General features: G+C 43.2%; 8 protein-coding genes across 8 annotated transcripts in view; 3 read left to right on the top strand and 5 right to left on the bottom strand.

The window, feature by feature from the left end:
• Positions 1-13,216: 13,216 nt before the first annotated feature.
• LOC119733088 lies at positions 13,217-15,520 on the top strand. Its single transcript, XM_038206668.1, has one exon. It carries the CDS (start codon positions 13,217-13,219, stop codon positions 15,518-15,520), a length of 2,304 nt encoding a protein of 767 aa, XP_038062596.1.
• A 5,681-nt stretch (positions 15,521-21,201) lies between these two features.
• LOC119733087 lies at positions 21,202-22,154 on the bottom strand. Its single transcript, XM_038206666.1, has 4 exons — positions 22,069-22,154; positions 21,810-21,956; positions 21,513-21,723; positions 21,202-21,413 (listed from the first exon to the last, which is right to left on the bottom strand). Exons 1-4 carry the CDS (start codon positions 22,132-22,134, stop codon positions 21,202-21,204), a joined length of 636 nt encoding a protein of 211 aa, XP_038062594.1. The 5' UTR covers positions 22,135-22,154.
• Positions 22,155-23,076: 922 nt separating this feature from the next.
• On the bottom strand, positions 23,077-24,037 carry LOC119733086. Its single transcript, XM_038206665.1, has 4 exons — positions 23,762-24,037; positions 23,391-23,636; positions 23,148-23,224; positions 23,077-23,099 (listed from the first exon to the last, which is right to left on the bottom strand). The coding sequence occupies exons 1-4, from the start codon at positions 23,968-23,970 to the stop codon at positions 23,077-23,079; spliced, it is 555 nt and encodes a 184-aa protein (XP_038062593.1). The 5' UTR covers positions 23,971-24,037.
• Positions 24,038-31,347: 7,310 nt separating this feature from the next.
• On the top strand, positions 31,348-32,772 carry LOC119733085 (salivary glue protein Sgs-3-like). The gene is made up of 3 exons (XM_038206664.1): positions 31,348-31,560; positions 31,882-32,006; positions 32,562-32,772. The coding sequence occupies exons 1-3, from the start codon at positions 31,348-31,350 to the stop codon at positions 32,770-32,772; spliced, it is 549 nt and encodes a 182-aa protein (XP_038062592.1).
• A 2,220-nt stretch (positions 32,773-34,992) lies between these two features.
• LOC119733083 lies at positions 34,993-44,651 on the bottom strand. The gene is made up of 8 exons (XM_038206663.1): positions 44,382-44,651; positions 41,901-42,115; positions 40,962-41,124; positions 37,848-38,042; positions 36,684-36,777; positions 35,941-36,082; positions 35,542-35,637; positions 34,993-35,425 (listed from the first exon to the last, which is right to left on the bottom strand). Exons 1-8 carry the CDS (start codon positions 44,649-44,651, stop codon positions 35,170-35,172), a joined length of 1,431 nt encoding a protein of 476 aa, XP_038062591.1. The 3' UTR covers positions 34,993-35,169.
• Positions 44,652-51,789: 7,138 nt separating this feature from the next.
• Positions 51,790-52,233, bottom strand: LOC119733082. Its single transcript, XM_038206662.1, has one exon. It carries the CDS (start codon positions 52,231-52,233, stop codon positions 51,790-51,792), a length of 444 nt encoding a protein of 147 aa, XP_038062590.1.
• An 11,984-nt stretch (positions 52,234-64,217) lies between these two features.
• LOC119732905 lies at positions 64,218-68,289 on the top strand. The gene is made up of 3 exons (XM_038206491.1): positions 64,218-64,722; positions 65,243-65,497; positions 66,657-68,289. The coding sequence occupies exons 1-3, from the start codon at positions 64,323-64,325 to the stop codon at positions 67,121-67,123; spliced, it is 1,122 nt and encodes a 373-aa protein (XP_038062419.1). The 5' UTR covers positions 64,218-64,322; the 3' UTR covers positions 67,124-68,289.
• A 2,338-nt stretch (positions 68,290-70,627) lies between these two features.
• The window catches only part of LOC119732922, a 2,773-nt gene continuing 2,430 nt past the window's right edge, over positions 70,628-70,970 (bottom strand). Inside the window, exon 3 of the mRNA XM_038206500.1 lies at positions 70,628-70,970. This exon is cut by the window's right edge and continues 811 nt beyond it. The gene's annotated coding sequence lies outside the window, so the exon portion shown is untranslated.

Below are 70,970 nucleotides of genomic sequence, written 5' to 3'. Positions count from 1 at the left end.
CGTCAATAAATTTTGGTTAAGTTCTGCAACACAACACAATTGTACATTATGTCCCATTTAACATTACTTGAATATTAATTAACATAATTATGTACATAGAGATTACTGTACAATTTTAATTGGCCTTTTTTTTTAAATTTATTTCAGATTCATCCAACACTGAAATGGCTGATCAATGTACATATATCACCAATGGCGACATTTATTCCATCACTGTCGAGTTGAAACAAAGAAACCAGTGGACAGTAAAATGTATCGCAGAGACTCTACGAGAACAATACCCTGAAATCCGAGATGGAGGCGCTGATGAAAGAACAATATATAATAAATGTACTTCTGTGTACAATAAGATTAGGGACCTAAATAGCAACAGGAAAAGGGATGCAAAAGAGATCTTCATGCATAACAAATTTGCAATTCCAAAAAAATCCTCAAACCACGAGAGACTGCTAGAGAGCGCAACAACTGTGAAAGAAAAGACATACGCTCAAAAACTTGTTGCAGCCAAAGCAGAAAATCGATGCATGAAGCGTAAACTTCAGGATGTGGTTCAAGACAACAGCATCTTGTCAAATGATCTGCGATGCCTGGAAGCTGAAAATGAAAAGTTGTTGGATGATATGGACAAAATAAACATTCAAATTGAATCGCTTAATGAAGAAGGATTAAAGAAAAAGTTGTCAAGTCTTCAAAAACAGTATAATGAAAAATCCCAGTTGCTCACTGAAACTCAAACAAGACTGATCAACTTGAAATCTAAACAAAGCGTAATGAACTCAAAGAATGTGAATAAACGTCTAAAGCGAAGAAGTGCCTGTATTTCAAAACTGCAAAAACAAAATGACACCTGCAGACAAGATGCTGAGCATTTGAAAATGGGAGTAGAAGCAGCACAAAGAAATTTGGAGGCAAAAATGAATGAGTTGACAAATGCAGAAGCCATAATTGAACAATTGAAACATGATAAAGTGCGGCTGCAGCACAAGCTCAGTTATTACAAGACAAGCACGTGCCGTGATAATACTCCAGTTGTAACTTCAGCTTCGGATCAAAGAATTAGAAAAAGAAAATGCAGAGCTTCAACAGCTGTCAGACATTTTTGAAAACGAAAACATTGAAACATTTTATGATGGGAAGTATAGTAATGAAGTTTGCGAGGTAATTATGGATTTGCTTTCTCTCAATGTGAGCATGAATGCCATCAACCCTGTAATTTCTACAGTTTTGAAGAAACTTGCCAATAGAGATGTTGAAAGACTACCAAGCAATGCCTTGAAAAGTACGATGCTGGTGGAAGCCAAACACCTTGCAGCAGTACAAGTTGCAGAAGCAATGCTAAGTAGTCCCAGAACTTGTCTTCACCAAGATGGAACAAGTAAGTTCCACAAACATTACCAGGGCTTTCAGGTAACGCTCTCTAGTGGTAGGACATTGACGCTCGGCATGCAAGAACTTTCAGGAGGCACAACCAGTGATGTCTTAGGTTCTTTTGAATCCGTCATAGATGATATTGCTGACGTCGTTTCCAGTGATGATACTGAAAAAATATCTGAAAGTGGCGGAGCTGATCACCTCTCTAAACAGCACGATGTCAGACCAAGGACCTACATCAGCAACCTTCAATGAAAAAGTTGAAATCCTACGTGAAAAGTTGCTCCCCAAAGTAAATGAAAACTGGGATATTCTTTCAGAAACAAACAAGACCAGTCTTGTGGAGATGTTTAACTTCTACTGTAAAGCACACGTCCTTCCCAACTTTGCTTTGGAATGTGACAAAGTTCTGAAGATCTTTGAAGACGTCTCATTGGACAATTATAAGCCAAAATATGCTTTTGAAACGAGCGAGTCAGGAGCAGCTCGGCTTGTACGCACTGCAGTTAAGGCATTTCATCCCAGAGGATGTGAAGAATCAGGTGTAGCATCTCACTTCCAAGCCTTTTTGAGTGCCAAAAATGAGAAAATAAAACTTCAGTCGTATAAAGGGAACAGATTCAACATTCTGTACTATGATGCTGCTGCTGTGTACTACCATGCAGACGACATTCTGCAATTTCTGTCCAAATGGCCAAATCCAAACAGGTTGCTCTCTGCTGTTGCTGAAGACTTGCAAGTCAAAGTCTATACAGCTGAGCTGCGGGCTCTCGGTATAATTGACAAGGTTGTCACTGGTCCCTACTGGAGAACTGTAGAAAAGGTTGACAGTATTCTGGACTTAAATGCCTACTTGCTCGACATGAAGCTAACACTGGAAAAATGGTGCCAAGATGCCAGTTGTGTGCTGGAGGGTGATGTCATGTTTGAGGATGTGGAGATCCATAAAGATCCTCTGTACGCAAAGTTGTTTGAAGAGACAGAAGACCTCGAGTTTGATGCGATGACCATCCAAGCATTGGAAATGCTAATGCATGCGCTCTTATTGATATTAGAGAGACAGTGCCAGGATCAACTGCCAGAAGGCAAGTACTGGGATGTCACCCCTGCTATGAAGCAGTCCACATCATCAGTCCCTACAACCAACATCGGCGGGGAAAGAGACTTTGCCATCCTAGATCTTCTGGTGAGACAGAAGCCAGCAGCAAGAACACTTTGTTATGAGACATTGATAATGTGGTCCAATAACAAGACGAGAGAATGGCTTGACAACAAAACACCAGAACAAAAAGAAAACCTCATAGCCGAGGCCAGAAAAAATGGTTCTTCACACAAAGACAAGTACAACACAAGAATGCGTGATCTGAAAGACAGGAAGTTGGAATATCTTAAGAAAAAGCAAGAAGAAAAGGACAAGGCACAACAAAAGCAGTATGCGAAGAAAGTAGAACTCACAAATAAAATAGACTCGGTGTGGAGCTCTGTCCATGAACAACTTAAGTCCAAAGGTTCAAAGGAGCTTTTCCAGCAGTCAGTAAAAGGCAAGCAGTACACACTGGGTCAGCTTATTAGCAATCTTGAGGAGGTAATAAGAACCAACCCAGCAGTACATGTTGACGATTCATCCAGTCATGGGAGCTTACCACCATCTGCAATTAGAACACAGAATGAACGTAAAATCAAATTTCTTGAACAGAAACATCATTTAACAACAAAACTTCATGTGTTGAGGCGAAACAGACGTATAAAAAGACAGCAGGAACTCCTCCCCGAGTATATGAAAAATCCCACTTTGCTTGTTAACAAGCGAGTTTTTCATAACTGTGTCTCACCAGATGCTGAATGTAACACTTAATGGTTTCCAGGCACTGTCCTTGATCTTGTGAAACTGAATGACACTAATCCACTGAAAAGTGTATACAGTATACAGTATGACGAGTATAACGATACAGAATGGTGCTTCCCATTGCTGATGGATTTCAAGAAAGGGGATCTCCTCCTTGAAGACATGTACTAATTCTGTGTACTGGTACCGGTAGGTAAAAAAAATACAAAACTAAAAAATACTTTGTTTTTTCCAGCAATTTCTGTATCAAACAAAATAAATCTAGCCCCCCTCAAAAAACCAAAAATATTCCATTTCCATGGCAACAGACAATAGGATAGCTAGTGTTTGTTAATGATTACTGGTCTGCTTTGAAACTTGATCTGAAAATCAGTGAATTGAAATACTTGAACAAATTGCACTTCGCCTCAGTTTTATATCCATGTTATGGATGTAAACAATATTGATGTACATGTACATCATCATGTAATTACGAATCATGTCGTTGCCACGGAAACTGCTAAATTGTTATTTAATCTTCTAGTTAAAGATAAAATAGTTGTTTTCAGGCACATGTATGAATGAAACCATCAGAGCGCATTTAACCACATTACTTTGTCCAAATACCATACAGTTTGATGAGTGTATAATTATAATTATATAAGAAATTGGGCTTGTTTCCATGGCAACAACTTTTCTTGGGGAAGGTTGGATATTAATTTCAACTTGCACATGTAACTTCAAATTGGCTTTATGAAGTTTAGCTGATATTTGTGATTGTGGTATGTCCACCTTTCACCGTATTGACGAAGTATTCACAAATTGTATTGACTTGCACTAATAATATATTGCGAATATTACATACATGTTGGGTTTCCATGGCAACGGTTAGAATCCAGAAGTTAAAAAAATGTGAAATTGTGGGCATTTGTATGTTTATCAAATGTTGAAAATTTGGTGGGAATCGGATAAATTGTTCTGAAGATATTCAACATTTTCTTAGTTTTTTCTACTAAATTTACTGCAAAATGGGGCCACTTCCTTCCCTATATCACAATGCAATTGGTCGTCCGAAAAAACCCACATTTTTAAAACTTTAAAAAATTCTTTAGAACAGAAATTCCGATTTTCTTCAAACAAAGTCTGAAGTCCTCCATTTGAAGTGACCTTTCCAATGATGTTATTTTTGATGCAGTAGGGAGCACTATAAAATTTCACCTGAAAACCCTACTACAATAACAAGATGCATGGTCATTTCAGAGAGTCCGGCAATCATCGGATTTTGACCTTTCAAAGGGGGGGGGGGGAGAGATTTGCGCACCCCTTATACCAATTTGTTTTGGCGTTTACATTTGTTTTTATAATATCCTGAGATAATGCATTAAGAAAGTTCTGATAAAATGTATCTTAAAGTTGCTTTTTGTATCATCATAACCTTAAGGTGACTCTGATATTGACATGGAGGATGCGGAAGATGATGCTGCCGACATCAGCGGATCATCTCTGGACAGCGTGGCGGAGAAGGAGAAGGATCAGACAACAAAGGATTCTAATAAGCCGGGTACATCAGGTAAAAAATATGCTGATTCCTGAAATTGTGGCCAATTTGCAGACTTTAAAACAGACTGAACATTTTGAAGAATCATATTAAAATTTCAAAAACTGATGGATTCTGTTTGACATAAACTTTGCACATTATTAACTAGAAATGCCTTCATGCGCATTTCAAATTACTCAAACGAAATAATCACCTTTTTAGCTAGAAAAACTGTGGTCCTCATTAATTGAAAATAAACAGAGAGTCATACATTTCCTCCATAAATTTTTTTTATTAATCCATGCACATTACTTTAAAAAAATTCTCATTTTTCAACAGGGTTGCCATTCAGAAAACGAAGAGGCCGAAAAACGCAGTTAGAGGACGCCCTTGACAAGGCAATAGGGAAACTAATCGATTTCCACGGCCGTTCCATGCACACTGCACGCACGCAAAGAAACTTGTATGGTTCGTTTGTTTAAAAAATTGTTTACTCCAGTAAAGATTCTAACAGCAGAAACAAACATGGCGGCGAACAGGCGTATACATCCGTTGCCGATAGCGCCATAAAATTTGTTCCCATTTATCTCCCTTGCAGAATAAATGAAAGATATGTCCATAACTATTGCAGATGTAGATGATGTTTTATTTTCTAGACTTAAAATGTTGTAAATTTGCTTAAAAACATGATAAAATTACGTTTGAAGTGAATCCGTACGTGGCAGAAATTCGATACACCGAGATTTTTACTCTCTTTTTGTAAAGCCAAATTTCTAAATAATCGTCATTTTCCCGAACATCTGGCACAAAAAATTCGTTAAAATATCCCTCTTGGCAGTATTTTTCCAAGTAGAATGGTGAGGGCAAGTATAACTTTTGAGATTTGAGTGTCGATTTCACGGTCATTTTTATGCGAACAGCGAAGGTTGTGCAGAGTTTCCCCATATAAATGGGTGCATTATGAGCGCACGTATTGTGTGCACGTACGGCCCATATACATGTACGTGTGGCGCGGGAAATGTGAATCTGTGGGAACGTTTACATTTCCACCGTATCGTACTGTAGTGCCAGTTGATATTTCACCCGTACTAATCAATGTATCAGAATTATGCGGTCACGTGACCGATGATCAATTTATCGTTTTTCGTGGGCGCCACCATCTTAGAGCAGTCGTTGTTGTATGATAAACATTGTCACATGGTTGTTACCAAAACTCTTCCAGAACTTCTAGTGTTCTCGTGTTTCTGCACCAATCCGTCTCCTTTGCGTTCGAGACCCAAGTTGCCGGATCGGACTCAAGCCTGGGATTAACAGTAATCCTGCGGGCTTGTCTTTTTACGAGGAATTCGGACCCGTAAGAAGTGAAGTCGGCCGCGGCAAGCACCGTCTCGGTTCACGCTCCTGACGCACGTGCAGATACAGCGTGAAGCACTACATTGGCGACGAGGATAGTTCGGAGCGGCACAGCAAGTAGCCTTCAGTACCATCTCTTGATCTCAGTATTGGGTTTGATAATGAATTAAACCAATACAAAGAGAAGAATAAAAACAAAATAAAAGGGGCAAAAATAAGCGGAAGGGAAAGTGGTTAAAGATAATAGTACTGTCAGCATGGTCAGTGTCATGACCGTCCACTAAACAAATTAACAACTGGTTAGCCCTCACTTTGGGTACTTTGGCCGTTTACAATTTTGAGAACTTGGGTCACTATAGCATACAGTCAGCTAGTGGGACGCCCCTCTTCACAGTTTTCAACATAAAGGTGACTACTGTCTATTCTTATTTCGCATCTGAATATAGAAACAGACGGGGCTGATTTTGTGGACTATATGCTGTTGGACTGTGGTTAGAGATACATGTGTGTGTTCTCTGCAGTCTATTGCACTAAACAAATAGAGCACGTCTGTGGTATCTTGGGTAACTTAATACCGTAACAGGTATTATATAAGTAATATTCTTCAATTACTTTATTTTTTTTTGTGATTCCTGTTCTAGCCAATGCTTGTTGCTTGTGTTAATAAATAATTTAAACACAGCAAAGTAAAAAGCAACAACAAGAAAGTGTTTATGCCTAGAACGCATTCAGTCTGTTTTTTTTGTTGGTGAAGACAACGCATCCGTTGTATTTCTATGGTATTTAAGCTAGGCATCCATTGTAATTTTGTTTTGCGAAATTTTTTTCCAGTTTATTTCTTGGTGAAAACAACGCATCTGTTGTATTTTTGTTTGGGAGAATTTTTTGTTCATGACTGGAGCATTCTGGAGCTGTGTACATGTAATTTGTCGTGCTACCGAGAGCAACTTTGTACGCCGTAAGTTTTTTGAGGGAAGATTTCTTTGTTCCTCATGTCCAGATTAGTTCCGATAAATTTCGCAGGGGAGGTCGAGTTGCAACAACTTCACGGGATAGGTTCTAGGATTGCTAGAAATATCGTCCAATACAGGGAGGAGAATTTTCCAATAACTCCCGATAATATTGAACACATACCCAGGTTAAAACCCTCGGAGAGGTTGTATAGGTCAATCGACTTCACCACAGACCCCAACTGTCAGCAGGCAACCATGCAGTCGGATCAAAGTCCGACTAGGGAGCCGGTGGCACCCGCGCAACAGGACAACCGCATCAGGTCGTCCAGTCAACCAAAGCCATCAGGACCCCCTCCACATTCCGCAGAGGCCTTCGTGCAGAACATGTCGCAACACATTGACACTGCTCAAGCACGATGCAGACCTCAGGGTTATGTATCACACAAACCTGGTAGGCCGGTGTCGCAAGACATGCCCCAATGGTCTTGTTACTCGGACCGATACACACCACCGCCCACGTACATTGTATGCATACCCACCAATTCCACCCCAAAACCCAGATGTAGGTGCTTACCCGTACCTACCACCGCAGTCGGTGGCATACCGCCCTGACCCACCACAGCAATGGTATGGTCAACCTCCATATCCGTCACCAGATATGGTACCACCACTTCCGTATAGGCACCGTCCAGTGGCAATCCCGCAGTCGGCTACTCGCGCACCCCAGACTCGAGGTGTGACGCCAGAGGACCGGAAACCACGAGTGCTCCCCAAGACGCTGGAGTTTGATGGCAAACTCGATTGGTCTCTTTACAAGCGGAAGTTTGAGACCTATGCAATGTCTGTTGGTTGGACAGAAAGTCAGAAAAAAAGATATGTTGATTTGGGGATTGACAGGGAAAGCTGCAGACTTCTACGTCCTTCTAAGTAAGATGAACGAAGACTTGTCCTACAGCCACCTCATCTCAGAATTTAACAAGAGGTTTAAGAGGGAAGAACTTCCCGAGACCCTCCAGGCCCGCTTCCAATTGGAATGCCAAGAAGAAGGCGATACCCTAAGAGACTGGGCCGATAAAATCCTCTCCTTGGCAGCCAAGGCCTACAAGGATTTGCCCGAGGCGTGGATCAGGAAGAATGCGATCATCAGGTTTTGCATGGGAAGCCTGGACAAGGAAGCTGGTCAGCATGCCTGCATACAGCAACCTAAAACATTTGACGAGGCAATGGACAAGATGCAGTGGTTCCGCTGCATCAGCAAATCAGCAGGTGCCAGACATGCTCCGCAAAAACCAACCAAGTCAGCACCCCCAGTTAGGGCATATAAATGTGCATCGTATGAGTTCGACGAAAACGACCCTGGTTCCGAGGAAGAGGAAGAAGAAGATCTAAGGATAAGGAAAATGGAAGTGAGAAGGAAGCAGTCGACTCCCCAGCCTATCCTTAAAAGAGAAAGTGGCAACAAAACACCAGAGCCTACACAGGATGTAGGGATAGCAGAGTTGGCTAAGCAGATGTCACAGATGACAGGGGCTACATCAGCTTTGACCAAGCAGGTAGCTGCTTCTATCTCTGATCTTACTACAGAGATCAAGGGAATGTTCCGGGAGCTGGGACGACAGAGGAGCACATCTCCGAGTCGGCGAGCCTGCTATTTGTGTGGCGACGAGAAGCATTTTGCAAGAGAGTGCCCAACAAAGGACCTGAAGGGAAAAGAAACCAAGGTTCTTCGTTTCGAAGATGAGCTGCCAAAACCTCAAGGGACGAAGACGGAGGCCGGGTTTTCGCCCCAGTAGATTACGGCCAGGATGACTCACCGCATCTGTTGAGCCCCCCACTAGGCTACACGCCTATTGCCACAGTAAATAACCAACCGCACCAGGTTGTTAGCCATGCACATCAAAATACAGAAAAACCACATCGGGACACAACAGAGGCAGAATATCCGCATCGGGATATTATCAGCGAAGAAAGGGAAAATGCGATTTTCGAGATGGCAGAGGATGAATGCCCTGCCAATACGGAATTTGCAAAGACACCTACAGAGACAATAGAAGACATCGTCACCGTCAACCAAATCCAGTCAAGTGCAGTTTACCACGTACCAGTACAAATAGAGGACCAACATATCGAGGCAGTAATAGACACCGCGGCGGAATCTACCATACTGTCGGATCGTATTTTCAGTAAATTACATCCTAAACCAAAGGTACTCTCTAACATGTAATTTCGCATGGCTGGGAGAGACTTTACAATGAATGGGTACAAGATCGGCCCAGTGTCTTTCAGGATTGGCTCCACGGTACATCATGAAATAATACATGTCGCCCCAATTGAGGATGATATGTTGCTAGGGGTTGATTTCTTCAGGAGCCGAACTATGAAAATGGATATGGGGACAAATCTCATGATGCTGGGAGAGGACACAGTGTCTATTCAGTTTGGGAACAAACCCAGGGAAACTAGGGTCTCCCGAGTGATGGTAGGAAAGAGGAGAGTTATCCCTCCAAACTCTGTCACTGCGGTTGTTGGTCAGCTAGAAGGGACAATGCCGGACTATGTCCTAGAACCACTCCCAAACTCGCATCTTGTAATTCCAAGATCTGCACACCGCAGTAAAGCCAGGCCAACATTATATGTTGCCAACGTCACAAACAGCTTTGTGGTGTTGAAGCCTGGGCAGGCTGTAGGAGAAGCTGTGGAAGCTGATGCACTTCCCGAAATTCATGACACCGCTTCTGGGTCAGAAACAGACTCACAAGGAACCAGTGCCGCACATGCACCGGTAGGTGATCAACACATGCCAAACACTAGCTCCGCATTCGGGCTAGCTGATGACCCATGTGCGAATGTACCTGCACACCTGAGAGACATGCTGAAAAGGTCCAAGGGAGAACTTGCAGAAGAACAGTTCAGTCAGCTGAGAGATGTCATCTGTAACTTTTCTGACGTTTTTGCATCTCATATCTATGACATCGGGACAGTCAAAGAGATTGAACATGGCGTTGACACTAGAGACGTACCACCAATCAAGCAACGAATGAGAAGAACGCCAGTTCAGTTTGCTGGAGAGGAGGAGAAAGAGCTAGACAAAATGCTAGAGGCTGGAGTCATCCAACCTTCGGTCTCTGAATGGGCATCTCCGCCGGTTCTAGTTAGAAAGAGGGATGGTACAGTCCGCTTTTGCGTTGACTATAGGGCCCTCAATAACATAACTGTTAAGGACGTTTACCCTCTCCCACTGGTCGAGGACTGTGTTGACACACTATCGGGAAACCGTTGGTTCTCGAAACTTGATGCTATCTGGGGATACTGGCAGGTCAACTTGCGTAAAGAGGATCGCAAAAAGACGGCATTCATCACCAAATATGGCTTATTTGAGTTCACCAAAATGCCATTTGGCCTCTGCAATAGTCCTTCCACGTTTTCCAGAGTAATCAACCTAGTCCTCAGAGGCTTGAATTGGAAAACTGCCTTGGCATTCCTGGATGATATTGTAATCCTAGGAAGTAATTTCCAGGAACATCTCCACAATCTAGCTGAGGCACTAGAGCGCTTCAGACAGCACGGACTTAAACTCAAGCCCAAAAAGTGTGCCTTCTGTTCAAAAAAGGTGGAATTCTTGGGTAGAATTGTCAACGAAAACTCCATTGCAATCTCAGACGCAGATATAAGTGCAGTGAAGTCCTGATCAACACCTCAAAACACCAACGATGTCGAGCGATTCCTAGGCTTTGTGAATTACCACAGAGCCTTCATCCCCGACTATGCGGAACTTGCGGTTCCATTGTATGCCATCACAGGACGCAAAGAATTCCGTTGGGAGGAGGAGCAGGAGACAGCCTTCAATGCCCTAAGAGACAAGATGACGCAACCGCCTGTCCTTGCTCTGCCTAACGCGCACGATGAATTTATCCTGGACACTTATGCGTCGAACACAGCCATTGGTGGAGAGTTGATACAAGTCCAGGACGGCCAGGAAAGAGTTGTCGCCTATGCGAGTTACGCCTTAACTCCTGAGCAGAGACGCTACTGCACAACTCGTCAAGAACTACTAGCTATTGTGAGGCTCACACGCCAATTTCGACACCACCTTCTGGGGAAACCGTTCACTGTTCGCAGAGACCACAACAGCCTAACATGGCTGTTAAGGTTCAAGGAACCCCAAGGTCAACTGGCCCGGTGGATTGAGGAACTGAGCCAGTACAATATGACTCTTAAGCATCGTCGAGGGAGCCTTCATAGCAATGCTGATGCACTCTCGCGAACGGGAGATACATCAGATAGTCACTTCATCCACGGAGTAGAATTGAAGGATCTACCGTGTGGAGGGTGCTCATACTGCACTAAGGCCCACACGCAGTGGTCAAGCTTCATCGAGGAGGTAGACGATGTGGTGCCTATCTCCCGCTGCCAACAGGCCACTCTCTTCGCAGCGGAGGAGAGTAGTGACTTAGCCGCGTCCCGCGTCTGGGATCCTGGAGGCAAAATGCAACCAGAAACACCCACACTGGAAACAGTGATACACAGGTTTCCTGATGGTACAATAACCTCACAAGTGAATATCCTCTCAGAGGAGGGAACCAAGATCATGGTAGTAGAGTTAGGGGACAAGAAGGAAAGTGTCTGGGGTCTGTCAGCAGAAGAAATCGAACAGGAACAAATCAAGGACCCAGATCTTGGCATAGCTATCAGCTGGCTAAAGGAGAAAATTCAGCCTTCAGAGGGGAAGCTGTTTTCATCCAGTGCTGCAGCCAAGTTCTACTGGATTAACAGAGATCGTCTCCACTTGCGGAACAGCATTCTGTTCATTAAGGCTAAGGACAGCGACCAGGAATACTTAATCCTGCCACAAGGTTTAAGAGAGGCTGCCCTACGGTTACACCATGATTTACCATCTGCAGGCCATCAAGGAATCAAACGCACAAAATTCCGGGTGAAGGAGAAGTTCTACTGGTATGGTATGGGAACAGAAGTCGAAAGGTATGTCATGTCGTGTGAGACATGTAACCGGAACAAGAAACCGAACCGTAAGAACAGGCACAGGCTCATTGAGTACCACGCGGGTGTCCCCATGGAACGCGTTCACATCGACTTTATGGGCCCACTACCCAAGACCAAACAAGGGAATGAGAATATACTGGTGATGGTTGACCAGTTCACCAAATGGGTGGAGATTGTACCTCTACCATCACAGACAGCAGAAGTGACAGCCCAGGCAGCGGTCAACTCATTCTTTTCCAGGTTCGGTGTCCCATTGAACATATTTTCGGATCAAGGTCGAAACTTCGAGAGCGAACTGTTTTCTGCTCTCTGCCGTGTTCTACAAATCCACAAAAAGCGGACAACACCCTACAGGCCTTCTGCGAATGGCCAGGTAGAGCGGTACAACCGTACAATCATGGATGCCACCCGCTGCTTTGTCGGAAAGAGACAGGATGATTGGGATGTCTTCATACCTCAGTTAGCCGGAGCTATTAGAGCCACGGTGAACAGGAGCACCGGTCAGACTCCCAATCGGATGATGTTGGGACGGGAGATAAACATGCCAGCAGACCTGATGTTTTCATCCGCTACACCAGAGGAGGATCTGGGTGTCAGTCAGTACATCCCGAAGTTGGTCAAGTCACTCCAAGACAGTCATCAGATTGCCCGTGAGAACCTCAAGGAGAATCAACGAAAAATGAAAAGAAACTATGACCTGAGGATCCTGGAGAAACCTTACCAGGAAGGGGATCATGTGTATGTCTTGGATAATACGGCCATTAAGGGGAAGTGTAAAAAGTTGAGTGCCCCCTGGAAAGGCCCAGGAGTCATCAGGGAGAGAATAACACCCTATCTCTTCAGAGTGCAGATGAGAAACAAGGTCATGGTGGTGAACCATGACAGGATGAAGCTCTGCCGCGACAGGCAACTTCCGGCATGGATCATAAACTACAAAGCCCCTGACACTAACTCAGCAACTCCCAACAAAACACAAACCGACACCTACTGTGTATGCAAGCAACCCTGGGATGGGCGATTCATGATACAGTGTGATTATTGTGACACCTGGTATCATGGATCGTGCATCAACATAGCTCCATCGGATGCTCTGGACATCGACAAATATAAGTGTCTAGAATGCAAAGGTGTCCCCAAACTGTAAATAATGTCTTTGCTCTTTCTGATTTTTAGGACATGGCCGGCCTGCAGACTAGCCGGGCGACGCGGGACAAGCATACTTGTCTAGACATCGAGATTGCCACAAAATCCCGGAACCTCCTTGATGCAAGACAGCTAATGAGGAAACTCTACGCAGCGGGAGTAGCAGGGGATGAACTGAAGAGCTGCATCAGGATGCAAGTTGGCATTGCCAGGAGGAGAGAAGATACCAAGTGGCTCAGAGCAGCAGCCAAGGAAGCTGAGGTGTTTGTTGGGAAAAGTCTCCTTGACACTAACTGGGTGGACGCCAACATCTACTTTGTCCGACAAGTAACCCATACGGCGAGGAAACGGATGGACCTCACCCATGCGGAAGTCAGTAAATCCCTCGACCCCTCAGCAGGGACCCTCACAGTGGGCACCGTATCTGGGCCTCCTGTGAGAAGTCAGCTAACCGTGAGTGTGCCATGTACCGCATCCGGTACCAGCACAGTAGATACCGCATACGGTATCGAGAGACCTCGTTGGACCACCACAGTCAGTAACCCTAGCCGTCGTGTGCAACTCACTAGGGATACTATGGAGGTTTGTGTTTCTTCTCCATCAGAGAGTGAGGACGAGCGTCCGAAACGTCAGTGGTCCCAAGAAAGGAACCTCGTAATTTCCACAAGGACAGGTTCTCAGCACACGCGAGACACCTCACCGAGCCCCAGGGAGCCATGTGTGGAAATAAGGCCCAAGCCAGGTGAAGCGCAGACAGGGACTGTCGCAGCACCACAGGAAAAACACAGAGTACCGGACCGAGGAAGGCCCTCCTACCACAGGGAACAGCAGGGAGAACGGTCCAGAAAACGGGCCTATCCAAAATCATCAAGCAGTACAGACTGCCAGGCAACAAGCAGGCAACCAAGGCCACGCTGTGGGAAGAGAAGGCTCATGACATGCCAGTTCTCATGGTGCTCAGCCACAACCTTCTACATGAAGAAGCACGTAGAAGAAGACCACGCACCAGCTGTTTTCGACTATTACCAAGCCGAGAACGATGGGCTCGCTCGCACTCGAGTGGAATGCCTGAGGGAGATGGTGCATGAGGCACTTGGAGAGAGTAGGACCCTGCAGGACATGGTTGACCTCATCAACAACAGAGATGTCATCAAGCCGGGGTGGCACATCACACCAGAACAAAGGAGTGCCATGGTAGGAATGTGCCGAGTGGCAGGGTGGCCAGTGCCGGAGGAATTTTCCCTGCACCCCGTCAACAGTGTAGCAGCATTGTCTCACTGGAGGTGCTTACTGGTATTGGCAGGAGAAATATCGCCTCAAGGGATGTGGGAGCTTAGACGACGGTATCCATCTACCGGACTCCGCCGTTCTTCGGAGACATCCACTAGCATCCAAGCATCATTGGAGCAGATTCCTCCCAGCCCCAGACAGGAAGTCCTGCAGCAGGACGAAAAACAGATCCCGCATTCGGGATCCACAGGAAGTGCCCCATACAAGAAGGCGGAGAAGACCCTCATCCGCAGCTTCGATAGCCACTTCCATCTTGACAGATTGTCGGCCAGAGGTCCCAGGATTCCGTTGACTAATCTGGCGGCTATTGAACAGGCATTTCCCCAACAGCCAGACAAGGGCTATGCGACTCTGCTGTCGGGAGCCGTAGCGGTCTTCTGTGATCAAAAGACATTGCCTTCGGAGAAGGAAATGACGGCTCTGACCCAGCAAGGATTCACAGTGATGATCGGCGCTCATCCGAAGATAATCTTGACACGCAAGGAGAGACAAAGGGTGAAGTCCTTGAGCCAGCATCCTTCAGTCAGCGGACTAGGCGAGGTTGGTTTGGACCATTCGGTGACCTCTGACCTTTGGCACCTACAAGAGAGGCAACTCCGAGATCTCCTGACTGGCCTACCTCCGTCAAGAGTCCTGACTCTCCACATCCGCGGTATGCGAGACGACGTCACTGGAGTAGAGGCCTACATGCGATGCTTGGACGTCATAACACCGATCATCAAGGGAAGTCAGAAGATCCAGCTGCACTGTTTCTCCAGCACCACAGAGGTAGCCCAGCAGTGGCTGGAATCCTTCCCCAGTACCCACTTCAGCATAAGTAACATGGCGAACAGCTTCAACAGTCGACAGAGGGCTGCCCTGAAGTCAGTTCCAAGGAACAAGCTGCTTCTGGAGACCGATGCGCCTTACTTCCCCCCAGTTGGCAAGAAACTGAATGCCCCGTCTCTACTGGACTACACAGCTGAGTCGGTGGCCACCATTCTGGGAGACATCTCACCGGAAGTTCTTGAACTAACCGAAACAAACGCGAGGGCATTCTTCCACTGAAACAGGACATAGAACTCTCTCAGCCTTTGCCGCTGTATAGGGAGCAATATGAACCTCTACCAATGCTTTCCTTCATTTAGAAGGAATGGCACTTATTTAGTGTTGGGTTTTATATGTAGTGTTTTTCCATGTTTAGTATTTGTAATACGTGTAGTTTTCACTAACTTATGTTAAGAGCCCCCCACACCATCATCCAAAGAAGAAAAGTGGGAGGAGTGTAGTGCCAGTTGATATTTCACCCGTACTAATCAATGTATCAGAATTATGCGGTCACGTGACCGATGATCAATTTATCGTTTTTCGTGGGCGCCGCCATCTTAGAGCAGTCGTTGTTGTATGATAAACATTGTCACATGGTTGTTACCAAAACTCTTCCAGAACTTCTAGTGTTCTCGTGTTTCTGCACCAATCCGTCTCCTTTGCGTTCGAGACCCAAGTTGCCGGATCGGACTCAAGCCTGGGATTAACAGTAATCCTGCGGGCTTGTCTTTTTACGAGGAATTCGGACCCGTAAGAAGTGAAGTCGGCCGCGGCAAGCACCGTCTCGGTTCACGCTCCTGACGCACGTGCAGATACACCGTGAAGCACTACAGTACGTACACACACACGGCACGCACGGACAGTGGGAATGGTTCGCTGCATCGGACAACTGAAGGATGGACACACAAAGAGGTTTTTATCATCCAATTAAATCTTGGTTTATTTTCTACAAGACATAGAATTTCATCGTTCTTCTCTTGATAAATTATGCCGGATTTGTGGCTGTAGACTTGTTACACAAAGAAATGTAAAGAGTAACACTAAGCCTGTGTTGTGCAGCAACTACAGAAAAGAAATTCTGACTGCCTTCAATTTAAGTACGTGGGCTGATGAGACCGAGATACACCCTCAGTCTGTTTGCTACAGATGTGCAAGGTCATTAAGGTACATTTCATCAGGAAACAGAGACCCACCCTCCACAACCAGGATTGAAGTCATTTCTTGGCAGAAGCACCCAAGAGTAGGGGGATGTAAAGTATGCACGACACTGAACAGTTAGGGTCGGTCTTCTAAAAGGGTCTTTCTACAGTATTGGGTAATAGAGTGTGACATTTACCTCAAAACTGAAATTGCTTGGAGAAGATTTAAAGTCTCAAACATGAATTGAGGGTACAGTCACCTTTCCAGAAAAAGTAGCAAAAAGATAACTTTCTCTTGTACACTAAAAAAATCAAGGGTTTTATCGAATGCCTTTAAGGAGTATTACCTACGTAACGGGGACGGACACCTTGGTAGCCCCACCTTGGTATGTGTATTTATACAGTTTAAGTGATTACTGCAAATAATATCACCCTAAAAAATCCCCTACAAATTCCCTTTTGGCAAAAAAAAAAATGAAACACACTCTGAATCACTGTACTTTTCACATGGTCAATATATTGTTTTACCTTTTCATTGAAAGACAATGATTACATGCATGTAGTGTGTCATGCCAATAACTGAGTGTTTGGTGATCCATTACTGATTGCTTAATTTGTTGTTAGTCAAGTCCATCTGATTATGTGGCTCACATTCAAAAAGGGTATTCAGCATAAGCCCACAGTTACCCACGTAACATTGACGGACACAATAACAATGAATACAGACAACAGGTTTCTGACATAATTTCAAACACTTTATTCCAATTATTTAATTCCAAACAGTTCATAGACTCTATACATGGTGTGCCATGACAGTGGGCAGGTTTGGTTATTTAAATTCTGTAACAATGAAAGCACAAAGTGCCTACTGGCTTGTGTCACACCTGCCCACTGTCATGGCGCACCGTGGAAAGGGTCTATTTCAAACATGTAAAATCCAATCTTATGTATTTAATTTTAAACAGTTCATAGACTCTATACATGGTGTGCCATGACAGTGGCAGGTTTTATTTAAATTTTGTTACAGTGAAATCACAAAGTGCCTACTGGCTTGTGTCACTCCTGCCCACTGTCATGGCGCATCTTGGAAAGGGTCTATTTAAAGCATTAGAATCCAATCGCATGTATTTAATTTCAAACAGTTCATAGACTCTATACATGGTGTGCCATGACAGTGGCAGGCTTTATTTAAATTCTGTTACAGTGAAAGCACAAAGTGCCTACTGGCTTGTGTCACACCTGTCCACTGTCATGACGCACCGTGGAAAAGTCTATTTCAAACATGTAAAATTCAAACATTTAATTTGAAAGAAATTGCTTTCAAAATTTCAAGGAAGAGAACAACATTTGTCATTCACGCAATTTTTTCAATTAAAGCAACAAAAGTGCTTAAAATTTAAAGAGGATGCTTGACAACTAAACTGATGAAGTTTTAGCTCAGTGAATGCTGCACATCCCCAGGAAATCGAAATTTCCAAAAGTTGCCGAATCATGTTTGGAATTGCACCCGAAATCAGCGTCCAGTACACGTTCTCATCAGCTGATTGCAGGTCACGGCTGTTTCAGCGCTGTAAAAGTGCGCCCTCTGTTGGCCATCTGTGAACGGCCGATAATTTATGCATTATGACGTCATAATCACTGGGTGGGTTTGCGTTTGGGCGATGCGTCTTGCGTTTGAATTCTGGGGAGGGTAACAACGTGATCACCTGACCTCCTAGGGTTTGCATAAATTATGTAAATAGGCCATTTAACAAAAGAAACTCATGATTTATTCATAACATGTTGGCTGGTGTCCGTGGTTTGAGGAATAAACAATTTAAGTGGTCTTGCGAAATACCAGCGATTCGAACGAAAACCGTTAAATTTGGCGCTAGCGTTCCTCGACCTTCACAAAAAGGGCAAATGATTCCTCGACTCCGGTGGATTCATGGGAAATGTTATCACTAGTCGACTCTTCGAGGCTTATTAAACACCTATCAAAAACTGTTCAGTCTTTTGAGCATGTTCTGAGATTTTCAGTACCCCAGGGCTCTGTAATAGGCCCACAGTGCTTCACTATGTACACCCATCCAGTTGGTGATATCATCAGAGAACACAATGTCAATTTTCACGTTTATGCAGACGATACCCAGCTCTATACAGAATTTGATCCAAAGGTTGCCGGTGATTTTGATCGTGCATTAACCATGCTTTCCACTTGTATTTCTCGGATCAATAATTGGATGGTTCATAACAGGTTACAACTTAATCAAGACAAAACCGAATTCTTCGTGTTTGCTTCCCCGAAGGTCGTTAACACATTACCACATCTGCAGTTAAAACTTGGTGACATCTGCATTAATCCATCTACCACTGTGAAGAATCTTGGGGTCATACTTGACTCTGCACTAACTATGACCAATCACATTAATACAATTTGTAGAAGTGTTAATTTCCATATTCGTAATCTGTGGCGGATTCGGCGGTTCCTCACTCAAGATGCATGCCATAGTGCTGTCAGATCTTTGGTCCTTTCTCGTATTGACTATGCCAACACACTGATGTACGGTGCCAGGGAAGTCGATATTAGACGTGTACAGCGTCTTCAAAACAAAGCTACGCGTCTTGTATTTTCATGCGGTAGAGAAAGCTCATCAGGTCACTTACTCCGCTTACTTCACTGGCTCCCCGTCAAAGAAAGGATCATGTTCAAAATTATGTTGTACGTATATAAATCTTCCCATGGTCAATCCCCAAGTTACATCACTGATAGCCTCACCCTGTACAACTTGAATGGATCTGAAGATCGCAGGAGACTCCGCTCTTCTTCTGATGTCACCCGGCTGGTTGTTCCTCGTTCCAACAAGAAGGCGGGTGACAATTCATTCTCTGTTGTTGCCCCTAAATTGTGGAATCAACTACCGGTTGACATCAGGGAAGCTGCGTCTACAGCGATCTTCAAGCGCCTACTCAAAACACACTTATTTTCCAATGTATAATAGTTGTTTTTTTTGTTTTTTTTGTTTTGTTTTGTTTTTTTTTGTTTGGATATGATTTCTTTGTAATTTTCAGTAACTGTTTAAGCTCTTTGTTGTGAGGCGCTGTGATCGTTGTAGAGCGCCATATAAATGCTTGGTATTATTATTATTATTAAATCATAGCTTTCCTGGGCCGTTGCGATTTGCGTGGCAAAAAGCTGCTGAAAATACAAGTATGGGGGTAGGCTACCACGCGATGACGGCCCATGTGCACTGCACTACGGGCAGTACATGTACATTTACATGTACGTGTACGTACAAATTGTGTAGGCCTACATGTACATGCACACGTACATGTACATGTACATGTACATCGCGTGCAGTGCCATGCCGTGCACATGCATTGTGGACAACTCAGCAGCCGCGTGCCTTCGCCCTGTTTTTTCAAGGTAAGTTCAGTTAATTAAGTTTTAATTTTCATTCATGAAATGATGAAATGATCATTATAATAATGGTGACTAGCTTGTTGAGTCTATGGCCTATGCTGTGACTGTCTGTAATTTAAATTTTGCATGCATGCCATGATGGATGTTTATTATTTGAATATGGTCAGATGGTCGTGACATGACACATGCCATCACATGATCACATAATCACATACAATGTACATCATGTGCGTGAACGTACATGTAGGCCTATGTACATGTACATGTTTGAAAAATATGAAAACAGGAATTTTACCGGATTAGATGTTATTGTTAAATAACACATGGGCCTATGTCCTGTACGTAAGTTAATGTCACAGTCATTACTATAAAAAATACTAAACTGATCTGATGTGATCATGCTGGAACTGGAAGGGACGTTAAACAAAGTTTATCCTTGACCATGTTGACACTCACCATGCTCACTGCTTGATGCAAATGGTGAGTGCGTAGAAAGAGGTGTTTTAAAAAAGTGTCTGTCGAGTGTCAATACATTGTTACTGTTAGCAGCCATAATAGCATGACTAAGCTACCTTACTGTAAATTCTTTTGCTGCACCATGACACGGATTTAGCCAAATAAATTATAAAACTTAAAAGAACAGACATGAACGGTCATTGATGGTTTATGGAAATCTTAATTTTAACAAAATGTAAATACTCCATCAACAATATAATTATATACATTTATATACATCATTATACATGTACATTATGCACGAACGTTTCATGTTATTCATTCGCAGGATTGGACTATGACATCTACAGGAAAATTGGGAAATGGCACTGCTCAAGCCAATTACAAACATGTACCGATATAATTATAAACAATTATCATACATTATACAATGAGTTTATAGCATGAGCATTTCATGTTACTCATGCCTAGGTTGAACCTGTATGACACCTACAGGACAAATTGGAAAACGGCGTTGCTCAAACCAATGACCAATATAATTAGACACATTCATGACATTAGTAGCATGATTGTTATTCATGCCTAGGATTGAACCTGTATGACACCTACAGGAAAATTGGGAAACAGCGCTGCTCAAACCAATTTCTGTGAACCGATCAAAAACAGAATTGGCTTTCAATTCGTGCATTTTTTTGTACTACTTTGAGAAGTGACCAAATTTAGCAACAAGAAAAGACAAGGCATCAAAATCTGTGACTTTTGTGTATGGCAATTATCACCTTGTTGCCAAACATGTACATGTACATTTTATTTACTTAAATGAAGGACACTTTTTTCTGTTATATGATTTCTTTTCCAATTTTTCACGATACTTCAGGACAGGTCGAGACATGATGTCGTCGCATGACTGCCATGAGCCTGTCCTAGTCATCCCGCATCCCTTGAACCACTCGGCCGATTCTGTTGAATTCTGCATGAATGAGCTCTCCGCCTTGTTCATTGAGCAAGCCAAGCCCCACACGAAAGCGTTGTAGCTGATCCACAGCATGGTCTTCAAGCAGGTGGAGCTTGGGAGTGATTCTTTCCTCCGGGAAAAGCTGGCGGTAGGTCCTCAAGAGTTCCCGAATACTTACATCTGTGGGCATGAAATGCAACATGTATTGCGTGTGTGTGTGTTTTTCCCATACATACGTGTACATTTTACATCTCTTTTTAAGCTGAAGTGTGCACTTACCTATGCGGAGAACATCTTGGTCAGTCAAAGCAAGGGCATGGTTAATGCCCTTATGGACATCTGCAAATTTCAGAAAAACTTCTCGAAAATGTGCACGGTGTTGGAACGCCTGCCGTCTGAGTCGTTCTTGAGCAGTAAGGGACATATCGTCTGTCAGCTGTCTCTCAAGCTCTTCCGGGGGGACTTTAGTGAGGGCGTCAATTAGCTTTGGCTGCAACGTGAGAAAATACTTTTTAGCCATGGAGTTTTTTGTTCCTTGATCTAAATTTGTTTTAATGCATGTATTGTTACTCTTACCTCACAGCATTTGTTGACATGGTTACCCACGAAAGCTTTCCCATGGTACGCTTGTCGCTGAACTTTGTGGTCATGGAGGACTCTGTCAAGGGCACTAGCAATGGGACCAGTTGCGTAGGTAAGTTTCGCTGACAGAGCGTCTTGTTCCTGAAATGTTGGTAGCCAAAAAGTGCATTTTTATGAAGTATTATAGTTTTAAATCATGCACAGGAACTAAAATGATTGTCATAGGACTGCTGAAAAAAATTGTATTAATTACCAAGTCTCTGATGTCTGCTCGCAGTTTAAAAACAGATGTAGCTGTATCACGGAAAGCTTCATCCATCTTGTCACAGTTGTTCCTCAGGGCATAGAGGGGGAGTTCTTCCTCGGCTTGTTCCAGAGCGGCCCGCTTTTCAGTAAGATCTTGCTGAATCTTGTTCTGCCTTTGTATTTCCGCAGCTATCTGGTCATCAAAGTTGGTTCCTTCTTCATGATCTTGAGACGTGACCCGTAGCTGGAACAACTTGACATCGAGATCATGGCAGATCGAACAGCTTTTTGTACACGCCCAGAGAAATATGCAAGGTAGGGATTATGACCTGAAACAGAAAGAGTTAGAACTGGTTTGGTGTTTACGTCATTTACATGCATACATGTACATGTATTTAGATTTGTTTCGTAGCACTTTGAAATTGAGCACAAACTTTTATTGCAATACATTTATGTACATGCTATTTTTACATAGGCGGGTTAACTTTATTACATATTGTAATTGTATCTGAGTGACTAACATGGCCACTTAACACATGGCTCTCATGTACATGTATTTATATTAGCAGTATTAATTCACTTACATGGTCAGTCTCAATGGGTATTAAGGAGGGGTTCACAATGCTGTATGAAACATCTTTGGCCCGTGATGGTCGTGCTCCATCCTCCAGGAATAGCTGGTGATGCTCTCTGATGTTTTGGAGGTTACGAGGCAAGTATGGGCCTCGCTCTGCGATGGGCAGTTGCATTGTCTTCTTGCTTGCCAAACAGTAAACACTGCAGTAACGGGCTGAAAGCAGAAACAAAATTGTTGTTGGCATTCAATTCTTTTTTAAGCTAAAACTTGTTTTTCAGTTTGTGTTTTCAAAGGAGTGAATAAGGCAAAAACTAAGTACAGTATGACTTCACACAGGGTCTGGTCTAGCCATTAATAACTTTATCCTCAGCTTTAAATAAAAATTTCCCCCCCTCCACTTTTAGGTTGTGCATGAGATGGGTCACCAACAACCTTCTATCAAAACATAAAGGCCGTTCTTGCTGAACAAGAAGAAAGGAAGAACAAATCAGGTGAGTTAAAAGCCTTACCATTACACCCACATATTCCATACACCTTGTTCAGTAGTTCGTAATCCCCAAAGAGGAACACACGTAGGGACCTTCCACTGAAATAAAACATGTGAATTTTAATCAATTTTGTCATCAATACCATGGTGTTTGAGTTGCTTTAATAACATAATCATTCCTGCTTGTGTTGTCTTTCAATCTAAACAAAAACAAACAGGAAATGAAAAAAAAGTGTACAGGGATTAGACACCTGAAAAGACTTACCGCCACTTCAATGTGGACAGCACTGAAAGCTGCTCAAATATTGGGAGAAGTGCTCTCCTTATGTTGGCCATCGAGTCGGTGGCTTCAACACAGGAAAACACAACGGTGTTTTTTATGGAGTTGGGATGGGCTACATTCACAATTTGGAAATCCATTTTAAACGAGTTTCCTCCCTTGTCTCCGCCGACCTTAATCCATATTTCGTTGGCTGGGATGACCCCATTGTGCCATGTCAGGGTACCTTGCCTGGAGTGGGAGAAAAGAAAAAAATGTGGACGCAAGACGTGGGTTTATTTAAAGTGCAACTGTCTCTACAATATACCATTTACAACATGAAATTCTAAAAGTTATATGAAGATACATTATCTTACTGGTCATGGCGGTCCAGGTAGTCCAGAATCATTGCTCCGATGTCCTTGACATACACAAATGGTGTTTCCTTGAGCTTCATGCCATTGATCCCATCGGCTGCATTTGTGTTGAAAAAGAGCTTGATCGTTTCGCCAGCTAGATTATCCTTGAGTAGCATTTTCTGAGTCTTGCACATGGCCCGCTCTGAAGGAATGTTTGCTCCACTCATGTACCTGTTGTAAATTAGTAAAGTGTTTGTATGTTCAAATAATTATTATTCAAATGTTTTATTTTTTTCCCCCAAAGATTTCCTGCAGTTATACCTTCTGAGTTTCCGTAGCTGATTCCACGCAAGGCTGCAGTCACGCATCATTGCCATAGATTTCTCCGTCGTCATTCCAGAAGATGCCAGACACTTTGAGGATTTGTCATCACTACGTTGGGACATCACGACTCGTTGGATATAGGTTGGCTGAGAAAATTAATCAAACCAAGGATGAATCTGGATGTGCATGTACTCAGTCCAAACACATACAATGTACAAGGCCAGGTCAAGCAAAACAAAACTTTTGAATCATCAGTCAAGCAAAACTGAATCTAAAAAAATAGTGACTCTAGGGCAAAATGTTTGGCCCAAATGCACTCTGGAATGTGTGATCTTTTTCACAAAATGATTGGTTCAACTCTCGTGATACTGGCTGGAGAAACTTCTGAGAAAAGAAATCATGTCAACCTTGTATTTGAAACCAACCCCCCCCCCCCCCCCTCCAAAAAAAAAAAAAAATTTGAATCTTCCACCTACATGTATGTACATGTATCCCATTTTAATTCAGTGTTTCATGTAAATGTTGTCGGGCTTGGTTCACAAGAAATTTTGTTCCAAAAAAATTAAAATGAGTTTAGTGAGCCAGATGATAAAGATTCTTTGTGAAATTTGTACTGAAAAAAAACCCCGAAAAATACCTTTATTTTGTGGTTAATGTATAAAGTATTTTATGAAGAAAGAACATTTAAGTCTAACTTACCCGTCCACCTGTTTTGATTGTGACCAGAGATTTATCTTGTTTTAGTTTGTGGCACATCCATTTATCGGTAGCTTCTTCGACTTCAGATGGTATTTGTGTGCCAACTTTGTGATTAGAAGCCAGCTCTTTATTTCCTTGCTGCATTTGTAATCTGAGCAGCTTTATCATCTTGGGGAAGTAGGGAAGACTTGGGTGCTTCCACTATGGTTACTTTGTGGTCTGGGGTACTGTTCAGTGAACAGTCATGATCTACAAGTTGGGACAGTTTGCCAATTTGTGTGCAGTTATTGCAAATCACTGTCAGGTTGTCAAGCTGTACATTTAAGATACGGGGAATTTTTGTAACCTCTTGAAGTGCAAAGTCTGTTTACATGTAGGACAGTTAATTTGATGACACGATGCAAACTGGAAGCATTTACTGAGGCAGGTTGAACAAAACACATGTTCACATGGTGTCTGCACCGCTGGTCGGCTGATTATGCATTGGCATATTACACAGATAAACAAAAATTCCTCTCCTCGATGGCAAAGAATGTCAATGCTTGGAGGCACTATACATGACAATGTTTGTGAAGGCAACTCAGTAAAGATGTTGTCCTTTCCTTGAAAGCAAAGCGCTGAGTCTGTACTCTTCACTTGTCTGCTGGAGTCACATTTAGGTTTATAGGAGCCTCCGCCTCTGCCTTGTTGTGGTACTAATTTACAAACAAAGCACTTGCCTGTCCGGGAATGTTTTGGCCATTCGCTTTGCACAGTTTGTCGTCTTTTTATGTTACTCACACTGTAGGTCCTTTCTCCAGAAATGTAGTGCCTAATTTTCCTTGCGCATTTCTCGCACAGTTTTTGTGGATGCTGATCAGGTGTGTCCTCCCAAGTACTTACTCCAAACACATTGAAAATTTCCTTGTTTACATTCGCACAAAATACTGGCTTCCTAGTTGAAACTGTAGATCCTGGATGTAATCTATTTGTGCAAATTCTACATATTTTTTCTAACGATGCCTCGTGAAATTTAAAACTCATGCTGATGTAAATAAAATACCATTTTGAAAGACACGGACTCTACGGTCTTCAGTGTTTTTATTGTGTTGCGTGAGTGAAAGTTGTATTTTTGTATAGCGCGCCAGCAGCGCCACACATACTGGTTCCCCGCGCAATGCACATTAAGCAAATACATAAGCAGTGAACCCACGAAGTTGACGATGAAGTGAAGAATGAAAATAACCGCGCATTTGACGATGTTTATCGTCTGATTTTTAAAGAATAGATTGCGGCCCAGAAATAGAACAATAAATATCGACGGTAGTTTAATAACACTTTGCAAACAGTAAATGCCAAAAAAAAAATGAAAACATTTGCAATAACCAAACTGTAATATTTTGGATTGAAAGAAATACCTTAAGCACTTGCGGGTTATTCACGAAGCCCCCTTAAATCTGCGTGTGCCCGTTAACCACCCGTAAATTTGCGGGAACTCCAGACGTCCCGCAAGCACACCACAATTTGCGTGGATCATCTCGATTGTCACAATGGCGGCACTCTTGGCATGTATTTTGGATTTACGAACTGAATCGACGTGCCGGTTCATCTTCCATGACCGGTTGAACCAACTATAGGATGAGTTAAAAAGAAAGTGACCGAATTTGGAAAATGTGTTCAAAATATTTGGCGCGTTCCATTTTCATGGGCGTTAATCGGTGGGGGACAAGTCCTCCCCCACTTTTTTTTTTAAGTGGCGGATAACATATCTTTGCCCCCCCCCCCCCACTTTTTCTATCCCCGAATAAAAATTGTAGCCTACATAATGATTCTATAGTAGCTGATTCAATGACTCCAAACTCAAAAAATGATATTTAAAAGATTATCTTTTGCTCACAAAAGTGGTTTGAGTGCTCAGAAATTGCCTCAGATCGCACCACAGAGCAAGCATCTAGAATCCAAAAAAATTCGGGGCCCGCTCCATGCCGTAATAGGTATGTCCTCCACTTTTGGGAAGCGACTGCCACTCTTGTTTTTTTTATGGGACGAAGTACATCTTATGGGATTTTAAGTGTGAACATTTCACTTAAATTGCACAGTCTAATCCTTAGTTATTTCTATTTCAATAAAACGATCACAAACTTGTTTACCACTCATCACGTGATGCAAACTGAACACCCATTGAGTATAATGAAACGTAGACTTTCCCACCTCCACTGAATGAACGAGAGGATGGGAAAGGATACAAAAATCACCATCAATAAAAAAAAAAATAGAGCTAACTTGTTTCTTATATATTGAAAGCACACATTCTGACAGTGGTTTCTGTCTTGAGTTCAATTATTAAAGGGAACCTGCAAAAAGATTTGTATGACTTAAATAGATTTAAAACAACTTTCTTGCCATGTTACTATGACTTTCAACCTTCTTTTGTAGTAGTAAAAGGGGGAAATTTCAACATTTCAATTTTTTATGCTATTGAAAATTTCCATATTCATGAGCCACAGCGTGATGTCATTCAAAGCAGAACAAAAGTGTCTCTACAGCTTTGTGCACAAATATCTATCAAACTTTTCTTTATTTTCTTGCAGTAAGTTCCACTTTTTACTTGCTTATCATGTTAAACAGCTTGTTTGGACACTAGCAGTTGCCACTATTTTTTTCGAAGCTTTTTTTGTGGGTAACTTTGAAGGAATTATGTTTGTACTGTTCATATGCACTTTAAATAAGGAGTTTCTTGTGCGACAAAAGCAAAATGGCGCCCATTACATGCGATTGTAATGATGAAAGGATTTGCTAACAATTGAAAAACTACCACTTTCTTGTCACTTCCAACGAAAACAAGTATTTCGATCTTGTATGTATTGTTGTGACACATAATAATGTGCTAGAGAACAAGATGAGCTGAATTTCCACTGCATGTTTCCTTTTAAGTCTTGTTGGCATTTTAAAGTTTGTCTGTAATATGATTCTCACTAAACTCAATAGCTTCCAATGACATTCAAGGACAGCTATAAAAATGGGCTACGTTTGTAACACATGCATAACTTCTGAAAGCATTGGTAAATTTAAGTGAATCTTTTTTTTTTCTTTAAATGAGTGGAAGAACATGCTCTTAAAGACATGCTTAATTGGTGTTGATTGTTTGCTAAGAAAGCAAAGACAAGTTAATCTTTAATCGACTCTGCCTGTGATTTTTACAACGAGCAAGAACTCTGAAATGGGATAAAATGTCTTGGCATGTTTTTTTTTTTTTATGTTCAACCAATTAGTTGCGAGTGCCCGCAACATGCGGGTCCACTAAGGGAACTCTAAGGGTGCTTCGTGAATATCACTTAACGCAAGTCTTACGTGCCCCTAACATCCACTTACGGGTCCCCGCAACGCAAACATTTACGGGTGCTTTGTGAATAAGCACCATAGCTGCCAACATTTCAAAATCCCAATTAGTAATCAACCCGCGCGGTCACCTCTCGTTTTATCAAAAGCTTTTACAACATCGAGTACAGGTACATGGTTTACATGTACACATACATGTGCATACCCTTCTTGTTGTGGATAATAATGTACTGTAGGCCAAAAGATAATTTAAAAAAAAAACAAATTAAAAAAGTTGAAGTCAAATAAATTATTACATGAATAACATGTGCGCATATTTTTTTGGAGTTCGTATCATGTTTTTACACACAATGATCTATGGCCACCGTATGCAATAGAAATATGCCGCCAACATACCTTGCAAACGCATGCTGATTTATCTTTTCTGTCTGTTGTGACAAACTCAAACTCTATTACCAAGTATTCCAACCATACTCTTATTAAATTCCATGATTAAAATCTCGCACTAATGGGTCTCATCCCGGTAATAAGCGACTAAATGTGCTCACCATCGTCACTGAAAAGAAAATCACATACAGTACACACAACCACACATCCACGAGATGCACACAAATGACACACCATTGAAAAATAGTTTTAGTCTGGTCCTCAAGTACTCAACTGCGCACACTGCATTGATGTCTATCAGGTGCTTGACTGCATTCTTATTAGACTTGTCACCAGTCCATCCATTATCGCGACATTTCGCCAGAAGTTTTCGGTCAAAAACGATACTTTACTTTTTTCTTTTTTTTCGTTAGGTAGAAAATGGGAAATTCGTAATGTTTTAGTGGCAAATCGTATTTTCGTAAATTAACAAACAATTCGTAATAATTACGAAAAAAATCGTACTAGTTGGCAGCTATGAAGCACCCTGGTCCTCATGCAAGTCCTCATCGGGTTTCTGTTTCAGTTCAGAAATATTTTCTGGAAATTTAGGGAGCTAGAGTAAAACAAAAATCAGTAACGATTCAGTAATATTATATGTAATCAACAGCATTAAAGTTCACGTATAAACGTCAAAGACCTGTAAGAATTTAGGTTTGAAGAAGTAAAACAAGTACCTTTCGTCTGAAGAGTCACTTGCTGCCACGAGTCTACGTAGTCCTTGTGGACACATTCTTTCTTTGTTGTACAGCCAGAACAGTAGCATGACAGCTTTCGAGTGACGATGATCCCTGCCGACACAGTTCTGATGCTGTGTAGTTTCAAAGTACCATTGACTGTCTTCACTTGCCGTGAGGGTCTGTTTCTGTTTAAATCCCCCTTGTCAACATAAACGAAGCTACGCCTGAAGTGACGACACTGATCTGAGGTGTCTGAAGAACCCTTAGAAAGATGACCATGACAGTAATCATAAAAGCTTCGGGCATCGGTTATGACTACTTCCTCTGAAGTTACAGCCAGTTACAACAAAATTACCCAGGGTAAGTATTTCTTGCGTGTTTTGATGCGCCCGTGTTTATGTCCGTATCATGTTACGAGGAGTAATGACGCACTAGTTGTAGTGTCTGTCTTTTGTGTCATTATCTTGTTTCGTTTTCTTTTGGTTTCGCCTTCCTTCAAACACTGAAGTGTGACGATACTTGAAGTAAAGGCCATTATTTCCTGTCACTGGAAACAAATTTGACCTGCCTCTGTGTTCTTGAAACGCTGTTATAAATCTTTTTCACGTGACCCTCGTAACATCATTACCCACGTAATTCTGGTGACGGAATACCAAACATGAAACATCCGTCTGGAAGTTGGAAAGATTTTTCGGAACACCGAGTCTGAAACTCATCTCAGCGAGTGGAGAATGCCATGACTCGTCAACCGGGGATCTATCTAATTCTGAGTTCGCGCACGTGAGTGCGATTATCCACGTAACGTATTGACGGACAATTGGAGCTGAGATTTCGTCGGCCGTTTTGAGAAACTTCTCCACAGAAACATTCGCTGTTATGATATGTGCCTCACACAAGATAATAAAGCTATAAAACAGTCATTACCAAGTGGGGAAACAAGGCTTCAATTTTCAGACCTGGCAAGGGATTACCCACGTAACAATTTGACGGACACAGTTACGTGGATAATGGCTCACCTGACAGTTCGCGTGTATTTACAAGCGAGCTCGCAGCGGTTGCATCTTATATTAATTATGTGGGGGGAAACTCCAACTCTTCGTACACCGTCAATTTAATTTAAAGGCCCATGCTCGTGGGTTCCTTTTGGTCCCACTTTTTAAATAGCGCCATCAAGCAACTCTAGTGAAATTTAAGTGGAAAACATGCTGCTGTGGTAGTCCCAGGAGCCCTAGCCACAAGTTAATGACTGCCTGGGGCATTGGGTCTGGTCAGCCATGATGATGGTTTTACGACCTTCTATTCAATCCCCTGGGTAAAACAAGCAAGAGCACAGCCACTTGGTGCATGTACACGTACAGTACATGTACATGTACATATGTATATGTACATGGTTGAACTGTTGTATTTGTATGGCCTACCACGGTACTACCGGTATGCCAACAACTTCGAAGACAAAACTACAATTGGTTTAGAGGGACTGAAATATATTAGACATAATTGTTGGAGTACAAGAATAAAAATCTGTTTCTTCTCATGAATAGATACATGTATTTGTGTGTCTGTGAATGTGTATTTCCATGTTTACATATTCTCCTGTCATTTGCGCATGGTTTTTTGTGACTGTTGTAGAAAGGAAGTTCAAAAGTTGGATTGCGTGCAAATTTCAACCCCCCCCCCCCAATTAAAAGAGAAAGACTGTGGTAATAGGCCTCCACAAATGATGCAAGTACACAAAAACTTTCAGTGACTGCATAATTATTGCATGCTTTGTCATAGACTGTACATGTACTTCCTCACAGTAGAATACTCTCACCCCCACAACAGATGTTCCACGTCAAAGTCTCACTCTTTTCTGGTCGGAAACCCCCGACATACCAACATTGTGATTTCACCCTTGTGCAGGGACAAATAATTTCAAGGGTACTCTCCCAGACTGACCATGACGTCAGTCTACGTTTACTTAGAAATGATGTCATTATACTGCTATGTTTTTCTAATTAAAAGTATTTTTCAATGCCTTCCATGAAAACATAGTATACAATGTATGAACTCGCACCGGTGTGCATTCATTTCTCTGTTCAACTGTTCATCGGCCACAACTGTACCAGAGCACCAATATATGCATGGTCAATGACACAAGTTTATTCATTGATGACCATGGAAAACATTTCTGATGATTGTATGGATATTGATGAAGAGTTGCTTGGTAACCCGTACCTCGGTGAGCCCACTACATGCTCATGTAAAAATACTTGTCAGCGAGGGCGGCTGGGGACACGAGGGGCTTGCCCTTGCAAGTGTGCCGAGCAACACTGCACCGATGCATGTACCTGTGGCACCAAGAAGCGGCCATGCTGCAACAGAAATCTTGTAAGTTTGGCGGGGACATTGTGTTTGTTATTATTAATTTCAGAAACCCTTCCTAATAGTATTTTTGAATTGATACAATCATTTAATTCTTCTTAACCTGTCTATTAGTGCCGTTATTTTCCGAAGGCCTGGGCCCAAGATGAAGGAACAAGCAATATTTTCAATTTCGTGTTTGCCTTTATACTTGCATGTACTTTGTTAATTATTATAAACCACTTTTGTGACGAAAACGTGACAAACAAAGCGGGAAATAAGAACATGTATTGGAGCCACATAGTGTAGCCTCATTCAAAGCTGTTTTTTTTTTAATTTATGCACCAGGATTCAGAGTCCGACACCGACAGTGATGTGGAAGACGAAAACTTAAAACGTAGTCGAGATGGTCAGCCCAACACAGCTCCTACACATTCTGTGGATGATGAAATCAAGGTGACTATTTCAATATTGTACTTATGGATTTGTTTTTATATTGCTGTCGTAATAATTTCCTTGCTATTAATTTCTATAAATTCATCAGATTTACTGAAGACAGTTCCAGTGTATTTTTTTTTGGCAGGCTAGTGTCCGGTCTGTTTACTCTAGGCCTACATATACATGTGCTTATTCTTGAAAACCGGTCCTCAAAGTGGGTATCCTCAATTTGTTTCTTTCTTTTTGGAAAAAAAGTGAGTTGCACACATGAGATCCGTTTGGAATTGTACATTTACGTCATATTTCCCCTTTAAAATTATCAAATGTTCCATCCACTTCTGGATATTGAATAGCAAGGGCCATGGATGTTATGGCATCAAAATTGTACTTTTTACAATAAATTAAATAGGCCTCGACAGAAGAAAGATGTTTGGATCTTTAATAATACATGTATTTCATGTTTCTACTGTGATTCTAGACATATCTTACTCGGCTCTCGAGGCCTGACCTGGAACAAGTCACTGCAGAACTGTTCCGTAGGCAGCCAGCGGCGTATGCCGATTTCATTTTACAATCGCATCATCCACCAGGAGCTCAACCCTCTGCAAGCTCAGGATCAGCAAGCCGCACACCACCACGGCAAAAACCAGCCACCTCACCACCAGTTCACCCCCATACGCCCATCCCTCCATCACCATCCTTAGGACCAGGAAGCCCACCTCCACCCAGTCCGCCACCGCCCAGCCCGCCACCGCCCAGCCCACCACCGCCCAGCCCACCACCGCCCAGCCCTCGAAATAACCAGCCAAGGTGGTGCAAGTGTGGCAGCTGCTGGGAAATGGCCACACCCAATGAAAATAAATGTTGCACCCGAAGGGCAAACCAGTGTATAACACACACAAGGCTTTTTTAACAATCTTGTGTTGGATGGCCACGTTTTAGATATAGCCCTACTATACCGGGCCGATGTGATGGCTGCAAACGAGCAAAGGAACAATGACAACTTCCGTCATGCTGCCTACAGGCAATATATATTATGGCAGCATGGTCGTCTAGGTGCAGGGAACAGAAGGGTTATTCCTTCTTGTGTTGTAAGGGCGATACGGGACAGGTACCCATCACCTAACGGGCACTATACCGGTTTCAGACCAGGTCGCTTGTGATTCAAGACAAGTTTTTTTATGATACTATCCTTTAGTATGCTAAGAGCAAATTTTGATTAACTTTGCTTGACCAACAGTTTAAATATTGTAAAAAGCTTTTTTTCGCCATTCAATGCAAGATTGTTCATTCATTCGTTCATATCTTTTATTTGTCACAATTTGAGACAAATAAAAAAATGAATGAATGAATGAATGAATAATCTTCAGATATTATTGTACTTTTTTAATTAATATCAGTTTTTATAGTACTTTTAACTGAAACTTCTTTTGATGTTATGCCTGTATTCACAATGTTCTCATCAGCCACATTACGGGCTGCTCACTTTTTTGGGGTCTTGTTTTATAAATGAAGAATTAAATAATAATAATAAAAGGGCTCACTATCAACAGCAAATTATGTACAAAATGTATATACGGTATTTTCATATGTAGAGGTAAAAACCCCATTTCGACTACTTCCATTTCAAATAATCAATGACACATGGGTAATTCTTTCCTGTTTCTAATGTATTACAAATACAGTTTTGAATATCACACAATGACTTAGGAAGGTGTAAATTGGAATTCAGTCTTTCTAATAGAATGTCTTCCGGAATCTGTCCATATTGATTATAAGGGTTTGTTTTTATTTGTTCATTTACACATAGGCCTACCGGTAGTTGTAGCATTTGTTTTAAATGAAATACATGTAGCTGTCGACACATCTTGACAAAAGTAGTTGTAGGCCTACTTTAATAAAGATATATTTAAACTATAATATTAACAAAGTTTAGAAATAATATAGGTAGTCTATGGTAACTAGGGATCGACAATTATGTACAGGTCTTTATATACGCAATTGTTTCTAAACATGTATTTTATTCTCAATGAAATGAAAGACCGTGTCCTTCTATGACAAATATACAGGGCAAACTTTGGGCTGTTCCATGATGAATTTGTTAGCTTCATTCGATAGGAGGCTATTTATTATACAGTAGTCAGTCGTCACACTGAGGCAAGAGGCACCACGTTCCAGTTTGACACATTTATCTAGGAACTATCAGTGAAACACTAAAAATGAAGAATAAAGTCTAACTAGACTACAGAAGTGTCACTAGTACTGTACATGAAAACACTTATGTATTGGCACCTTTCTTCACTAATTACACTTATAACAAATAATATATGGCGCTATACGAAGTACAGAGTGTCTAACGATAACAAAGAGGGGAACATGTGAACATGTACACAATACAAAAACCAAACCAACGATTACGAACTCACGAAGCAAACAAGCATATTGGGAAGGTTCTGTGAATAGAACTTGAAAATTAACAATTCTACGAATAGAGCTGACATGATTAGACACATGCACTGAACAATCCAGGATGATGCCAACATTTTAAAAAGATGTGAAGTGTGAACATGGAGATCTTCTAATCTTAACTCATTGTTGGTGAGAGAGGCAAGTATGCGATTATTGGCAAATACAAAGAACTCTGTCTTATTCTGGTTGAGTTGCAGCATGTTTTGTGACATCCATTCATTGATTGTATGTATGCAGGATGATAGACTGGAAAGTACCTGTTGACGATAACTATCACTCTTATGATCAAATTCACCATAGAGTTGGATATCATCGGCATACTGATGGAACATGATGTTATGTTTACGAATGATATTTCCATATATAGGAGAAGGTACTAGGAGTGCAAGTATTTCAAATAGAGATCGGCCCCTGATATATCACCAACGAATGTGTGGTCGGCCCAAGTTTCTGAATGAAAATGTAACATTTCAGTCACGAAATTGTATGAATTATTGGTGGAATAAAATAGTTACTTATACCTTTAACATGTTTGTATTTATGCCTCTTTTTACAATACTGTTAACAAATTTTAAGGTACATGAAACTGTTGATCTTCTGCGTACTTCTGCGGCCCATTAATTTCAGATCCTTCACATTTGAAACATGCATGTTTTTGTGTTCAAGAGAGAGAGAGAGGACTGTAAGGAATGGTTATGAATGGAAACAACCAAATACTGTAATTTCCCTCTAGTTTTTCTGCATACGCTCCATGCGCTCTTCGACCAACTTCTCTATGGATGGTGCGCGGTTAGCTGCGATTGTTTTGGCAATTCTGCGTGGGTCATCTGCCGACATACTGACGTGCTGTGAGAGATGTCCAAAGGTTGTGATTCTCTTCATGAAGATGTTTTCCATCAAGTCAGGGATGTATGCATAGGCTTTAGGTGCAAGTTTTGGCTGTGCAGTCCACTTCTTTGACCGCTTGGAGTACTTCCTCTCGTACCTATAATAATAAGTGCAATGTAGTATGGCAATTTTTAAATTCCATGTTTAACGGTGAATTTTGTAAGAGCGATTTCAAGCACTGCCTATTTTCCATCATAATATAGGAAGGCTTACGTGGGTTTCCCATTAGGTCCAACTTGTTGAGGGCGGTCACGGTGGTTGTTGCAATCAATTGCTGCCAGGATGTTGCGGGTCTTGTAGCCAATGATGCTGTAATGGCAGAAGAAAACAGAAAGTTACTAATATTGCTGACCAGGTGTAACTTTTTTCCTTTCAATTAAAAGAAGTTTTCAGAAGTTTTGACAGCACCATTGAAATTACTTTCAATGATATAACATAAAAACATAACATGGAAACAACGTTAATTGGATAAAACATTATGTGCATCAATGCGTAATTTATCGGTACAAATTAGGCAATCCATCCTTTAACACCAAAAATCATTTGGTATTCCAAAACGTAATATATTTACACTACATACAAGACCAACACTGCTTTGAAACAACAGCTTACCCATAGGCGTGGCGCTTGGGTGCATACTGTGACGGAATAGGAATTAAGTCACCAACTGTATGTTTTAAATACACTAGCACACTGTGAGTCACCCACACTTTGCATATAAGGAATCCTTGTTTCTGATTGGTCAATTGAGTTTATGCACTGTCGTATGGCAAAGAGAAGTTGTACACAGCTTATGGGGCTCAAAGGCTATAAAAGGAGTTGCAGGGCTAGGATTTAGTCAGTTGATTGCTTGATTCTCTGATTAGACTAATTGCTCAGGCTCTTGATTATGCGGAATGACATGACGGATGATGATGATTAAAGGCATGACCATCGTACCTCATTACTGTTTCTGTTCACCAATTACTAGTCTGTCTTAGGGTATAGGGTCTACTTAGGACTAAGTCTAGGGCAAAGTCCCAAGGTAGATAAGTTGCTCCACCCACATTCCGACTCCGCCTATTCCGCCCGATTCCTACTCCACCCGCATTCCGACTCCGCCGACATTCCGACTCCACTCACATTCCGACTCCGCTGACATTCCGACTCCGCTGACATTCCGACTCCGCCGACATTCCGACTCCACCCACTTCCGACTCCACATTCCGATTCCCAGTTCCCACTTCCATTCCCCTGCTCCATTGCCCTGACTACCAGTCTACTGGCTGATCCAACCAACCCAGAAGGGGGGATAGCCTGGTGCTGTGGCCCACCACTGCAGGGATAGGACACCATCGGGACGGCACGCTACCAACCAAACCAGCCTGACGCAGGAGAGCTGGCACGACACGTCACATTGGTGGCAGCGGTGGGATCCACCAGGAGAGAAACTTCAGTGGAATTCAGCAGCTGAAGGAAGAAGACAACGGAATGGAACAAAGAGAGCAAGCAGTGCTTACACCAGGGAAACACCGAGTGGAAGAAGTCGACTCGGGAGTGGAGTTCCGGTATCAAGGCAGTGACTTATTTCCAGCGGCTGTGGGAAGTGCGGCGACGAGCGGAGCAAGCAGCATCCTTCAACCGGCCCAGGAAGCATCGCAGCTCCAGTTCTCTCCAATGACATCCACCGTGAATCCAGGGCTGTTTCTAGGGAGATCGACACCATGGACAACGGTTGGAGAAGAGTGGGCAAGGCAACCGATGGCGAGCATCAACCCTGCACATCTTGAGGGGTCTCAACAGAGAACTCCACAACGTGGATGGATGGGCGAGCTGGGGGAACCAGCCGGAGGATCGCCGATGTTGAACCCACTGAGCACTTCTACTCCCGTGAGCAACTTACAGATATCAGGAGCCAGAGTCGAGCAAGCACCAAGGCTACCAGTGACGATCGGGAAGATCGAAAACTGGTGCCCGGGCGGAGCGGGAGCAAGGGAATATTCCACCAGAAGTGTGAATATTGGAACTTCCGCACCACCAGGAATCACTACCGTCAGTGGAGCATGGCAAGCACCACCAGGGTTCAGCCCTTACGTGCCACTAGTCTTCAGCACTATGACGGCAGGAATGCGGACATCCCCAGGGTATGCAGCAGCAGCAAGGCAGTCCACAAGCGAAGCAAGCGTAAGCACCGCTTCTGCTCAAGGGAGACCGTTTGAGGTGCCCGGAGCGGGAGCCGGAAGCGAGTACATGCCGGTTTCAAGTGAACGGTCAAGCACGTGGAGTCCAGTTTTTGCTACCAAGATGGAGTCAAGTCAACCACAGCTACCACCGAAGGTTTCCTCACCGATGAAGGTGGAGGGACTGGAGCAAGGGTTGGCGGGAGTGACAATTGGGAGCAAGAAACCAGAGGGGCCCACGGAGGAACCAGAGAAAAAGACAGGTGCAGGGGATGAGAAGATCCACCGAGCACAACGGAAGCCGAGTTTTGTTCCAGACAGATTTTCAGGGGATATTCCCTGGAGGATTACAAGGCTCACCTTGAGTCTTGCGCAACGATCAACGCGTGGACCTCTGCAGAGAAAGCATTTTTCCTGGCAGCAAGCCTGAAGGGGCAGGCCCAGCAAGTGCTTGGAGACGGGGTCCAGGGCGAACCATTGAGCTACAACGACCTTACTACAAGGTTGGAAAGACGATTTGGTCCCGGGGAGCAGGCCGAGAGATTCCTGTCGGAACTGAGGAGTAGGACAAGGGGGGTCAACGAAGGTCTACAAGCACTCGGACACAGCATCCGACGGCTGACGGAATTGGCATACCCTGAGCTCCCCAGAGATTCGCGGGAAAGACTCGCCCGGGGGCATTTCATGGATGCCATCCCAGATGCAGAAGTGCGTGCGGGAATCTTCAGAGCACACCCCAAGTCCTTAGATGAAGCGATACGGGCGGCCCTGGAGACAGAATCATTCATCAACTCCGAGAGACAGAGGCAGGGGGGCCAAGGTGGTCGCCAATCTCCAAGGACGCATCGGTACGTCGAGACGGTCTCTCGAGAGGAGTTCAACCGGCATACACAGGGCATGTTAGAACAACTCAATGCATTGGAGGCGATGATAGCTGGCCTAGCAGAGGCAATGCACAGCAAGACCGCAGCTCCAAGGAGTAACGAAAGAGGAGTAAATGATGCTGGGAATCAGAGAGATGGAGGGGGAAGAAAACAATGGGACAGCGAAACCTGTCACAACTGCGGAGGTTTGGGGCATTTCAAAAGAAATTGTCCAATTCCTAGTAAGAGCAGAGGATGGGCTACTGGAAACCCAAGGGGACTAACACAGCTAGTCGTGGGGAGGCCGTCACTACCAGAGCAGAGCCAAGTAACCGACACAGAGTCGACAAGGGCTACTCTCAAGGAGTCCAGTGGAGAAAATGAAAGAGGGGCCTGGACATTGACAAGAACTCCAAGGTGGACACTGCAGGAATTGAGGGACGCACAGCTGGCAGATTCTTCAATTGGGCCGATGATGCGGGCGATGGAGAATGGTGAGGAGCCAGTATGGGAAGCCATGTCGGAGGAATCAGCAGCTATGAAGACATACTGGGCTCAGAGGCAGCTACAGATCCGGAATGGTGTGTTGTCACGTCAATGGAAGTTGGCGAATGGAAAACGCGGCAGATGGCAGATGGTCCTACCACCCACAATTCAAGAGAAAGTTCTCAAGGGACTACACAACAGTAAAGTGTCACGTCACCCCGGCGTCTACAAATCACTGCAGATAGTGCGCCGACGCTACTACTGGTCGGGCATGATGAAGGATGTACGGACAACAGCAACGAGGTGTGAGAGCTGTGGCCATGCGAAGTCTCACGGAAGAAAGGCTCATGGACTACTCAAGCAACATGTGGCAAAAGCGCCAAGCATGGTGAGAGAGAACATCATGGTGAGGCCACGTGTGTGGAAAGTGAGGTGCTCCAACAGCATTCCAGTGGCATTCCAAGGGAAGGTTCAACAACATTCCACTGGGGGAAAGTCAGCAAGATTCCAGCCACATTCCGCCAAGACTTCGGCATCCCTCCACCGATATTCCGATCATGTTCCACCGAGACATTCCACAGGAATTCAAACAGTATTCCACCAGGGCATTCCACCGAGATTCCAGGTACGAGGGGAGATGCCAGAAGACAAGCTCAGGGTGGGAGCCGACAAGGGAAAAGACAGGCAACGAGACCCCCGAGGCCCGTCCCGGCAAGAGGAGCGCCGCTGCCCGGAGCCAGGGTGTGGCACGACCACGACCAAAAGATCTAACCTGGTCAGACACCTGAGAGAGTGCCACAGGGGGCAGGCCCAATTTCGCTGTGGTGGATGCGACGAACGGTTCTCTAGAAGGGACTCCCGGGATCGGCACGAGAAAAAAAAACCACCGGGGTGGGAGCACAAGCCCCAAGACCCAGAGCCAGAAGTCCAGACTGTCCACATTACGCCAGCTGCTCCTCCTCAGAGGCAAGCTGCTCCGACGTCAACCTCCGAAAGTGGAAGAAGTACTTCCACGAAAAGGGGGGAAGTTCCACAGAGTGCTACGCCAGGAGGACCAGTCCAGTGTCCAGGTAACCAGGGACAGCTACACACATCAGAGGGTGAAGAGGACATCAACAGGGAATATGGCAACACAATCTGTTGGAACGATGTAGCCTGCCATCAGGAAAGGATGACAAGAACTTCCACCTAAACTACTAAATCTCTATAAAAAATAACATTGAGGAATGTTTTCTGAAGAAATTAAAGTTTATACGATTTTGTTCTGATCTGAGATATTTGTAAGTCAGGTTTTAAAGCTAAGTTTTGAACCACCAAGTTGTTGTTTTTCAAAGTAATGTTTCCGAGAAGTATTGGAATGTGCTTAAGATTTACCAAACTTAATTTTCATGTAAAATATTTTTGTCTTAGTTATTTCATCTGAGTTGTTTTATTAAAAGCTCTTGTAGTTTTCAGGGACTGAAAACTTTGGGAGGGGGGCTATGTGACGGAATAGGAATTAAGTCACCAACTGTATGTTTTAAATACACTAGCACACTGTGAGTCACCCACACTTTGCATATAAGGAATCCTTGTTTCTGATTGGTCAATTGAGTTTATGCACTGTCGTATGGCAAAGAGAAGTTGTACACAGCTTATGGGGCTCAAAGGCTATAAAAGGAGTTGCAGGGCTAGGATTTAGTCAGTTGATTGCTTGATTCTCTGATGATTAGACTAATTGCTCAGGCTCTTGATTATGCGGAATGACATGACGGATGATGATGATTAAAGGCATGACCATCGTACCTCATTACTGTTTCTGTTCACCAATTACTAGTCTGTCTTAGGGTATAGGGTCTACTTAGGACTAAGTCTAGGGCAAAGTCCCAAGGTAGATAAGTTGCTCCACCCACATTCCGACTCCGCCTATTCCGCCCGATTCCTACTCCACCCGCATTCCGACTCCGCCGACATTCCGACTCCACTCACATTCCGACTCCGCTGACATTCCGACTCCGCTGACATTCCGACTCCGCCGACATTCCGACTCCACCCACTTCCGACTCCACATTCCGATTCCCAGTTCCCACTTCCATTCCCCTGCTCCATTGCCCTGACTACCAGTCTACTGGCTGATCCAACCAACCCAGGAGAGGGGATAGCCTGGTGCTGTGGCCCACCACTGCAGGGATAGGACACCATCAGGACGGCACGCTACCAACCAAACCAGCCTGATGCAGGAGAGCTGGCACGACACGTCACAATACATAAGTAAGTGGTTGTGGAAGGACTCGACAAATCCGGTGTGTCTGGAAAACAACCGAAAGTAAATGGTTTGTTAATGGCTTGAAATTGAATATACATTGTGCTGATGAAATAGTGCCACAAAACAACTACACCCCTGTAAATGTCCGAAGAATATAACTTTTAACATCAACATTGTGCTCATATACATGTACGTTCATGAATAACAAATTATACCAATGTTCCAATGAAAGTGTACATACGGTACAGTTGGTTTTAAACATCAACATTTTTGACATTACATGTTTTGTATGGAAAATTGAGAGGTTTGCGGTAACACCATGTGAAACTCTCTCGAGTATGTGTGGTTCTGAAGAGAACAAGTTGCATTAACTCAACATCAGCTTTTAAAAAGTATGCTCTGATCGTCATTCTGCTGATGACGAACAGAGCAGACTTCGAAACGTCCAGTTAATCCGACAGGTTCTCTGTTCAGCATCACACATACTCACAAAAGAGATATTTCCACATGGTGTTACCACAAAACTCACTTATTGATCTTTCCACCATGCAAACCCTCAAGTCTCTTGTTTTGCATGCTTTGAAGAGAGTATGACATTTCAGTAAAAAGCACACAAGAGCTTTGATTCAATCCAAACAGTTTACATGTGTATGATATGTTCTCGGCAATGCCTCCCAGCATTTGTCTATGTGGTCTTTGCTTCAGTTTTTCTTTCTTTGGTTTTGTGGTGATTGTTGGTTTGGAGGGTTCCTCTAAAAGTGAAGAAGTTGAGAAATATTCTTGCAATTCTGGAATATATGTTCTTAGAAATTTGTTTACCTGAAGTTGCGGTAGTAATGTATGTTCTTCATGAGATAGACATCAAACACAAGCTTCCGGAGTGCTTGATGTTCAGGAGAGTCCTTCTCCAACCATGGTCTCTTTCGTTCCTCCCCACTCAGTTCGCCATGGTTGCAAGTACCACTTGTCAGGCCGTTCGTAACTATCCACTCATGTTCATTTACCACATGGTGTAGATATGAAATCCATATGGCCTGTATTGAAATAAATTAATAAAAATGCAATTAGATTTGTGAACATACATCCCAATGGTCTTCCCATTCTTACAACTAAAACAACATTCCTGTCCTGAAACTCACAAATGAATATTCACCAACTTTTGATTCAGTTGTATTTTATTTTTACATGGCCCGTAAGATATTTTTATAAGCAAGTACATGATACTTAGTTGTGTTTTTGAACTTCTGTGAGTTTTTTAAACTTTGAATTGATTTTGTAAGGAATAAAGTAAATACAGTAAAATACAGTAAAATAGCATAAGTTCACATGTATTGATTTTTCACCTTTAGCAGGTCTGTATCTCCATTGCACTTCTTTGCCGGATGGCATCTGCCCATGGTAGAATCTTACCGAGTCCTTTCTGACTTGAAAGCTGAAACATTAGATGAAATTAAATCAATTACTGAAGCCCATGTTCTGGTACGGCACGTTTAGTTCCATTTTGACTCCGTCAATTGATGTCCAAGGACAAAATCTCATTGAATAATTCACAAACCTTAATTACTGGTATGGGATCATTCAAAATATATTTTCATAATACAGTCTCTGCATACCACTGTCAATCATTGGAGTAATTTTTTAATAACAAAGAAAACATGTCAACTGTTTTCAATATGCGACAGCGTAATACCGATAAATTCGATAATTAATTGCTCAGAACTCTCATTTGCCACATAAACAGAAATTTGACTCATGCCCGTTCGATGGACACCCTCCACAACTTTTATCGCACAAGTTAAGTCCTCTTTAACGCAGGAGGAACATGACTGCACCAATACTGACTTGATCTCTGAACTGGTTTGAGACCCACCCAAGCAGCAATCAATAGGTTTAACGGTACATGGGGGTACGGTTGCAAGTTCCTGCACCCAGACCTCAAGAACTTCACTTTGTGCCTCTTCAGAACAAGGCTGTTGTGCTTCACCTAACTCTACAGATTTAAACCACTGCAAGGCTAGATCCCATTCCTGATTCTCACAAACACGTGCTGAAGCTCTAAGCTTAGCAGACAAAACACGCAATACATTACAACCAAGCAAGACAGGATATTTATCTTTACTGGCGGCCTCATTACTCAGAACTAAAAAACTGGCTACAAACTTCTGGCCGAAAATCTCAACAGGGGCCTCTAAATAGCCGTCGACAGGAACAGCTAAGCCGTTCACACCCACAAGCTTAACAAATGTGCCCACTTCATGTAATTTCCCTACTTTCTTTGCGAAATGGTTGTGATAAAATTCTGCAGACACTAATGATGTGACTGCCCCGGTATCTAACACACATTCTCCGGGAACCCCAGCTATTGGGACAGTTGCTGTAGGACTTCTTGCAATAAGCTTCTTCTTTTCCGAAGCAGAAATAACCCTATCTAAATTTCCAGCTACACTACTGATAACTTGCTCTGCGGGCTCCGAATGACCCTCCGACACAGCGCCCTCTATGGCGGAGGCATCACATTTCCCCCTTCCTTATTTTGGTCGGACTTGAGTTCTGTGCTAGGTTTATATTTCTCTTGTTCATGCAGATTTCTCCGCTTGTAGCAATTGTCTACAGTATGGCCCACCTTTTTGCAAAATGAGCACCGAGGTGGTGGTGGTCTATTGGGATTCCCCCTACCCTTCTCAATACCGGTAACTAAACGATCTAATCGTTCAGTCATGAGGGTCTGCTGTTGCAGAAGAAGGCCTTGTTGTTGAACAAGTTTGTCCACACTGGAAATGAGGACTTTCTGACTACTCACTAAATCTCCCAAAACTTTACTAACAGCCAAATCCCCACATAAAGCACGATCCACCCTACAGTCCATGTGTTCTACAGAGAACACCTGGTCAGCAGAGTCTTTATTAGCAGCGGAAATCCGTGTATCCTCATCACGGAAGAGTGAAAGAGCCATATTTCGTATTTCAAAAAATGTTTTCTTTGGATAGTCTACAACGAGTCTTCGCAGTTCTCTGCGCACAGCCTGGTCGGCTGCACCTCTTACAAATTGCTCTTTCAGGGCCCCCTGTTTCAGCTGACAAAGAGCAGCTTTTTCTTTATGGTCACCCGCCGCAGCTTCCATTCGATCATACAAGCGTATGATCTAAAATCGGTGAGGTTCTCACCATCTAACTGCTCCTTAGAGTAAAATGCATGATTTAGTAAACTAGACTGAACCGTTTCAGACGAGCCAAATCTACTATGTAGAAGTTCGCGAAGTTTAACGAGCTCGCATCTTTCAAGGGGAGGACAACAAAGTACCTCCTCACGAGCAGCACCCGTGAGGTGGTCCATTGCTGCAGCAACTTTCTGTTCGTCATTGAGACTGAGCTGTTTCGCATAAGTCTCAAGGTCATCAAGCCATTCTTTAAGAGACGGGTCTCCCGACTTCCGCGGGGGGCCACAAAACTTAGCTAGTTTAACTGTGGGCGCTCTCTGATAACGCAAATTGCTAAATGCATTGGCCAGAGTCTCGGCTAAGGCCTGGTTAGACTTAGAAATGGCCTCTGCCATTACTTCAGGCATAGACATGGTTGTAATCTAGATAGTGCCACACCCAGACATCAAACAAATACAAACTAGCTTAAGGCAATACAATATCGTACATGTACACACATGTACAAGGCTTGAACAAATTGTGTAAAGGCCTACACATCAAAATGGTCAGAAAGTGAAATTCTCCCTAAAATGTACCATGGAATATTGGCTCAAAGACACAGGCAACTACATGTACACTTGTAACTAAACAAGATCAGTCATATACAAATGTATAAACAATGCACAAACGCTATCATAAACAGTTATACACATGTGCAATAAACATGTACAAATACATACACAATTTGAGAAAACTGCCGATTTACAGTCTCCCACTGAAGGACATCAGTAGCTACGTCCTCCGCAGTCGCAGGACTTGAAAGGTTGAAACTTGCACCAGGGGATCTTTGAATTTGATGACCGATGATGAAGGATCACGACGAGATCAACAAGCAACACACTCCATCCCATCCTCGTCGCCATTTTTGAAGTGATTTGAATACTGCGGTGTCACAGCATGATCTAGGGAGTTCGATCCCAAACTAAATCAGGATAAGTGTGTTGGAGGCTGCCCCAGATGGAATCACACGGAATCACCAGTTCAGTTCAATTTCAGCGATTAATAGAGAATTTATTCAATCATCAGCAAATCAGTAGAATAACCATGAGTTAATCAGTTGCAGTTAATGAACATGATGAACAGATGTTGATCCCAAAACTTCCCCAGTATATGTGCTATGTGTGGATTCCGGTCACGATGCAAAGACAGATCACCAGGCAAAAGATCCCGTATAGTAAAGATCCCGTATAGTAAAGATCCCCAGGTGCAATAAAAGAAGGTCTCACAGTAGACCGCGCCTACATATTGCCTACGGAAAAATAAACAAGACAACACTGCGGTCAAAATACATGGTGAATGTGTACACAATGGCGGTCAATGGTCACACACACACGACGCGAGTTCATACGCTGTGCGCTGTGCATACAAGTACAACGTGGGTGTGTGTGGGAATATTGTAACGTGCGTAGCCAATCGGTTTCCCTAGCCCTGCCAGGTCTAATGACGTCAGCACCTGCGGTTGAATGCCACAGCTCCGGGATGCTTCTTGTTGAGCCCTTCTCTGCCTCAGTGGTAGTGTGGATTACTTGTGGTTTGATTTGGGGGCGGGGTGACCTAGTGGATTTGGTGGATCACTGTGGATTGGGTGGATCACTGTGGAAAGGGGGGTGGATTTGGGTGGATCACGGGTGGATTTAATGTGGATCACTGTGGACCACACCCTTTAACCAAGTATAATTAATTAGACAATCAACAATAAATTAGGCACAGGAGATTGGTTTGACTTCTTCGGCCCCACCTGATCAAGAAGTGAGTTTTATTTCATCAGCTCTGCCTTTTATAGGCCAACATCCCTATAATCTTGTACATGTGTGCTTTACTCAATACAAAAGGATTTGACCAATCAGATTTCAGTAGGTGACTAAAGACACACCCACTTAACAGTGCTATTTGGCTCATACAGTTGAGATAAGGGAGACTAATATAAAACGTGTAGTTCGTGATTTGTCACATGACCCTCCCCCAGACTTTTCAGTCCCTGAAATTGTTAATTTTACAATGTTATCCACTTTGCTTCAAATGATTACTAAAAGCAGAAAGTGTTCCTATTCCAGTTTCATCCTTCGTTTTGTAAGCCTAACAATCGCTTCAGCTGATTCAGTGGATTATTAAAATTGTACATGTATGCCGTCATAACTTTGAGTATAAACTTGGTTACTAAACACATCGAACAAGTTACAACTTTAAAATTTAAACTCGGTTACACTAACTTTTAACGTTAAAATTATAAAGGTTTGAACAATTCTTTCTCTTTTTCCAATATGTTCTTACATCAATAAATACGAAAACATAGATCATGGCCTTCTGATCCTTATATTTCAACAAATCTTTGAATATCACTTTCCATTTTTTTCTTTGTTTTTGACTACCAAAATTCTATGGTCAGCTTTAACAAAAACTTTCTCAAAGGTAAACTTTTCAACTTAAATAACTAGGATTTAATGTCCACAACGGTCTTGGACTGTTTTTGGTGGAAGAGGATGCCTCCGCGGAATACCTTGATGGTGGTAGTTGCCTCGATCCGCTCCCCTTCCTCCGGCTCCTCACTCTCAGTCGACGAGCTGATTCTTGTGCTCTCTGTTTGCAGTTGCCTTAGCAACTTTAATGATTTCCCCCCTGTCTTGGGATGAATACCGGATGTTGCGGTCGATGGGGGTGTGCAAGGGGGTGGAAGGAGCTCCAGGGTGGGTTCCGGTGGTAGAGGGAGGTCGCTGGGTTCGGTGGGGGGGAGCAGCTGGCGTGGAGACTGGATATGGATGAGGGAGGGGCCTGCGGCCGGTGTCGTGATGTTCTTCATGACGGTGAAGGCTGGCGTTCCGGGTGAATGCTTCGCCGCAGGTTTTACAGGTGAATCCTGAGGAACTGTCGCCCCGATGATGGGCCTCCTTTGCATGCCTTACCAGATTGCCTTTCAGGGAGAACTCTTTTCCGCAGTCGGGAACCGGGCAGGTGTGCTTTTGCGTCTGTCCACTGCTGGTGGCTGACGGTTGCTCCTTGGTCCGCTGGTGTTGGTGCTGATGTTGAGGCCGGTCTTGGCTGGTGGTAGCACTTGGGCGGCGGTCGTTCTGTTCCTTTGTTTGTTTCTTGTGCTTGTGGTGTCCGCTGTCATCCGGCCTCTTTCTCTTATCGCCACGGTCGGTGTGCTTTTTTGATGACCTGCCCTGGTCACGATGACTGTCGCTCCCCTCCTTCGGCATGGTGATGTAAGGAACGTATGACTACCGAAATGTCAAATTCCGATTAATCCGCTGAGACTTAATCCACAGGTGGATCACAGAAGGTGGCTGAGTGGATAAGTGGATGAGTGGTTGACGCTGGCTTTGGAGGAGACTCAAAACGATGATGTTACCGAACGATGATCAAAAACTAACTGGTGCGATATGTTCAGCGTAACTATGCCAGCGCGTACGCATCATGCTCGCACAAGGTAGTGTAGATAGATACTTCACACGATTACCATTACACAATATGTGCCAAGGGTTGGGGGCTAGACGAAATGTGGATACTGGCATTGTTTCGCCCACTGAGGGCGCCCGTGATGATTAATGGCTGCATCTCACGGCCGTAAACCTCGTAGTCTTGTAATCCAGCCGGTTGTCTACGTCGCCGCTGCGGATATCGGCGCTGTGATTCCTCGAAACTTGGAGGATTTTCAGGCTCCCCTTCCGTCGTCACCTTGGCACTGTCGGCTGCTTTTACTGGGGTTGATTCTGGCTGATTGACCGGAGTACCGGTAGCAAGTGCTGGGGAATCACCATCCTTGGGTTTATTATTTGCGCTTTCTGTGGGTATAACTTGTAGATCGTTCTCTTGATCCATCTCGCCAGCAACATCCTCTTTTTCCTCGTCGTTCTCCTCCGTGGGGCTCGTCGTCCTCTGTTCAACTTGCCATAATTGCCGCGGTGGACCCGTGTAAGCCTTTAGCTTGTCGTAGTGCTTCGACCTCGGCTTCTCCTGTACTCTGAAAGTCACGTCAGATAGTTGTTTTATCACCAGGTATGGTCCCAGCCACTTAAATTGAAGCTTTGGAGACAACCCCTTCTTGCGTGATGTGTTATGCAGCCACACAAATTCCCCAACATTTATTTTATGGCCGGCCACATGGCGATCGTAGTTGCGCTTTTGCCGTCGTAGGTTAGTTTTCATGCTCTCTCGCGCTCGGTCATGGGCTTGGGTCATCCTCTGCCGAAGATTCTGTGCATAATCTGTTGACGAATGGTCATCACAATCGTCGGGAAGCTTGGCTAGTGCATCAAGAGGTAAGGATATATCACGTCCCATGAGCATGAAGCATGGTGATTCCCCCGTACTTTCTTGAACAGCACTCATATATGCCATCATCGAATACGCCATGTTGGCATCCCAGTCTCGCTGATCTTGTCCTACGAATGGGGCAACCAGATTGATGAGGCTCCGATTGAATCTTTCGATGAAGCCGTCTGACTTGGGATTGTAAGGGCAGGTTCTTGTTTGATCCATTCCTAGCAGTCTGCAGACCTCTCTGAATACAGCTGACTGGAAGTTTGTCCCCTGGTCGCTGTGGATTTCCTTCGGGCAACCATACCGGCATATGAATTGCTCCACCAGGGTTTCCGCCACAGTTGTAGCTTTCTGGTCCGGCAGGGCGTAAGCCTCGATCCACTTCGTGAACGGGTCACCTACTACGAGCACATATGCATTGCCCCGCTCACTCCTGGGTAGAGGGCCCATAATATCGAGGGCGATTCTTTCCATTGTTGCCCCCACGGTGTACTGCTGAAGTGGGGCCCGGGATTTCTTTCCTGGCGATTTTCTTCTGGCACATGTGGTGCATTTACGGATCTTGGAACGCACGTCGGCTGACATCCCTGACCAGTAGTACCTTTTCTGAACTTTTATAAGGGTCTTGCGGACCCCTTGGTGTCGTGCGGTTTGCTGTCATGAAGTTCCGCGAGGACATCCTCTCTGAGGTCTGTTGGAGGGATGACTTGCCATTTGAACCGTCTTCCATCGTCCGACTCATGTCGCCTACACAGGACTCCTTCACGAACTTTGAGCTGCTCCCACTGTGCCCAATATGTTTTGCTCGGCGCTGAGTCAGTAGATATCACTTCCCATTTCGGTCTGTTGTCACCATCCTCTTTGGCCCTCAGTATAGGTCTAATTGTGGAGTCTTCTAACTGCTTTTCTCGTAGTTGCTGCAAAGTCCACTTTGGTGTGATGGTGACCATTCTGGTGCCACGGTCGAGATGCTCCTCAGACTCTTTCTCACCTGGGATTTCCTCCGCTTGGAGCTCATCTGACTCAGCGCCGGTTCTGCCACATTGGGTACACGGCTTACGAGATGCATCTGCATTCTGGTGCACACGCCCAGCTCGATGTTGGATGACAAGGTCATATTCGCTTAGAATCTCCATCCACCTTGCAAGCTGCCCTTCTGGATTGCGGAAATTAATTAACCATCGTAATGCACCATGGTTAGTCCGGATAACGAACCTCCGTCCGTAGAGATAATAGCGGAAATGCTTTACATACGTGACAACCGCCAAAAGCTCCCTTCTGGTCACACAGTAGTTTCTTTCCGGTTTTTACATCGTGCGGCTGGCGTATGCAATGACTTTTTCTTCTCCATCCTGCCTTTGGGAGAGAACTGCTCCGATACCAGTGCTGCTTGCGTCAGTATCTAGGATAAACTCCCCTACTTCCTTAGGGTACGCAAGGATGGGTGCAGTTGTCAGTGATCGTTTCAGTGTCTGGAAGGCCTCATCACAATCTTCTGTCCACTCGAAGACCCGATTCTTCTCCAACGGCCGGTGCAATGGTTGAGCTATTTTGGCGAAGCCTTTTATATAGCGTCTATAGTAGGATGCCAACCCAATGAAGCTCCTCACATCCCTGGTAGACTGAGGCACTGACCACTCCTCCACCGCTCTGACTTTCCCCGGATCTGTGGATACCCCGTTTCTGGATATAATATGGCCAAGATAGGTGACTGACTGCTGAAAAAGGCTGCACTTCTTGGGCTTCAACTTAAGATTGGCCTCCCTGAGCCTTTGGAACACCTCCCGCAGTCGGTCTACTTCATCGTCCACACTCTCGGCAAAGACTATTATGTCATCCAGGTACAAGAGAAGGGTCCTCCACTGGAGACCAGCAAAAATTCTCTCCATCAGCCGTTCGAAAGTAGCAGGGGCGTTACATAAGCCGAATGGCATTACATTCCACTGATAAAGCCCAGATCTAGTCACAAAAGCCGCCTTCGCCTTGGCATCATGGTCCAGCTGCACCTGCCAGTATCCACTTGCCAGGTCAAGCGTTGAGAACCACTGGGAACCAGCAAGTGAATCCAAACTGTCGTCAACCCGAGGTATGGGGTAAGCGTCTTTCAGGGTGTGAGCATTGAGGGATCTATAATCCACACAAAACCGGGTAGAGCCGTCTTTTTTCTTTACCAGTACGACCGGTGATGCCCACGCGCTGCTAGACGGCTCAATTATCCCCTTCTGTACCATTTTCCGAACTTGCTCATCTGCTTCCGCCCTCTGCCAGATGGGAAGTCGCCTTGCTCGTTGACGAATTGGCGTCGTTTCATCAACCCGGATGCTATGGTGGACAATATCTGTCTTGCCCAGGTCACCCAAAATATGTCTTGATAATCTATCAGTAGTTTCTTGACTCGTTCTCTGTCGGCATCATCCCACAGTTGGCTTACACTCTGCTGGTAAAGTTCGACAAGATGTTCCGGTACTTCCCTCGATCCCTTGTCCGCCCTCTCCATTATTGTTACTGACACCCAAGGGGATTCTACATCTTCCTCATTTATGGCTGTGAGTGTCCCTACTGTACATCCTCCACTGACTGTCGCTACGCTTGCACCTGGGTTAAACACTCGAATTGGGTAGCTGTCAACTCCCGCATCCACCAGCACTCTGGCGACCAGTAACCCTCTTTCGGACAAGACGTTCCTGTCAGTGGGCTCAATCATTCCCAAACCTTGGAGTTCCATCGGTTGTTCCAGGACTCCCGTGATGATTGCTTCATGTCCTGGTGGAATCCGGGATGTCTTTTCGGCACGGACCTTATAACAAGATGAAGTGGTTCTCTTGCCATCACAAAGGGGCACGGTGTGCTCTGCTATTCTGAGTTGAAGTTCTTTCAGGTCCAGGGTACAGGCAGTGGTCAGCAGAAAATTCATTCCAAGTATGCCCCTATTTCTAATTGGCGCGACAATGACCTCCACTTCAGCACGGTATCCTCCTATTTGTACCCCCATCAGGGCACTCCCCTTGGCTGTTAGTGGCTTACCATCCGCCTGGCGGATTACATCACTAATCGGCACCAAACTGGGACGAACTCCTCTGATCATCGAGTTATACTCTGTGATACTAATCAGTGTCTCTGAAGATCCTGTGTCGATCAGAAATGGCAACGAGTGTTGGCCGATTTGCCCTTCCACATACACCCCATGACGTGCTCCTATTTCTTTTGGATGCGATTGAACCGTTTCTCCATCCGAACCATCCTCGTCAATCCTTAATTTTTCTTTGCCTCCACGACCACCACCTTGTTTGGGTCTGGTTCTGCTAGTGACCTCCCCATGACCCGCTGGGTTGGTCCTGCATCGTTTCCCGACTGTGGGTTAGTGTTGAGCTTAGGGCAGTCCCGTTTAAAGTGCCCAATTTCTCCACAATTGAAACAGCTTAGCCTCCGTCGTGGCTCCCCCTCCCACTTGACACGTTGAGGAGCCTCTTGCTTCATCGCTTCAGTCAATCTCGACATCAACTGATGCAATGTCTGTAACTGTTCCGACATTACCCTTGTTTGCTGTTCAAACTCCTCTCTCGAGACGATTTCCACTTGTCTTGTTGTTCTGGGATTTCTATCTAACCGTCCACCCTGGGCTTGTTGCCGCTGTCTCTCCGCATTTAGAAATGACTCCGTTTCCAATGCTGCTCTAACAGCCTCGTCCAGTGTCATGGGGTGAGCCCTAAATATTCCAGCTCGAATTTCTGCATTTGGTATGGCATCCACTAAGTGCCCTCGTGCCAGGCGCTCTCTGCTGTCTCTTGGGAGCTCTGGATACGCCAGCTCTGTCAGTCGACGTATGCCCTGCCCAAGCTCCTGCAAACCTTCCCCTGTTTTTTCTTGTTCTGCTTCGCAGCTCCGCTAAAAACGTTTCGGCTTGCTCACCAGGCCCGTATCTCCTCTCCAGTCTCTCTGTGAGCTCCGAATAGCTCAACACATCACCGGAGACCCTGTCTCCCAACACCTGTTGAGCTTGACTCTTCAGACTAGCTGCTAGGAAATATGCCTTTTCTTCAGCCGACCAGCCATTGATGACCGCACAAGACTCAAAATGGGCCTTGTAGTCTCTCCATGGGATAGCCCCCGCGAATCGGTCAGGAACCATGCTTGGTTTGCGGTGGACTCTGCCTTCCACCTTGGCACCCACAGCTGATTTGGGTAGCTCCACCCTCTGCGACACCGTTGGGACCTTGTCAGGAGGGTTCCATGAGAGCCCTGCTGCTCTTTGCCAAATCGCTGGCTGACTTTGCTGCTGCAACCCCGTGCTCATGATTCCCGCTGGCGTCCTTGTCGGTGCGGTAACCGAAGGCTGTTGTGGCGTTCCGTGAAACTGGTGCTGCAAATTACATCTCACCTCATCCGTCAAAAACGGATTGCCGCTCGGAGTTGTAGTCGTAGTACTGTAAGCTGAACCTGCAAAACCATCTTGTAGCAATGGGCCAGCTTGTCTCTGCCAGGATGCACTGCTCGGCTCGGATTCGGTTTGGGACCGACCCACAAAACCTTGATAAGCCGGCGCCTCCACCCGCCTTGGTCCCGGATCCACTGGTGTGGACATATACCCCGGCCAAGGAGACGATAATGATGGGTAGATTACTGATGATGCCCCTCCTGCGACCTGTGGGGGAAGTTCCTGTGACCTCTTGTCCAACTGGACATCCTTTGTCTGCCCATCAGTTGCCACCAACATTACTCCACCTGCTCCTTTCACAGAGCCTTGCCCCAGCAGAAACGTTGTGGTTGATACCATCGGCGTCAACCTCGGAGGTGATGGTGTCACCACAGGCTGCAGTGTTATGCTTGTCCTGCTCACCACCCTTGCTGGTGTCTGAGAGTATCCCATACTCGCTGGTGTCCCCGAGTAGCCACTACTCGCTTTGATTCCGGAGTCTCCACTCCCTTCCAGGATCCCATCCTGATGCTCCATTTTCTTCCAGGCTCCAACAACTTATCACCACGGTGTATCCCACCGCTGCCACCAATGTAACGTGCGTAGCCAATCGGTTTCCCTAGCCCTGCCAGGTCTAATGACGTCAGCACCTGCGGTTGAATGCCACAGCTCCGGGATGCTTCTTGTTGAGCCCTTCTCTGCCTCAGTGGTAGTGTGGATTACTTGTGGTTTGATTTGGGGGCGGGGTGACCTAGTGGATTTGGTGGATCACTGTGGATTGGGTGGATCACTGTGGAAAGGGGGGTGGATTTGGGTGGATCACGGGTGGATTTAATGTGGATCACTGTGGACCACACCCTTTAACCAAGTATAATTAATTAGACAATCAACAATAAATTAGGCACAGGAGATTGGTTTGACTTCTTCGGCCCCACCTGATCAAGAAGTGAGTTTTATTTCATCAGCTCTGCCTTTTATAGGCCAACATCCCTATAATCTTGTACATGTGTGCTTTACTCAATACAAAAGGATTTGACCAATCAGATTTCAGTAGGTGACTAAAGACACACCCACTTAACAGTGCTATTTGGCTCATACAGTTGAGATAGGGGAGACTAATATAAAACGTGTTGTTCGTGATTTGTCACAATATGCACGACTGTAGCTATGACGACGACGCTGCAAAATTGGAAAGTTAGTGAGTGAAAGTGTCACAAAAATGCAAGTTTCCCGCAAAGTTATGATAAAAAGGACACTCACCACAGGTTCCAGAGGCGCCCACCTTCCCTCTCAGCACATGATTATGCTGGCAAACAGCAAAGGAAAGGTGAATTCTCACCGAGAAAATCCCGGCTACAAAATAAGTGACTGCCGTCCAAAAGTTGGAAGACAAGCAGTGCCTGTTTCGCGCGCTCCCGCACGATGCGGACACATCACCAAGTGTCTCTAAAATATTATTGCACCCTCAACAAAATGCTGTTACGGATTACTTACACCCGTAAATGACATAATATACTCAAAGGAACTTCCACTTACACATTATTGTCATTCTTATACAATTATAATAAGAAAATGTAGAAGAAACCCTCTAAAACTATGGACCTACTTGTTTCAAGAGTGAATGGACATTGAGTTAACAAGTGCCACATTTGCATAGGTCACGCGTCAACAACACCACAGGTCAATCTAAATATAGCCCTGTATCCGGGCAGCCGGTGTGTGGATGGAGGTTACGTGCCCCCACATTAATATAGGCCTTACTTTAGGCCTGAATATTTTTGGCCCAATTGAATAAAAAATAAAGCACAGGCCTGGCATAAGCAAAACCTGATTAGCCGGCGTTAAGCCTTGACACATGAAGTATTTATTTTAAATAACAATTTATGAGCCAAACACCTTCTCACCAAATTATTTTTACATGGTGATGAAATTAAAAAGCTTTCAATCAGGCATGTTCATATTTTAACAACTTGACATGACATATGGCCTACACCCTGGCCTAGCCCTACATAGATGGCATACGACATGCATAGGCCAGTGCTACTACTAGCATTCATGCTGCTAGGCCATATTTTGTAAAAAAGCACACACACACACACACACACACACACACACAAATAATAAGGCCCCTTTTCCCCAAGGAAACATTGGCAGCACGTTATTTATATCGATTGGGAACATTGGGCCCGATCATAGCGTAGTAGGTTACATGTATAAATAGGCATGATAGGCGCTACGTCCGGCCTACGATCCAGAGTCATACTAGGCCGACTTGCACTGCAGCCTTCTTACTTTTCACCACATGCACAATGGACCGGACCAACACGGCAAAACTCGTTTTACTTTTAAGTTTTATTTGTAAAAAACAAATATGTAAATTTGTAGGCAACAACAGGCCTAGTTCTTTTTGCTTTAGAATCGAGAAAACCTGTTACCAAAAGTCTTGTTAAACAAGTAAAGATTAGCCACTACAAACCTGAAGTTTTTCCGCAGAACTTGATAAGTGTGGGCGAGACGTACACGGCGCCGCCGCCTCCATTGTGTCATCTGTCATGGCGGCGCATAGCAACGCGTCCTGGATACGAGTGGTTAGTGGCAAACTATAGGTACCATTTGGTACAAAATATTACGATGATTCCACAAATCTGTTTACGATGACATGCGACGCAACTCAAAAAAGTGAAACCGCACAACGTACGTCACAATGAGATGGTTTTGATCGACGCTGGCAAATCCTGTAAAAAGGTGTAAAATGTACTTCTAAGATGTAGTTTCGAACAACACGACTGCAAAGAAGTAACCTGAAAAATGTAACATTTCCCAGTGCACAAGGTTGGATATATTGTACAGTTTGACCAATGGGTTCCAAATGACGAATGTGATATTCCTAGGAGTTTGCCGACAGAGTACTGTAACACACTGACTGACTAAACAACACGTTGACTTGGACGAAAGAAATGTGACCAGGAGACAGCGCCTCATTTTTTTTTTTACCTTTAATCCTCAACAAATCATTAATAGGTCAATCACATTATAACAATAATTGCTGATTTTTTTTATCACTGATTCACCCTAATTCAAGCAGGGTAGCTGTTTTTCAAGGGAGCTTCGGGCCCGGCCTTTTTGGAAGTTCCGCAGAGCACAACCGTTCCGCTCCAAGCCAGCACAACAACAACCTTTTCGCGTGCGCGCGTTACCAAACTGATTACATTATCTGCGCTGCTAATCTGCGCATGCGCGCCCGGCCCTACTCTCCGGCAGGACAGCGCCACATGTGATAATTGCTACATCACAACGTGTAGAAAAGCTAAGTTCTCCTCAGGCATTACTTTCCCAGGACATATTCAGTAGTGGTGTTCATGACAAGGCTGCCTTCGTTGAAGATTTCCACAATCTTGCGCCGACGGACTTCCCGGGAATCAGCCGGCCCTTCCAAGACGGTCTCCGTGGTGACCTGGCGTAAGGGTTATACCCATTTCACGTGGCTTTACTTCTTTGGTGATGCAACTCCGAAGTGCATCTCGTTGGCTGTCGGATGCAGGTCCAGCGTCGGAGGCGTTTTCTGGATCTCTGGGGTTTTGGGCACTTCGTTGGTCACACCAGCTCGTTCAGGGGTTCAGAGGTCTCGCTGTTTGTTGTGGGTCGATTCTTCCTGCATTTGTGGCGCATGGTGCCTCTTCAAGTCGTCAGCGTCATCACGAAGTAGCGTTAACCTCCTGATGCGGCAAATTTAAAATTCGTAGAAGCTGAACGTTTTTGGTAAAGTTGATTTTGACTGCTTTTAATAGATGAAATATTTTGATTTGATGTAGAGTGGAAAGGTATGGACTAAAATATGTATATTCACCAAAAAAATTAGCGCCCACAAAGTGTTACTTCGTGGAAATTTGAAAGCTGGGAGGTTACTTCAATTTCTCCGTGCGTAAAGGTTTGTGCTACTTCGTGAAAACGCAGAATCCGGTTTATAGCTTTACGGCACAGCGGGTATTAACAGAAGTATTGGGCTGAAACGAAAATAAAATCGAATTGTGTTTCTACTTTAGAAAACCGCTATAGTATAACTTAACAAGGCACACGTCTCAAAATGTGTTGGGTGGGGGAGGGGGAAGGGGGGATGGGCAATCATGTTTTATCATAATAGCATGTAAATAATGCTCATGTAACACGTGACGTGTGCAGTAATCTATTTTTATAACACTTTCAACATTGAATCCACCGATTTAAAGAAACTAAGCCTGCCTTTATTTATGGGAAAGTTTATTTGGTATGAGTTACACCAAAATATTTGGGGGATAAAAGATATTCATTCAGTCATGATTTGAAAGACAGATATCGAACATTTATTGTTATATTCAAATTGATAATTTTGATACAACATTTTGTTCCGTTGATGATCGCTTCACATAAATTACTTTTTCAGCAATAATGTCTACAACATTATACATGTATTATTAACATAGTGAACTGTAAACAGTTCATTGTCCAGAAAGTCCAACTTATGGTTTTACGGCTGCAATTTGTTTTAAATGGGCATTGTAAATATTTCATTGTAAATAGTTCATTGTACATAAGTCCAACTTAGGGTTTCACGGCTGCAATTTGTATTTAATTGATACTGTGAAATATTCACTTTAAGTAGTTAAGCAAGTCTGACTGGTTTCACAGCTATAATTGTTTTAAATTGACATAATAAATAGGTCATTGTAAGTCTATATAGTTGGTTTTAAACCGAACCAATAATGGTTTCATGGCTGTACTTCGGTTGAAATTATAGATGAAAAAAAATACGTCTTGTTGAGTTACTGGATACCAAAGTTCATGGTTCGTTTTCATAACTTAATAGGTTGGCAAAACTTTTCCAATGATTTACAAAAGATTAGAGTTTCGCTTGAAATTACATATTACCTCAGAGAAAAATGCATTCAACCTTGAGTCTTAGACTGAAATTACACCGTCGTTTGGATTTATAAATTTAGGCAAAAATACACTTGGTAAAGGACGGACTCCTAGGGGTCTACTTCAAAAGATTGTCAACTATCCGTAAGCATATTCAATATTACTTAAAACGCCAATAGTCAGATAAATAAAAAAGTGATGATTGAATTAGTTTGATTTTGTACACAAGATACCTTTTAGTAAAGCAAGAACCTGTTTGATGGAAGTGGTGACCACAGGATTTTGCTATGGTAGAGCAAAACAAAGTTTGACCGTGTAAAACCAGGTGTTAGCCGAACTGCATTTTGATGTGAACAACTTGTCAGCTAATATTTTACTTATTCAGCAGTAATCAGCCAAGTAATAGTTTGTGCTTATTAACTCAAATTTGGCACAGGATCGGCTTCAGGACCGAGCATAACTGAAACTAGTGTTCCATTTTGATGAGAAAAGACAACAGAGAGAATGATTACTACGTGTATAATTTTGTGAGGAAATTTTGAACTCCTTTTGGGGTATGCTATTATTATCATTGTTAATATCATTATTATTGTTGGTTTATGTCGTAAACAAAAACACAACTTATTAAACATGTACAGTGCGGAAACTGCATGTGGGTTGAATTGTACCATACATTCGTACATGTGAAAACAGTTATCAAAAAGTTAGTCTAATTATTTAAGCGTGTTGAACTAAAACATTACATGAGACTGTTTTTATTGATAGGAATGCCAAGCATTTACAAATTCCAATCAATCAATCAAGAAGGGGAACAATAATAATGCAAATTTTATGAAATTAAAACACAACGATACAAACTGTATATACATTAGCCCCTTATAGCAGAGTTGTAGTCGAGACCGGATAGTCCGAGACCGAGACCTGAAGATCCGAGACCGAGACCAGCCCCTTCAAGGCGGACCGAGACCGAGACCAATATGGTCCGAGACCGGGACCGCTGATAATAAATAACAAAAGTTGAAATAAAAAAAGACACGTTATTATAGTTGAAAAAATGTAACCTTTCTATTCACAAAGAATACAGACCAAAATTTTGACCAGTGGCAGTGTTGACAAATTGATACATGACAACTTACTTGAGCAAAAAGTAGTTACACTTAAGAAATATGGGCTTTGACATGTTGTCTGCACCCAATCGTGACAAAAGTAAAAAGTTAAAGGTAGATGTTTCATCTGTTATAGGAACTCGGATCCTAAACTCCACAGTCACCCCTTGGTTTCAGCTATGACTTCTAACGGATATTTAAAGATGCAATTTTAATAAATATAGGACTTAACTTCTAACACGACTTGTGTACTTGATTTTAAAAAATGGGAGGTAGAAAATGTTGAATTAATTTTCAAATTTCTGTCATAGAATGTGGACTTGTACATGTAGACCCACAAGTTGCGGAGTGGTAGCCAGAATGTGCCAGATATGGATTTTTATTTTTTTTCTGAACGAGATTTTAATTGTTGAGGAATAATGGGTACTTCAAAATGAGCAGCCGGAAAATGGGGTCTCTTCATACTCTCTCATGGTAACAGTGAGTGGTAACTGGTAAGAGTGTGTGAGTTCAATGCTGAAAAATCAGGTAGAAAAATTTACTTTTTCTTCAAAATACTGTCCCAAATTAAAGAGAACATTGTGCGGGGTCTAAAATATAACTAATTTGAAGCACCTCATTTATTATCAGAATACAAAATGCAAGTGAATACAGTCTTACACAGTCTTACAAACTACACAGTCTTTGAAAATGATTGACCCTTATTGCATAAATTGATTCAAGTTCATACTTTGCTTTATGTGCCCGACTCAATAGATAAAGGCCGAACTTGCTCCAAATCGTTCAGTGACTGGTACTGCCGCAGCTTTAAATGTACTTTGGGGACTTTCCAACGTGCAGTCGAGTCCGGCAAACCGACCACGATATATAACAAGCTTGATCTACGGGCTAGCAAATGTTTTAACTAACAACGGTACTGAACGAAGTGAACACAAAGTAATCGATCGAGCTGTAAAAGCTACATATTGCCGGTCTCGACCCGAGACCAGCCAAAATATCGAGACCAAAGGGGACCGAGACCAAGACCGAGACCACAGCTTCCGAGACCGAGACCAGCAAAAAGTGGACTATAAGGCAGTGTTGTAGACCTACAACACTGCCTTATAGTCAATAATTTTCTGTTAGTATTATTTTTACTTAATGGTGCGAAGAAAATTTTTGCCGCAGAGTTTTGAATAACTTATATTTGAGAGTTATACACTCAACCAAGCGGTTCTTTTCAGAACCACACTTCTTCCAAAAGGAGATTTCTTTCCACATGGTATGACCCTAAAATTTCCTGTATTTATCTCATCCGCCATGCGAAGCTTTAAGTACTTGTATTTAATGTTCCCAAGTTTGACGAGTTTGGCTCCTTATAATGTCCAGATATGATCTCCGTTTTTTGTTGATGTACATCATGCAGTTTTATTTATGTGATAAATTTGTTTCACTCTAGGACCACTGTGGAAAAATTATGTTGTTTGGGACTCGGGGGGGTATAATCACATTCCAATCCTCAACTATTTATCCTTTACTATTTTCTACTATACTCTACGTATATCAGCTCGACCTCATTGTTATTCATTAGGTTTTTTTTCTACAACGGTTTACTTGTTATCACCCCTCTATTATATTCATTATCTAAAGTGTGGCTCATCCCAGATAATGTGAGGAACAGAGACACACCCTGTATATGGTCTAGTTCTGCTTTTTATTAGGAATCAATTTGGGTTACTTATAGCCACCAGCTAATGTGCATGTTGTAAAATCTTACAGTTGATGAAAGTTGAAAAGTTTGTTGTGGTGTCTCCAGCTAAGTTTCTCATCCACAGAAACTCCTTAAAAATTGGTGGAATGAACCCTAGAAATTGGAGCATTGGCGATGGTAACAGTGGGTGAAGAATGAAAGGGGGTTTGACACATTTCGATAGTGTGGGAGCTAAATGTGGTTAGTGTGGGAGCTGTAGATAAAAGGCTTGGTAGTCAGGGTGGGATATGACGGGGGTATCACCACGACACAGGGCTTGCAGGTCGTTGTACTTCCCAATTGCCAGTTTCGGTCTCGACAACGCATACAGAGGTTGGCAAGAAAGTGTATCAGCCTCAGAGCTTCTCCTAGTGGTACCAAGCTTAACAACTGAAAAAGATGGATCCTTGTGGAAATACTTGAAACCAATTTGATTCGGTTCATGTTTTTTTACTTGAATTTGTATGAACTTGGTCCTGTCAACAGCCTTCATGTCTTTAGAGATGCGCACCCTTAGGATACCCCGTTTTTGACTGAAACCTTTCCAGATGATTTTATTGGAATGACATTGTAGGACCGAGGGTCTTTCCTCGCCATTTGGAATATGGTCAGTAGTTGGGATGGTACCATTAGTTCGTTGACTTGGCTGATATCCCTTTCTATGGTACTATGCATCGAGTCTCCTTTGCTGTGCCCGTGATTTGTCTCGAAGAAGTGCACGGTTACAACATCATTGCCTCCGCCCGGTTAGATTGCAACTGGTTTCCTGGAAGATCTACATGTATTCCCGAATCTCCCCATATGGTGTAATCCTTTCTCAGCCTAGAATCCCTGATATTAGCCTGAGATACCGAGCGAAGTTGCATCCTCTCCGGTGGTTACATTTGGGAGCAACTTGCCTCCTAGGAACCGACCCAGTCATTGAGAGAGTATTTCTATTTCCTGAGAAACCCGTTGGTACTCCCCTTCCAAAAAACAGTACAGATCCGGCCCATTCATGGACGAGTAGTCCATAGCCCGACCTGGCATTGCCTTTGCTCTGTCCATTTCCTTCTTGTATTTAATCTCAGAACCTAATATTTCTGATTGGTAGGGTATTTTTAATTGTTTTCTACTTCCGGAGCGGTTTTTCTGATATGAAACTCCCGGAGCGCCTTTGCTGATCCAGAATTCCCTGAGCGGTTTCTCTGATCCGGAGTTTCCGGAGCGCCCTTCTGATCCGGAGCTCCCGGAGCGGCTTTTCTGATCCGGAGTTCCTGGAGCGGCTTTTCTGATCCGGAGTTCCCGGAGCGGCTCTCTGATCCGGTGGTGTCGGAGTGGTTTCTCTGATCCGGAGTTCCTTGGCGGCCTTCTGATCCGGAGCTCCCGGATTTTGCGTGGTGCAGGAAACGGCTCGGTCAAACCGCTGCCGTGCGATGTACGTTAACTTTACTGGCTCGATTGCACGACTCGGTCAAGCCGCTGCCGTGTTCTGCTTCGTAGACCTCCCTTACTACCGCACCACAGCTCGGTCAAACCACTGCCGTGTTCCGCGTCGTAGGCCTACCCAACTGTCACCCAGCGGCTCGGTCAAACCACTGCCGCATTGGAGTCTGCTCCGCTAAACTCCCTGTCGCAACTGACGGCTCGGTCAAACCACCGCCGTATTAGGCGAGCCCTCAAATTAGAATCCATCCCCGGACCGTTCGGGGTTGAGCCCGCCCAGTATGTTGAAGGGATTTGGACCTTGCATGGAACCGATCGGCCTGGATTAACTCCTATGGAGGTTCAAAAGTGCCCATCTGCTTTTCTGCTTTCAAAACAGCAGAAAAGCAGATCGAACGTTTTTCTAAAATGCATTTTTCTGCTTTTCTGCTTTTCTGCTAGCAGAAAAGCAGATCGAACGTTTTGCCAAAATGCATTTGTCTACTTTTCTACTTTCCTGCTACCAGAAAAGCAGATTTTACTTTTTACCCTACAGTTGCGGTTCAAAAGAGGCCATCTGCTTTTCTGCTTTTAAAACAGCAGAAAAGCAGATTGAACGTTTTGAACAAATCGTATTTTCTACTTTTCTCCTTCCCAAGAAAGCAAATCGAACATTTTTGTCACACTGGTCTAAAAACGGGCTATCGTCTTTCCTGCTAGCAGAAAAGCAGATTGAACGTTTTGGACGATTGCAATTTTCTGCTTTTCTGCTTTCTAAGAAAGCAGATCGAACGTTTTTGCCACGGTGGTCTAAAAGTGGCCAATCGTCTTTTCTGCCAGCAGAAAAGCAGATTGAACATGAGTTTGGACAAATCCACTTTTCTCCTTTTCTGCTGTCCAACAGAGCTCATTAAACGTTAGCTGCTGCTATCAGTACCTACCAAAAAATGGACGGTTCCAAGTAACTCCGCCTTTTTCAATTACGTCAACATTGTGCTAACTCATCAATCCGCTGACAGTTCTATTAAAAAAAAGCATGAACACGTGCGCGCGTATACTTGCCCTATATATCCGGCCTAACAGTTTAATTTGAGTGCGGGACTTGTCTGTAATTTCTGGAGGGGTTGCTTGGCTCTAGTGAGGAGATGGGCGGGGGGGGGGGGGTGTTTGCGGGGATCCGGGTTTGCAATGCTCTATGTTTTCGTTTATTTCAATTTTAGGATTTTTCTGTTTTATTGCATCGTCTCGGTTCGCTCATTTTTATCCCTGCTTCTGAACTTGGCTGAAAACAAAATATAATGGGCGATCGTCCAAAGTTATAATTGAACGTCACAACACAAATAAAACTCGCTGCATTATTTATTAATCTATTTTTAAATAAAGAAAATTAATTAGTTACTTCAAACTTCACGGATTAATGTTTTCCTGGCGGAGATCTTTGTTTAAATTTTCTTTAGTTTTTGTTTTTTTGAATTTGAATATTTTCTTTGGTACCCAGTGTTGTCTCGAAATTCACTGATTTTATCGCTAAGGTACGAAATTACTTTAAAATAAGTTACAAAATATTAATGGCAGCGTCTGGAATAAGCCTTTGGACCAGTAAACCGATTTGCAATCAAACACACCAGTTTTCAAGTTACAAAACCCGGATCCCGCTGTTATCCCTGCTTCTGAACTTGGCTGAAAACAATATTTTTTATAATGGGCAATCATCCAAAGTTATAATCGACGTTGTAAATGTAATATGTAATATGTATATAAAATTGCTGCATTATTTATTTATTAAATGTTCATTGTTTAATAATTCAAATTCATTTCTTCATTTCGAAGATTCGCCGATTCTTTTTCTGCAGGGAAAATTGTAGGATCTCTTTTCTGTCATCCCCGACTTCCTGGATATTTTTGGGGATTTAATTCCGTCCTAAACCAAGCTTTTTACCCGTGTTGCGAATGGATATTTATAAACTTGTGAAATTTGTAGCTTGGCACTGGTGTAAGAGAAGCAAAAGACGTATACTACGTAACGTGTAGTGATAAAGAGGTCGGCCCGAATCAAACGGAATTTCACTTCTCTTTGGCTGCTTTGTGGGAGCCGACTCTCAGTCACTGAGTTCCATGGGTGTCAGTCACCTATTTGAAGCGTGAGAAAGTTTTTTTGGGTAAAACTAGCGTGACCACTTATATGGCAGATCACTAGCCGTATACACATTAATTTTTATTTCTTCGTCAAAGCAAGATGGACGTGACATACGATAGTGACGGGGGAGATTTTCAGGACACTGGCACCTTCCTTGTTAAAGGACCAGACGACGACCGACTCCTCAAACTTAAAAAGGTACAGATGTCTTGTACAACACTGGGACGGATTTTTAAACTTGTACCAGACTCCATAATTCTGTATGGCTCTGACGACTCTGTTGTCGTCCCATGTTCCAGTGGAACTTTTGATTTGAGTAGCTTCTTGACATGGAAGATAACTGGGGACGCGTTGCCCAACCAAGCGCCAAAGTTCAATCCATTCGCTTTTAGTACAGGCGGAGGTAGTGGTGGGGCAGAAGACTTCTTGCCAGGCCCGTCCAAGAGGTACCGCAATCAAAAGAAGTCAGCACACGTGGCACAGGGAAAATTTTCATCAGGTAGGCCTAAATACAGTATCCATTGGTGTGTTTTTTTTGTATGTGAAAGATGTTCGATTTTTTATTTTATAAAGAAAACGACAATTGGAATCGTAATAACCACAGCTTTTCCCTATGAAGGGTTTTACCAGTGATTGTGCTTCGGGAGAGTGGAGGAAGGGGAGGGTTTGGTGGTTGAAAATGCCCCCCCCCCCCAAAAAAAAAAAATAGAAAAAAAAAACAATATTGCTGAAAAAATTCTGATGAGAAAAAAATGCTAAAATGTTTTTTTTTGAATGAAGATTGTTAGGTGCACTAATCCTTACCAAATTGTACAGTATGAAAAAGAAATTATCCTCAACGTTACTTTGTAGCACATAAATATATCCACCTTTCACAGCACCCCCAAGTTTTGAAGGTGGTTTCCAGTAACCCCCCCCCCCCCCAAAAGTTGAGTAAAACTTGCACTCGTCCTCGTACTGTCACTGTAGACATTTATTGTACTTTTTTTTTCTTCTCCGTTTCTCCTTTACAACTTTAGGCACGGCTTCGGGAGTACACAAGGAGAAGTCTGAGAGCTCCTTCACCAAGAACTTTGTTATCTGTGAGTTTTCTGATGGAGCCTTACTTGAGATCAAGTCAACTACCCTGTCGCTCTGTAATGACACAACTACAAGGGATATAAAAAGGCTGCTCATCCAAGAATCTGATTATTTCAAAGCATGCAAAAGTGAGGGATCAGTAACTCTACTTGACTCCAAAGGGCTGGAGATCGAAAATACGACTGCCACTAAAGGTGAGAAAATTATTTTTCAAACAGACAAAATGCTTTCAATAATTATTCTCACCATGATGCCATGCTCGAGTGTGCATGAAAATTAATAGTAGTACCCAGTAGCAGTAGTACCAATGTAATACAACCTTTATCAGTATCTCAAGTATGATTGCCTGCGGTTACGGTCCCTTCCCCCCCCCCAAGGGAAAAATCCTTGCTTATTTTTAAAGTTTTTTGGGGGTTCCTTTTGTGATGAACCCTGAAGAAAAAAATTGAACAGTCAACCACTTACAGATCCAAGGGGGGCTAAAGGTGGATATGCCCTAAGCAAAAACCCGATTTAGAAAAATATGATAATTGAAAATTTCGCGAACTCGCTCTCTTAAATTTCCTTTTTGGGATTAAAAATGTAAAATGTTTGGCATGACCCCACTGCAAGTAACCACTCCCTTAATACAATGTATCTCTGAAACACGTTGACCCTGGTTGCATTCCACCCAGCCAAGGTCCCAACCCCACTGACTTTTGCACTGGAAAAACTCTGTACTCTTTCGGAAATTAATTAATTCAAAATTAAATTCATTTACTCGTTTCACTGGGAATAAATTGATTTTCCATGTGGTTATTTATATCGAATGTGTTTATTTTTGATAGAGGGGCAAAATGGCACCAAACTTTACAGTCCATCTTGAGGATAACTTCAATGTGCCAATTCCACAAATTCAGATCATATATATGTTTAATAGCTATTTATAAATACCTAAGACAGTTCAGCCATTCCTATTGGTCAAGAGCCCGTCACGTGCGGGTCTTAAACAGTTAATAATAGAGCCGACTCGCTGTGCGTCACATCACTCGAGATTGTTGGAAATTGGAAAAGTCGTTAGAAATTTATAATTTCTTTTAATTGTTTAGACTTTCTGACTCAAAGCATGCTCAAAGGTAATGATGAATGGGAATACAAGTGTACCTGGCCGGCCTTAAACAAGTCTGTTTAAGACCGGATGGGCTTTGTAAGCTGATAATGACCCTTGCCTTTGGCTCAGGTCATTATCTTCCAAAGCCCAGCCGATCTTAAATGTACTTGTTTAAGACCAGCCAAGCACACATTTATTCCCTTATGAACACTATAAATACAACTTTCAAAAATTTCATGGTATTTATATGTTTTCTTCTCCAGGCCGCACTTACTGGGGAACAAATCGGAAGATTAAGGCTGTGCGCACCTCAGACTGGTTCAAAAGCAAACGGAAGGGGTTAAATCTTCCTACATCCACATCTTCCTCGTCGGAAAATGAATCGGTTCGTTTTCGTGAGGGATCGCCGCCAGTAACACTTCAGTCACTATACAAAGGTGTGACGAAAATAGAAGAACTAGTCAAGGACTTGTCCAAGTCTAAAAGTACAGATGACATCGCAGCCATTTTCAAATGCAAAATTTGCTTTGAAACAAGCAAGCACCCAGTTCTCACTACAAAGTGTTGTTTGAATGTGGCAGGTTGTTATGAATGTATAAAGAAATGTGACAACATGCAGTCATGTATTCTGTGTAGGGCAGTCCCAGATGAATATGATCCAATGGGGATGTATTCAGAGATGCCCCCTGTACGAGGAATATACAACTTGGCTGGAATAGACTTGAAGTGAGTATAAACATATTGCCGAAGACATCGACAAACCCTTATTTGTTATTGCTTTGAGCCTTAAACTTGAAGATCGTTGCTATACTGTGTTTTCAGGGTAAAAGTTTAGGGCAGAAAAACAGAGTTGTGTGCCAATGGATGTTGCTACAGAAATAGTTTATTGTCAAAAGAGAAGGATTTGTTACCACAGACGTGGTTGTGGCTATTTTGTTTTCTTTGTGTATATGTTATAAAAGTGGTGTTATCGCTAAAACTAGGATTAGTTGTGGGCCAATAAGGTTAGATTTTGTTTGGTTGACAGGAGGGGCTCAACACTCTTTTGGGAGGTGTGGATAGAACATTCTGTTCTGCTCACATTTTAGACCAAGTATTGTTAGAATGACATTAAAAATCCTTTTGATTTTGTGACACAAGTGTAACAACTTATTGCTTGAAAAACTTTTTCAAGACTTAAAACGAGTTCTACAACATATAACTTGGAGTGTTCTTCTTTGGAAGTAAGAAGTATTTAAACGTTTTCGTGTTGACGTGCATCTGTTTCTGACATGCAATTTTGTTTAACTTTAAAGACATGTTTAAACCGTATATACTTAGCGTTTTAAGAAAAGAGTTTTTACAAGAGGCTTATCTTTATAATTCCTCTTGACATGTTCTATAAACTTTGCCTCTTGTTTTATGTGTAATAATAACATAATGCCACAGTAATCTGAAATGACCTCGAGCCGAGCCAATTTCTCTGTATTATTGACAAATCTTGTTACGCTAAACTTTAATCAAGCCACACTTTTTAGAAAATTTGCAGATTTCTAAAAGGGAGAGCTGAATTTTGAGAATTAGTCTTGCAGATATTTTATACAGGGAAAGCTATATCCTAGTATTTATAAATTTGTGGAATTATTGACAACCTCAAGTATCTAAAAAGAAGTGAGATCCTGAAAAGCAGATCTTTTGCATATTTTGACGAAACAGGCCCCTTAGAATCACACTTTCATTGCCAGGTTTTTAGGTTGTTAGAGCAATGGTTAGGTTGATAACTTTAAAATATGCAATTTATGTTCATGTGTACTTGTAATCTGAATAAACACAAAACTTTTCTGTCATAATTAAGTTTTAACTGCGAGTTGAAAAAAATGCAAGTTAATTAAAGAAGAGGCAAGATTTATCTAAAAATGCATGACCCTGAAGTCAATTATTGACCGTTCAGTCTTGTAATATTGTGAAAGGAAATGGTGGGTTGACTTTTGGTGGATTAGCTGAGCAGACCTTTATCATTTTTCTTTGCAAGTTTGCATTTTCCCCTAAGAAATTTCCCCCCAAAATTATTATGTGTATTTTTTGTGTGTGGGGGGGGGGGATTTCTTTGTAGATGCTATTTTACTTCCATGCATTCTTTCGACCATCTAAAACCACCCGGCAATATTTCCCTCATGCGATCTTCAACCCCCCCCCCCCTCTCTATATAGAAAGATTTTTTGTTGTTGGAACTTTAGCTTGAAACAAAAAAAACCCGTCAGAGGATACCCGAGGCCAGCCAACCTCATGTTAGTGTAGGAGTCTGGCTTTGGGCCAGGCCAGCTGTGTTGTTTGTCCCCAGGTGCGGCAGCTCCAGGGGCATAATGATTGACAGGTTATGTTTTACTGTGACCAATAATATCTCAGAATTGTGGAGGGGGCAGGGCTTAGGTGGATCTGTCGGCATGAACAAAGCGCTTTCCGTCAGTGGCCGTGTCGGGCACGTATTTAACCGCAGTTCCTTGGTCCATGGTCACGCTTAAATCTTTAGCAAGGCGATGCGAAATTTTTTGGGATTTCGTTCGGGTCTAAAGATATACACCAAAAAGTACCCGAATATAGCAGTGGCTGCCCAAGATGGCGAGGTAATTGGAAAGTTAACATCGTGTCCTTTATTTTCATACCATACTCGACTACTTTTGACCAGACTAGAGTTACTTTATGGTGTGCCAAACATAAGTCTGACTTTTAAAAACTAAATCCGAGAGGGACACTTTCTTGAGGGTGGACACTGACCAAAAACATGGCTCAATGCTGTTGTTATAAAATCAGGGGCGGATCCGGGATTTTTTTCAAGGGGGGGGGGGGGTCAACGGATATTATTTTCTTCTGGAAAGGTGGACTCGTTTTTTTTCTTCAGGACACCTGGCCTTTCAAACCTCGCTTAGCAGGGGGAGGGGGGGGGGGGATGGCTGGATGCTATATGCTTGTAGGGGGCGCTGGTCATCATACAATCATAGGTGACGCTATTCGTAACGCTCATATGGCCCCCGAAAAAAAGTACTCTGTCTCTGGTTAGGCCAAAGTTCCCGAATTGATGATGCGGCAACGCGGCTTTTTTTTCTTGGTTTTTTTTTCTTCAAAGGATAATTGTACAGACGAGGTGAGTCTGTTGCCAACTACAACTTACATTTACGTCCTTATGGCACCCCATACAAAAATGTGTGCAACAAACAAAAGAAATGTCAATGTTGATGCAGTTCAGCAATAGAGGGCGCTGTTGTAGCTACAATTGAATTCTTTTTCTTCAAATTTTTTGGGGGAAAAAGGATTGACGCGCATGGCCAAAATCGACGCGCGCGCCGGCCAGAACCAGATTATCTCTTTTTTTTTGGCCTAAAATATACAGATTATAACCCCTGCAGGATGCCTTCTTTTCGTTTGTGTTACCAAAATTGTTACCATTTTTTGGTGTCAGAGAGGGGGGGGGGGTTACCCCCCCCCGGATCCGCGCCTGAAAATCTATAAAGAGAAAACGTTGCTTCATCCGTGTGTAGTGCATGCGTTTTGTTTGGACTTACATATAAAGGCTATTGCGTTCCGTTTGGACATGCATATAAATGCGGGTGAAAGCACCACCAATAACAATTAACATCTAGACCCACTCCCACCCCGCTTACAATTTTATACCGGATGAAGTCGAGGCAATTAACATTTAAATTTGAATACCCCCACCCCCCCCCCCCCCCCATCGAAAATCCTGCGAACGGACCTGTATATCGGAATTCTTTCTGGAACGAAACCTAAGCCAACACTATTTCGCGCATTGTTCTCCTTTCAACCTATTAAGTACATGCCTACATTGTTTAAGGGGTGCAAACCTAAAAACAACTCGGTAGCCTCAATATTTCATCTTATACATGGAAGATTAACTACGTGGCAAGTAGTAAATTCAGATTTAAATAAATATTGGTGGGGGGATACATTATTTTAATGTAAACCACACAATGATCTGAATCCAGATGATTTTTTGTGTAATATAATTATGTGAATGGGGACTATTATAACATTTCATTTTACAAGTCAAAGTTCAGTTTTAACCTTTTAAACCTTTATCTTTACCTTGGCAGGTCACATATTCGTTTTAAATTTTCAAAGGATTTACTTAACCAAATTTTTATAATGTTCGCCTTCGTTGCAGAATAAAAGTTTAATCCAGACAACCCTTCAAAATCCCATTAAGACAATGAATGAAACAAAAGGATAAACACAGTAAAATGATCCACATGGTCCCGAGTTCCACGTCTTTTTTTTTAATAGCAGATATCTGATTTTACACGGGAATTTCAAAAATTCAACAAATTTCAGATTCAAACAACTGGCGTACACTGGTATTGATTGAAACACGAACAGACATGGTTCCTCGATGCTAACATATTTTGATACCCTCACTACTGCTTATATTAAACCAGGTTCGACGACTGCAGAGTGACACTGGTAGCTAGTTTAGCCATGATTGAACCTTGTGTCGTATGCAAGGCCCTCATCTATTTTTCAGCGTGTTGACAGAGATCATCGCACCAGAAACCAATGTCAAGTCATTTTGGAATCAAAGTAAT

The sequence above is a fragment of the Patiria miniata genome, unplaced genomic scaffold (assembly GCF_015706575.1).
Source record: "Patiria miniata isolate m_02_andy unplaced genomic scaffold, ASM1570657v1 HiC_scaffold_25, whole genome shotgun sequence".
NCBI classification, from domain to species: Eukaryota; Metazoa; Echinodermata; class Asteroidea; order Valvatida; family Asterinidae; genus Patiria; species Patiria miniata.
Note: the sequence above shows the minus strand (reverse complement) of the source record. Positions and strands in the feature narration are given on the sequence as shown.

Coding starts and splice junctions, on each gene's coding strand:
- LOC119733087 (XM_038206666.1), bottom strand. CDS start 22,134: ATGGATGAAGCTTTCCGTGATACAGCTACATCTGTTTTTAAACTGCGA. Junction 21,724..21,809: donor ATGTCAACAAATGCTGTGAG/GTAAGAGTAACA, acceptor CTCACGTTGCAG/CCAAAGCTAATTGACGCCCT. Junction 21,414..21,512: donor CCAAGATGTTCTCCGCATAG/GTAAGTGCACAC, acceptor TCATGCCCACAG/ATGTAAGTATTCGGGAACTC.
- LOC119733082 (XM_038206662.1), bottom strand. CDS start 52,233: ATGACACTGGACGAGGCTGTTAGAGCAGCATTGGAAACGGAGTCATTT.
- LOC119733083 (XM_038206663.1), bottom strand. CDS start 44,651: ATGTCTATGCCTGAAGTAATGGCAGAGGCCATTTCTAAGTCTAACCAG. Junction 42,116..44,381: donor CGGGTGCTGCTCGTGAGGAG/GTACTTTGTTGT, acceptor ATTTCAATACAG/GCCATATGGATTTCATATCT. Junction 36,083..36,683: donor TCCTGCGTCAGGCTGGTTTG/GTTGGTAGCGTG, acceptor ACGACAGTGCAT/AAACTCAATTGACCAATCAG.
- LOC119733088 (XM_038206668.1), top strand. CDS start 13,217: ATGGCCGGCCTGCAGACTAGCCGGGCGACGCGGGACAAGCATACTTGT.
- LOC119733085 (XM_038206664.1), top strand. CDS start 31,348: ATGGAAAACATTTCTGATGATTGTATGGATATTGATGAAGAGTTGCTT. Junction 31,561..31,881: donor CATGCTGCAACAGAAATCTT/GTAAGTTTGGCG, acceptor TTTATGCACCAG/GATTCAGAGTCCGACACCGA. Junction 32,007..32,561: donor AAGGTGACTATTTCAATATT/GTACTTATGGAT, acceptor ATCATCCACCAG/GAGCTCAACCCTCTGCAAGC.
- LOC119733086 (XM_038206665.1), bottom strand. CDS start 23,970: ATGAGTGGAGCAAACATTCCTTCAGAGCGGGCCATGTGCAAGACTCAG. Junction 23,225..23,390: donor CTGTCCACATTGAAGTGGCG/GTAAGTCTTTTC, acceptor GTTTTATTTCAG/TGGAAGGTCCCTACGTGTGT. Junction 23,100..23,147: donor TGGAATATGTGGGTGTAATG/GTAAGGCTTTTA, acceptor CTTCTTGTTCAG/CAAGAACGGCCTTTATGTTT.
- LOC119732905 (XM_038206491.1), top strand. CDS start 64,323: ATGGACGTGACATACGATAGTGACGGGGGAGATTTTCAGGACACTGGC. Junction 64,723..65,242: donor ACAGGGAAAATTTTCATCAG/GTAGGCCTAAAT, acceptor TTACAACTTTAG/GCACGGCTTCGGGAGTACAC. Junction 65,498..66,656: donor AAATACGACTGCCACTAAAG/GTGAGAAAATTA, acceptor TTTCTTCTCCAG/GCCGCACTTACTGGGGAACA.